General features: G+C 49.6%; 2 protein-coding genes and 1 pseudogene across 2 annotated transcripts; 2 read left to right on the forward strand and 1 right to left on the reverse strand.

Annotated features, from left to right (window-relative positions):
- Positions 1 to 8506: 8506 nt before the first annotated feature.
- On the reverse strand, positions 8507 to 9016 carry LOC133753304 (large ribosomal subunit protein uL23-like). Its single transcript, XM_062183822.1, has one exon. The coding sequence runs from the start codon at positions 9008 to 9010 to the stop codon at positions 8540 to 8542; it is 471 nt and encodes a 156-aa protein (XP_062039806.1). The 5' UTR covers positions 9011 to 9016; the 3' UTR covers positions 8507 to 8539.
- A 32890-nt stretch (positions 9017 to 41906) lies between these two features.
- On the forward strand, positions 41907 to 43328 carry SOWAHD (sosondowah ankyrin repeat domain family member D). Its single transcript, XM_062184345.1, has one exon. It carries the CDS (start codon positions 41907 to 41909, stop codon positions 42879 to 42881), a length of 975 nt encoding a protein of 324 aa, XP_062040329.1. The 3' UTR covers positions 42882 to 43328.
- A 15296-nt stretch (positions 43329 to 58624) lies between these two features.
- LOC133752630 (thyroid hormone receptor-associated protein 3-like) lies at positions 58625 to 59464 on the forward strand (annotated as a pseudogene).
- Positions 59465 to 70721: the final 11257 nt, after the last annotated feature.

Consider the following 70721-nt stretch of genomic DNA (forward strand, 5'->3'; position numbering starts at 1 on the left):
TGGCAAGCAGTGAGGCCTCTAGAGAACATATGAGATACCCCACCCCACTCCCCACCAGCCCCTGGTCTGCCTGGGAGGTGACTCTGGCTCAACTCCTCATTGGGCTGAATGTGTCCAGAATATTCCTAAAATTGTATTTATGAAATGCATGAAGTTTGTAGTCCTTAAATAAAAGGTTTCTGGGGGGCTGGGGGTGGGGGAGAATGTATCCAGAAACCCCAAGAAGGTGTCTGCGTGGATTAGGCAAGACGTGCAAATCGAGCTGGCTCCCAGCTAAGGTATACAGTTGACCTTTGACACCTTGACCCCAGTCCTGCCCTGGAGTCCCCCATCTGGCCTAGTTTGTTGTCTTGGCTGCTCAAGTTCCATGATGGCTGAAAGGCAGGGCCAGTGGTGCCCTTGACAAACTGTTTCAACTGGACTTATACTGAGATTCTATGTACAAACCTGACAACTTTTCTGGAAACTTGAAATAACTCCAAAAGGAAAAAAAAATGTAATTGCCTTCTGGAGATGTCTTCCCTCCCTGTGGGTGTTTCTGGTCACAAGGGGGAAGAGCAGCCCTGTGACAGATGGCCAGGAGTGCTCCCTGGGGGCAGATGAGGCAGGGAAGTCTTCAGTGCTATAAGGTATTTCCATTGTGTGGGGTAGGTTTTCAGATAAATGCCCTATGAACCCACTAAATCGCTGTAGGCCTTATTGCCAGGGTATGCGACAGTGGTTTATGGCCAGGGCAGTCATCTTCCCAATGTGTGTGACTCTCCCTGGAAGCGGGACCCTCTGGACTGGTTCCACCCCCAATGTCTGACCAAGGCATGCCTCCTTGTGCAGATCCAGCTCCAGTGCATCCCCAACACAGCAGCCAGGGCAGCTTTCCACATCAAATACATGCCACCTGGGGCCAATACTGTCGCATAGTAGGTTAAGCCTCCGCCTGCAATGCCGGCATCCCATATGGGCATTGGTTCGAGTCCTGGCTGCTCCACTTCCTGTCCAGTTCCCTGCTAATGTGCCTGGGAAAGCAGTAGAAGATGGCCCAAGTGCTTGGGCCCTGCACCCATGTGGGAGACCCAGAGGAAGCTCCTGGCTCCTGGCACAGCTCTGGCTGTTGTGGCCATTGAGTGAACTAGCGATGGGAGATCTCTCTCTGCCCTTCGCTCTCTCTGTAACTCTGCCTCTCAAATAAATAAATAAATAAATAAATCCTTTTTAAAAAAAAATGCCACTTGCATGTGAACAACCCTGCACTCAGCCCTCCTCACTTCCTGGTCGTGGCACCTAAGCCCCTGTGCAGTAGGCCCATGGCTCACCTCTATAGCCCCTTCTCCTGCCAATGCCAACTGTAGCCAATAAACCGGACCTCCCCTTGCTTTTTCCACACCCCATCACATTCTCGCCTCTGCGCCTTTGCTCATGTTGCTCCTTCTACTTTGAAAGCCCTTCCTTTATAGGCCCTATCGCAAAAGACCAGCTTAGGCCCTACTTGTTCTTTAAGACTGGCTCCAGGGGCATGTCTCCCATATCCAACCCCAGGCTGAGCCCAAGGTCCCTGCTCTGGGCTCCCACAGAACCCAATGCTTCTACCTCTCACATCAGATAACTTTGTGGAAAATGGAACACCAACATAAATTCATTTTTGGTGCCCCAAATTCTGACGTCCATGCAGCATTTTCATAAAATGCGTTTTCCATGAACTGTTTGAAGACCTTGCGTGTGCATGCATTTCGAAAATTTTTACACTAAAAGAAGCATCTTTTCATTCCATTTTTTCATGAGCTTTTGAAATGCCCTCCTGTGCTGACTTGTCATTTCCTGTTTGTCTGTCTCCCCTATTCAAGAGTAGGGGCCATGGCAGTTCTAGTCACCCCTGTACCCTGAGTTCCTAGCTCAGTGCTGGGCATACAGTGTGTGCTCAGTAAACACAGTCAGTCCTCCAGGTCTATGGATTCCCCCATCTGCAAGTTCAACCACCTATAGACCAAACATATTTGAAAAATAAAATTGGACATGCACTGAAGGTGGACATTTTTCTTGCCATGATTCCTTAAACAATACAACACAACTATTTGCCTAGCGTTTACATTGTATTGGGTATTGTAAGTCATCTAGGATTGATGTGAGGATGTGAGTAGCTTATAAGCAAATGCTACACCACCTTACAGAAGGCACTTGAGCATCTGCAGATCTTGGCATCCATGGTGGAGGAGGCCTGGAAGTGAGCCCCGCTGGACACCGACGGGTGAGTGCATCTCTCAGTAAACACAGTGTACTAGTGACGGCGAAGCAAGCAGAGTCCCAGAGGGACGCGTGGATTTCCTCGGATGCCGCAGCCTCTCATGGTCAGTATCGATCTGGCTCTTCTTTCTGTCGTAGTCTACCCCTGGGACCGGCCTTACCTCTTATTAGGGTGAACTGGGGTGAATTGGGGTGTGATCTTAGTGATACTTAAGAGTCTCCCATCGCCAAAACAGCTTCCATCTCCTACTGTGGCTAAAGCGTGACTGCTTCCACTTTGCTAATGCAAACGTCCCTGGGAAAGGGAACACATTTGATATTTAGTGGTTGAGTGCCTGTGTAACTGCATTTACCAATAGCACCTCTGTTCCGGACAGACTCGAAGGAAGTCGGAGAGCTCCCTGAATCTGAGGTGGCAGAGGAGATAAAAGAGGTTCAGGAAAAAGAAACGGGTGCATTTTCATTGCTTTACCCCACAACTATGCCCTGAGAAGCTGCTACGCCCCTGAACTGTGGGAGGGACTGGGGACACAGCTGTGGGGAGGGCTGCCACCATCCCACCCTCATGGAAGCTCCCAGTCTAATAGTCAACAGACCAGCATCACACACCAGAAGGCACGTGGATAGCCAGGCCTGGGAAGGAGAAGTGGCTGAGAGCACGTCGTAGGGGGAACTCTCAGGGCTTTATGAGGCAGTGATCATTGAGCTGAGATCTCAAGGGGGAATGGGTTTTAACTGGGCAAAGACTCATTTCAGAAAACAGGAAACATTCTAGTCCCGGTTGGGGCACCGATCCTGTCCTGGTTGCCCCTCTTCCAGGCCAGCTCTCTGCTGTGGCCAGGGAGTACAGTGGAGGATGGCCCAAGTCCTTGGGCCCTGCACCCCATGGGAGACCAGGAGAAGCACCTGGCTCCTGCCATCGGAACAGCGCAGTGCGCCGGCCGCAGCGCGCTACCGCGGCGGCCATTGGAGGGTGAACCAACGGCAAAAGGAAGACCTTTCTCTCTGTCTCTCTCTCACTGTCCACTCTGCCTGTCAAAAAAAAAAAAAGAAAGAAAACAGGAAACAGTATGTGTAAAGCCCCTGTGGCAGGAGGGGGCGGGATATGTATGGGAAACTGAAAGCATGCGAGTGAAAACAACCATCCTGAGAGCAAGGGAAACCAAGGGTAGATGAGGTTGGAGAAAAAGCAAAGTCAGTCCACACACACAGAGCCTTGGAGGCCATCCAAGAATGATGGCCCTTATTTCAGATGAGGGGAGGCCACAGAAGCAGTTTAGAGAAGGGTCAGTGTGAAGGGGGAAAGCAGTCAAACGACCACCCCGGGAAGATGAGGGCAGTGGACACAGTGGGGACTCGGGGGTGGGGGTGGCGGATAAGTTTAGAGACCTGGAGAAAAGCCCTAGCAACAGACTGTGGTGGTGGGTTCCGCAGAAGACGTGAAAGAGGCAAATGGAGATGCAGGATACTGGAACAGTGCTGGGGTACAGAGGGAAGTGCTGCTGCAGTTGGTCTTAAGCCTGTTGAGTTGGGAAGGTGTTGAAACTCAGAGGCAGCTAGAGCCAGAGGGCTGAAGCTCACAGACATGTTTGGGCTTGCTATATAAATCTGGGGGTCATTAACATGTAGATGGCACTGAAGCTGGGAACAGGACAGAGAGAGGAAGGAAGAGAGAACAGATAGCAGTGAGCAGAGCCAGACTGGAGTGGGTGGAGGTGGGAGGAAGAGTGGAAGGAAGGGAGTTGGTGAGTATGGACAACTTCAGAAGTGCAATTATGACGGCAAAGGGGAGATATGGCAGCGGCTGGAGAGGGCCTACAGTGTGATCCAGCCGGGTTGTTGGTCTTGATTCTCATGAGAGTCTTTGCAGGGTTTTAAAATTAATTAATTAATTAATTGGAAAGGCAAAGAGAGAGGAGAGACAGAGACAGACCTCGCCCATTTTTGGTTCACTCCCTGAATGTTCCCAAGTGGCCAGGCCAAAGCAGGAGTTGGGAACTCAATTCAGGTCTCCCATGTGGGTGGTGGGAACCCAAGCACTTGAGCCATCATCTGCTATAACCCAGGGTCTGCATTAGCAGGAAGCTAAGACTCAAATCCAGGCACTAGGATATGGGATGCAGGTGTCCCAAGCTTTAGTGTAAGCTGCTGCACCACAGCCCTGCTCCTCATGCAAGTCTTGAGCAGGCTTCAGTGCGAGTTAGGATGGAAGCAGTACGGCAGGGTGGAAAGAGCATGACTCCTCCTCAGCTCCCCTCAATCTAAACCCCCGTTCTGAAAGTAAAATAAGCATTGAACTAAATAGTATATGCTGTGCTGTGTATATGGGCGCCGGTTCGATACCTGGCTGCTCCTCTTCCAATCCAGCTCTCTGCTGTGGCCTGGGAAAGCAGTGGAAGATGGCTCAGGTCCTTGGGCCCCTGCACCCACGTGGGAGACCCAGTAAAAAGTCCTGGCTCCTGGCTTCGGATCAGTGCAGCTCCAACTGTTGCAGCCATCTGGGGAGTGAACCAGCGGATGGAAGACCTCTCTCTGTAACTCTGTCTTTCAAATAAATAAAATAAATCTAAAAAGAAAAGAAAAGAAAATGATGATAAAGAAGGACACTAAATGCCTTTATTAGAGATGCTGTGTTTATAAGTAGCCTAAGCCAGAAAGGGCCTTGAACTGAAACTTTAATAAACTTATCTCGAGGAGGTTCTCTTCCCCTACGCCATGCCCCATTGCTAAAATAGTAAGAGCCTTAGAAACAAACAACTCTTGCTTTCCCCATGCAAATCACCTGGGAAGCTATGGTTCAGGTGCTGAGGCTGCCATGGCTCTGTTTCTCAGGACTGTTTGCAGACACGTCAATCTCTAACTGGCTACTTGTTTTGGTCTCCTTTATAACTGTGATTACAAATCTAGACAATGTCAGGGTGGCAGGGGAATGAAATTAAATTTTCAGTCTTGTCTATTCACCCTAAAAATATATTGCTTTCTTTTTCTTTTTTTGACAGGCAGAGTGGACAGTGAGAGAAAGAGACAGAGAGAAAGGTCTTCCTTTTGCCGTTGGTTCACTCTCCAATGGCCGCTGTGGTTGGTGTGCTGTGGCCAGCGCACCGTGCTGATCCGAAGCCAGGAGCCAGGTGCTTCTCCTGGTCTCCCATGTGGGTGCAGGGCCCAAGCACTTGGGCCATCCTCCACTGCACTCCCGGGCCACAGCAGAGAGCTGGCCTGGAAGAGGGGCAACCGGGACAGAATCCGGCGCCCCAACCGGGACTAGAACCCGGGGTGCTGGCACCGCAGACGGAGGATTAGCCTATTGAGCTGCGGCGCTGACCACATATTGCTTCCCTCCCCTCCCCTCCCCCCCCTCCTCCCTTCCCCTTCTTGTTAATTACCAAGGCTGATGACTTTAGGGACTTGCTTTATACTGTGTATTTTTTTGTAAAGATTTATTTATGAATTTTGAAGTCAGAGTTACAGAGGGAGAAGGACACACACAGAGAGAGCGCTTCCATCTGCTGGTTCACTCCCCAGATGGCTGCAATGGCCAGGGCTGGGCCAGGCCTAAGCCAGGAGCCAGGAGCTTCATTTGGGTCTCCCACTTGGGTAGCAATGGCCCAAGCACTTGGGTCATGTTCCACTGCTTTTCCCAGGCCATTAGCAGGGAGCTGGATTGGAAGTGGAGCAGCTGGGATACAAACCGGCACCCATACGAGGTGCCAGCACGACAGGCAGCGGCCCACCCCGCTATACTACTCCTGCCCCCAGACCGTGTATTTTTTAATTAGGGCAAGTGTTTTGATCTTGTTTCACATGAATCATTGCTTAACCTGCTTGTGGGATGAGGCTGAGTTACCGATGCACTGCAGCCTGTTGGAGGAGAGGGGGATTGATTGACAGAGATCCTGTTCTTCTGCAAGGCAATGATTATGCTGTTTAATATGTAAGATGCTCTGTGTGGAGATCTAAAGTGTCATTTCTTTTGTCTGCCAATATTATTACTCTGATAAAGTCAGTAGATAAGTCCCCTTTCTTCCAAAGGCTGTGGGGCTTAGAGCTCAGGCTCAGGAGCTACATTGTCTCAGCGCTTATCCCGGCTCCACACTTCTAGTCCGCATTGTGACTGCGGGCCAGTCAGTTGTTGGGTTTCGGTTGCCTTTTCTGCCCAATGGGCCTAGTAATAATATCCACTCCATAGGATCGTTGTCGGGAGCGAGAGGCTTCCTGCAATGTGCTTAGAACACCCGGTGCCCTGTGCATAGTGATTGCTCCGCGCGTGCTGCTGGGATTGCTGCCAGTGGTGTGGCTGTGCGCAAGCATTTAACCTCTCGGCTGTCATTCTACCGCTCATTGAATCCTCATCATTCCTCACCTGATAGCTCTAAGGATTCAAAGTGTCTGGCACACAACAGGTATTCAGTAACAGTACGCTCCCTTGGTTCTTTATGTGGCAGTAATAATAACACATGAACACTGTACACACATAGTCTGTGCTGGGTATTTTCCCTATGTCATTCGTTATCCCGGTTAATCATCAAGACCACCTTATTGGGTTGGCTTTGTGGCGTTGCAGGTAAAGCTGCGGCCTGCAATGCTAGTATCCCATATGAGCGCTGGCTTGTGTCCTGGCTGCTCCACTTTCTATGCAGCTCCCTGCTTGTGCGCCTGGAAAAAGCAATGGAAGATGGCCCAAGTAGTTGTGTCCCTGCCACCCATGTGGGCGACCCAAATGAAGCTCCTGGCTCCTGGTTTCAGCTTCATCCAGCTCTGGCCATTGTGGCCATCTGGGGAGTAAACCAGAAGATGGAAGATCTCTCTCTCTCTCTCTCTCTCTCTCCCCCTCTGTAACCTCTGTAACTCTGACTTTCAAAATAAATTTAAAAATCTTAAAATAAAAAAAAAAGACAACCTCAGTATGAGGAAAGTGTGATACCAGGAAGCAAGTAACCCTTATTTGCAAATGAGATTGTAACTGACGCAAGCACAATGGTTGAACCGAAATTTAAACTTCTATTTCTTTTCCAAATATTGACACTGGAATGGGTGATGACCAGTTGTTTGTAAATACAGTGGCTGATCCCTTACTGCTATATGTCTTAAGACCCATTCTTGCTGCTAGCTGGTAAGGCCTAGGTCACTTCTCAGTAGGAACACTCTGCTGCCCCCTTGTGGCCCACTAAGTTCCTACTTCTAAGTTTTACGTCCTTTTTTTAAAAAAAAACAACAACAACAACAAAAAAAACACTGTATTTTCTGTTTCAATACTTTCCCTCCAGGAAGACTATTATCTTAAGAGAAGCTAAGGGGGCCGGCGGGGCCGGCGCCGTGGCTCACTTGGTTAATCCTCTGCCTGTGGCGCCGGCATCCCATATGGGCTCCTGGTTCTAGTCTTGGTTGCTCCTCCTCCAGTCCAGCTCTCTGCTGTGGCCCAGGAAGGCAGTGGAGGATGGCCCAAGTGCTTGGGGCCTGCACCCGTGTGGGAGACCAGGAAGAAGCTCCTGGCTCCTGGCTTCGGATCAGTTCAGCTCTGGCCATTGCAGTTATTTTTGGGGAGTGAACCAGCAGATGGAAGACCTCTCTCTCTGGCTCCACTTCTCTCTATACTCTGTCTTTCAAATAAATAAAATAAATCTCAAAAAAAAAAAAAACCAAACCCACAGTGCTCCATCACATCTCTGTGCTTTTGCCCACACTGTTTGCTCACAATATGCTGACTGATGCCAATCTGCCTGAGAAAGTCTTAGTCATCTCTCAAGATCTGACCCAACTATTGTCACTTTTGTGAAGCCTGTGCTTGCTGTAAAATGCACCTGTATTTTGATCCTCCATATGGAAAAAGAACACCCAGATGAAAACGAAAAAAAAGTCAACCCAGATCATTTATTTTCCTAGCTTCTCTTTTTTTTTTTAAAGATTTTATTTATTTATTTGACAGGTAGAGTTAAAGACAATGAGAGAGAGAGAGAGACAGAGAGAGAGAGATGTCTACCTTCCACTGGTTCACTCCCCAAATGGCTGCTACAGCTGGCTCTGCGCCGATCGATCCGAAGCCAGGAGCCAGGTGCATCTTCCTGGTCTCCCACACGGGTGCAGGCCCCAAGCACTTGGGCCATCCTCCACTGCTTTCCCAGACCATAGCAGAGAGCGGCATCAGGAGTGGAGCTGCTGGGTCTCGAACTGGTGCCCATATGGGATGCCGGCACTACAGGCTGGGGCTTTAGACCACTGCACCACAGGGCCAGCCCTTCAACACTGAAGGATTTTTTTTTTTTAAGGTGGAAAAACATATATTTAGAATTAGCCAGCTGGACTCAGTTCAGATGATCCCAATTTTGTTGGCAACATCCAGAGCATCATAGTCAGGAGCCAGCCGCACATAGGCCTTCTTCTCTCCATCAGGTCTGATCAGGGTGTTGGCTTTGGCCACATCAGTGTCACAGAGTTTCTTCACAGCTTGTTTGATCTGGTGCTTGTTGGCCTTGACATCCACAATGAACACCAATGTGTTGTTGTCTTCTATCTTCTTCATGGCCAACTCCGTGGTCAGGGGGAACTTGATGATGGCATAGTGGTCAAGCTTGTTTCTCCTGGGGGCGCTCTTCCGAGGGTATTTGGGCTGCCGTCGGAGGCGTAGTGTCTTGGGCCGCCGGAAGGTGGGGGACGTGTGGATCTTCTTCTTCTTGTGGCTGTGGACGCCTTTCAGCACTGCCTTCTTGGCCTTTAAGGCCTTTGCTTTGGCTTCGACTTTAGGAGGGGCAGGAGCTTCCTTCTTCGCCTTCGGCGCCATCTTGGTGAAAAGCAATACTGAAGGATTTTAAGCTAGGAAAGCAACAGGATCAGATCGTTCAATTCCACATATATGTGTCATGCATGGTTCTAGGTGGTGAGGGTGACAACAGTGAGAAAATCAAGTCCCCACAGTCATGGAGCTTTCATTCTAGTAGAGAGAGAGAGAGAGAGACATAGAGCAAATGAATACACAATACACTTGTGGGCGAGAAAATAAAGCAGGGGGTGGGAATAGAGAGGGACCAGAGACTGCCATTTGAGACAAGGTGGTGACGGAAGGCGTCCCTGACTAGATGACATTCGGGCTGGGCTGAATGAAGAGAGGGAGCAAGGCTTGTGAGTGAATGGGAACCGATCGCGCCAGATTGAGGGAACTCCAAGTGCAAAGGCCCTGAGACAACAGCAAGCTTGACATGATCAAGGAACAAGAGGTGGTTGGATCCCTACTTCTCACCATATACAAAAGCTGGATCACAGGCCTAAATTTAAGACCTGAGACTATGAAGTTGCTGGAAGAAAATGCAAGGGAAACACTCCAAAGACATTGGTGGAGGTGAAGATTTCTTGGACAAGACCCCCAAAGCACAGGCAACAAAAGCAAAACTATTTTTTATTATTTAAAAAAAAACTCAGTAGCTTCTGCACAGCAAAGGAAAATGATCAATGGAGCAAGGAGACAGCCAACAGAATGGGAAAAACATTTGCGAGCTCCCTGACCGCCAAAGGAGTAACATCCTGAATATGTCAGCAACTTCAAAAATGCAACAACAACAAAAACAATCCATTTAAGAATGGGCAAAGGACTTCAATGGACAGCTCTGAAAAGAAGAAATAGAAATGGCCAACAAATATATGAAGAAATGCTCAACATCACTAGCCATCAGGGAAATGCAAATCAAGACCTCAGCCCTGTCAGAACTGCTATTACCCAAAAGACAGTAACAAATGCTGATGAGGATATGGAGAAAGGGGAACTCTTACATACTGTTGGTGGGACTGTAAATTATTAGTTCAGACACTGTAGAAAACAGTGTGGCGGTGCCAGTGCTGCAGTGCCAGCATCCCATATGCGCGCCGGTTCGAGTCCCGGCTGCTCCACTTCTGATCCAGCTCTCTGCTATGGCCTGGGAAAGCAGTAGAAGATGGCCCAAGTCCTTGGGCCCCTGCACCTGTGTGGGAGACCCGGAAGAAGCTCCTAGCTCCTGGCTTCGGATCGGCACAGCTCTGACCATTGCAGAGTTGGGGAGTGAACCAGCAGATGGAAGACTCTCTCTCTCTCTCTCTCTCTCTCTCTCTCTCTCTCTGGCTCTTTCAAATAAATAAATTTTAGAAAAACTTATTCAAAAAAAAGAAAGAAAACAGTATAGCAATTTTTCAAAGAACTGTGCCAAATGCCCACCCCGGGTTGTGCTAACTTTGAGAAACCTCTAAGACCTCCATAGGGAGCTGTGAAGCAGGCGCTGGATGTGTGTATCTGGAACTGAGAAGGGGCCAAAGTGGCAGGTGTAAGGACAGAGGTGCCATTTAAAGGCCTGACACCAGATGAGACCCTCAGGGAGCACACGCACAGAGAAAAGCAGTGTAAGACTGGAGCCCCATGGTTCTCCAAGCTTCGTACTCTAGAAAATGGAGACAGCATGAGCCAGCATCCAGCACTGAGGACTGGAGGGGGAGATCAAAGGAAAGCCAGGAGAGCTGGGGGTCCCAGAAGCCAGGGGCAGCAAGGGTTGTAAGGGGTGGGGGGCTGGCATGGTGGTGCAGGGGCTTTTAAGCTGTTGCTGTGATGCTGCCATCCCCTATTGGAATGCCAATTCGAGTCCCATTGCTCCACTTCCATTCCTCCTCCCTGCTAATGAGCCTGGGAAAGCAGCAGAAAATGGCCTCAGTGCTTCAATCCCTGCCACCCATGTGGGAGACCTGGATGGAATTCCTAGCTCCTGGCTTTCACCTGGCCCAGCCCTACAGGGCATGAACCAACAAACCAGCAGGTGGAAGACCTCTCTCTCTCTCTCTCTAAGCCTTTTTTTTTTTAAAGATTTATTTATTTATTTGAAGGTGGAGTTACAGAGAGGCAGAAAGAGAGAGAGAGAGAGAGAGAGAGGTCTTCCATCTGCTGGTTCACTCCCCAGATGACCACAATGGCCGGAGATGAGCTGATCTGAAGCCAGGAGCCAGGAGCTTCCTCTGGGTCTCCCATGTGGGTGCAGGGGCCCAAGGACTTGGGCCATATTCTACTGCTTTCCCAGACCATAGCAGAGAGCTGGATCGAAAGAGGAGCAGCATGGCCGGTGCCGCGATTCACTAGGCTAATCCTCCGCCTGCGGCACCGGCACCCCTGGTTCTAGTCCCAGTTGGGGCGCCGGATTCTGTCCCGGTTGCCCCTCTTCCAGTCCAGCTCTCTGCTGTGGCCAGGGAGTGCAGTGGAGGATGGCCCAAGTGCTTGGGCCCTACACCTGCATGGGAGACCAAGAGGAAGCACCTGGCTCCTGGCTTCAGATCGGCGCAGGTGCCGGCCATAGTGGCCATTTGTGGGGTGAACCAACGGAAAGAAGACCTTTCTCTCTGTCTCTCTCTCTCTCTCTCACTAACTCTGCCTTTAAAAATAAAGGAAAAAAAAAGAAAAGAAAAAAAGAAAGAGGAGCAGCCGGGACTCGAACTAGTGCCCATATGGGATGCCGACAGTGCAGGTGGTGGCTTTACCTGCTATGTCACAGCACCAGCCCCTATAAGCCTTTTAAAATAACTGAATCTTGTGGCTGGCGCCACGGCTCACTAGGCTAATCCTCTGCCTGCGGCACCGGCACACCGGGTTCTAGTGCCGGTTGGGGCGCCAGATTCTGTCCCAGTTGCTCCTCTTCCTGCTGTGGCCCAGGAGTGCAGTGGAGGTTGGCCCAGGTCCTTGGGCCCTGCAAGACCAGGAGAAGCACCTGGCTCCTGCCTTCGGACCAGCGCAACGCGCCGGCCATAGCTGCCACTTGGGGGGGTGAACCAATGGAAAAAGGAAGACCTTTCTCTCTGTCTCTCTCTCTCTCTCTCTCTCTCTCTCTCTCTCTCACTGTCTAACTCTGCCTGTCAAAATAAATAAATAAAAAAAAGTTTAAAAAAAAACCTGAATCTTGCAACAACAACAAAAAAAAGAGTTGCAAGGGGGATAGAGCGGCCATGTCAAATGCTGAGGAGATTCCGGTAAAATGAGGACTCAGCCCCACCCTCACCACCATAGGATTTGACCAGCAGGAGGGAGGACAAGGATGACCTTGGTACACCCTAGCCTCATGGGTATGTTACCTGTGAGGTCAAACAGGGCCCCATTCTCAACAGGCTCCTGCGATTGGCTACTGTACTTTGGTGACCATCTTGAAATTCTAATAACTTTTGGCAGTGAGTTTAATATAGACTCTCATTCAAAAGATATATACACAAGCACAGGCATTGTGGTTAAGCTGCCACTTGGAATGCCCATACCCTGTATCACAGTGCTGGTTTGAGCTAGCTTCCTGTTAATGTGCTCTGGAAAGGCAGCAGAATATGGTCCAAGTACCTGGGACCCTGCTATCCACATGGGAGACCCAGATGGAGTTCTTGTCTCCTGGCTTTGGCCTTGTCCAGCCCTGGCGGTTGTGGGCATTTTGGGAATGAACCAGCAGGTGGAAGATTCATCTCTCTCTCCACCCCACCTCCCCACCTCTGTCACTGCCTTTTGAATAAATAAATAAATAAATCCTTAAAAAAAAAAAAAGAGGGTCTTTGCAGATGCTACTAAGATAAAGATTTTGGAATGAGATCATATTGGATTAAGGTGGGCCCTAAATCCAATGACAGTTGTCTTTTATTTTTTTAAAGATTTATTCACTTATTTGAAAGTCAGAGTTACACAGAGAGAGAAGGAGAAGCAGAGAGAGAAAGTCTTCCATCCGCTGGTTCACTCCCCATTGGTTGCAATTGCCAGAGCTGCGCCGATCCAAAGCCAGGAGCCAAGAGCCCCCTCTGGGTCTCCCACGCAGGTGCAGGGGCCAAGGACTTGGGCCATCTTCTACTGCTTTCCCAGGCCATAGCAGAGAGCTGGATCAGAAGAGGAGCAGCCGGGACTTGAACCGGTGCCCATATGGGATGCTGGCACTGCAGGCAGTGGCTTTACCCACTACACCACAGCACTGGCCCCCAATGACAGTTGTCTCAATAAGAGGAGGGACAACGATGCACAGAGAAGATGATGTGAAGACAGGCAGAAACTGGAGCGATGCATGTAGAAGCCAGGGAGCATCACCGGTGTCTGCGGCCATTAGAGGTGGGAGAGATGCTGGAAGGAACCCACCCTTGCTGCTGTCTGGATTTTAGATTTGTGACTCCAGAGCTGTGAGAGTAAACCCACTGCTGCTGTTTTAAGCCACCTGGTGGAAGGTAATTTGATACAATTAACCTAAGAAAGTCGCACACTTCTGAACAAGGGCGGCCACATTCTCACTTTGCTAGGCTCTGCAAATTATGTAGCCACAGGTGGATTCTGAGGCGTGGTGGGGGCGTGGCCATTAGAGGAATGTGTTCAAGAGGCAATGGGAGGTGAGGAAGCAGAGACTTGCCAAAAAAGACAACTTGCCTCCCAGGGAGTCCTAACTGCAAAGGAGGGTGCAGAGGTGGGGTCGTGGGCAGATGGAGCCTGGGAGCTTGTGATTTTAAAGAGAAGAAACTTTGCAATATGCTTCCATGTGGATGGCAGGGCTCCGTGGGCTGGGGAGGGGGGCGGGACGAATGACGCAGGAACAGGAGGGGACACTTGTTCAAGCAAGATCCTGGGCACTTGTGAGGGGAATCGATGACATGTTGCATCTGCTCCCACAAGAGCCATCAGCATTCCGAGTCTTAGTTGAAACGCTGCACCCACACGGTGCCACACAGTGGCTGCAGTGCAGCCCTTGTCGTGAGTGCGCCTATCAAGAGAGCCCCATCAGTGACCTCATCTGACCCTCACAGAAGGCCTTCGAGGTAATAAAGGCATTCTTTTTATGTCCATTTTTTTAACGTGAGAAGATGAAGGCTCAGAGAGATTGGGTGATCGTCCAGGTCACCCAGCTAGTGACTTGCAGACTTAGGACTGCAGTCACAATAAAAATCATCCTCCCTTCTCCTTAGCTGCCTGTTGTTGCCAGCTTTCACCATGCAAGTAGTGGGGACAGTCAATTTCTGAGAGGTATCCTCTCATGAGCATGGCAACCGGTCTCTGCAGCTGCGGTGGCCACTCCTCCAGCAGCAGAGACGCAGGCCAGCACTTGGCAGTGACCCCCTTCCTGGAGTTGGCCAGCTGGTAGCCAGCTAGGTTCAGACAGAGGACCCACTTGGAGCTGAGAGCCATGTGAAGGGCATGGCAGGGGCAAGGGGTTCCAATGAGCTAAGCAGAAAGGTCACTTTCCAGTGCTGAAATGGCCAGAGAGGCACAAGAGTGATTCGTGCTGCAGCCTCCTGCTCACTGGAGAACTGGGACCGCAGGGCAAGGGAGCCAGGCTTGTGCTGTCTCAGCAACTCGGAAGCAGACAGACAAAGCGCTCAGAGCACACCTGCCTAAGAAACAAGCCTGGTGTTACCAACCACTGTCATGTGTGTCCCTTTGCAAAAGTGTTTCCTAATCTCATCTTTCTAGCTGTTTCTCAGTTGAAGGGCCGGCGCTGTGGCGTAGCTGGTTAAGCCATTTCCTGTAATGCCAGCATCCCCTGTGGGTGCTGGTTCGATTCCCAGCTGTTCCACTTCCTATCCAGCTCCCTACTAATGTGTCTGGAAAGGCAGTGGAGCATGCCCCAAGTGCTTGGGCCCCTGTCACCCATGTGGGAGACCTGGAAGAAGCTCCAGGCTCCTGGCTTTGGTCTGGCCCAGCCCTGCCTGTTGTGGCCACTTGGGGAGTGAACCAGAGGATGGAAGATCTTTCTGTCTCTCTGTAATTCTGCCTTTCAAATAAAATAAATAGGCTGGCGCTGTGGCTTAACAGGCTAATCCTCCGCCTTGCGGCGCTGGCACACCGGGTTCTAGTCCCGGTTGGGGCACCGGATTCTATCCCGGTTGCCCCTCTTCCAGGCCAGCTCTCTGCTATGGCCCGGGAAGGCAGTGGAGGATGGCCCAAGTCCTTGGGCCCTGCACCCACATGGGAGACCAGGAGAAGCACCTGGCTCCTGGCTTCGGATCAGCGAGATGTGCCGGCTGCAGCGGCCATTAGAGGGTGAACCAACAGCAAAAAGGAAGACCTTTCTCTCTGTCTTTCTCTCTCACTATCCACTCTGCCTGTCAAAAAAAAAATAATAATAAATAAATAAATAAATAAATAAATAAAATAAATCTTTAAAACATTTTTCTCATCTGAACAGTGTCTCTTCCCCAGCCCCGTCCAGGATTGTTGTCCAGCTCATACCAGTATTACACTGTTGTCGCCCACAGAGTGCCTCCATACAGTGCTGACACACCGTCCTCCACAAGGGCACCATGAAAACAGTGAGGCCGCATCCATGCAGCTAGAAGACGGGGCAGGCATTCTGCTTTGTCTTCAACCTCTGTCACCTCATCTATGGGCTGCTGCTTCGAAAAATGGACTTCCCAGTGTGTAATACACAGGGAGTAGTCCTAAGCAGGTGAGAGCCTTTGTCAGCCTACTTTGATAATAATAGGGGCTAGTAAGCATCACTTCTTTGATTAATAAGCAATCTGCAGCACACTCCGTGTTCCACGTGGTGGTGGGGGGGCGTGTTTCCTGCTCCAGTGAGACACCTGCCACCACACCTCCGTCCTGATCAAAACTGTTTCAGTGGTTACTGAGTGCAGACCATAGTGGGGTTGTTTTCTATTCAAACAACAACAATGCAGTGCCCTGTGTGGACCTTTGCTGTAGGGTGAGTGGGAAGATACTCAGCCAGGGTGTTGTGCTGTCTATGTCACGACCATGAAGGCCTGTATGTCATTAGATAGGGTTGTGTGTGCTGTGCATCGCTCTAGGGAGTTTTGTGAGCTTCTGTGAGTGCAGAAGCACCGCCCAGGACTGGTTTACAGTTCCCCATACCTGTGGCCATGCCTAGATTGCAACCAGGGTTTGAAAATGCATGTTCCCTTTTTTTTAATAGAAAGCTTTTATTTAATAAATATAAACTTCATAAGTACAACTTTTGGATTATAGTGGCTCTTCCCCACATACCCGCCCTCCCACCCCCAAACCATCCCACCTCCTACTCCCTTTCCCATCCCATTCTTCATTAAGATTACTTTTTAATTATCTTTTTTTTTTTACAGGCAGAGTTAGTGAGAGAGAGAGAGACAGAGAGAAAGGTCTTCCTTCCGTTGGTTCACCCCACAAATGGCCACTAAGGCCGGCGCTTGCACCGATCTGAAGCCAGGAGCCAGGTGCTTCCTCCTGGTCTCCCATGCGGGTGTAGGGCCCAAGCACTTGGGCCATCCTCCACTGCCTTCCCGGGCCACAGCAGAGAGCTGGCCTGGAAGAGGAGCGACCGGGACGGAATCTGGCGCTCCAACTGGGACTAGAACCCTCCGCAGGCGGAGGATTAGCCTATTGAGCCGCAGCACCGGCCTAATTATCTTTATATACAGAAGATTAACTCTATATTAAGTAAAGATTTCAACAGTTTGCACCCACCCACACACACACACACAAAGTATAAAGTGCCGTTTGAAGACTAATTGTACCGTTAATTCACATAGTACAACACATTAAGAACAGAGGTCCTAAATGGGGAGCAAGTGCACAGTGACTCCTGTTGTTGATTTAACAATTGACACTCTTATTTATGACGTCAGTGATCACCTAAGGCTCTTGTCATGAGCTGTCAAGGCTAAAAACTGCACATTCTCTAGTAGTATCTATTGTGCCTGTCTTCAAAAACAACATTCTTGAGGCTGGCACTGTGGTGTAGCAGGTAAAGCCGCCGCCTGCGGTGCTGGTGTCCCATATGGGTGCTGGTTCAAGTCCTGGTTACTCCACTTCCCATCCAGCTCTCTGCTAGGGCCTGGGAAAGCAGTAGAAGATGGCCCAAGTCCTTGGGCCCCTGAACCTGCCTGGGAGACTCGGAGGAAGCTCCTGGCTCCTGGCTCCTGGCTCCTGGCTTCGAATCAGCACAGCTCCGGCCATTGCAGCTGATTGAGGAGTGAACCAGCAGATGGAAGATCTCTCTCTCTTCCTCTCCTTCTCTTTCTGAGTAACTGTGACTTTCAAATAAATAAATCTTAAAAAAAAACAACAACAACAACATCAACATTCTTTACTCCTTTATACGCATCACCCCGGGCATGGGGACTCAGCAGTGGATGCTCTACCTCCCTGCCAGACTAGGCAGGGGATGTGGTTTCCAATGACAGCTGGGACCCACCAGTGAAAACCTTTGCCTCTTCTCCACGGTGAGCAGTGGCTGCTCTTCGCTTAGTGTTCCCAAGCCCACCCGCCCTTTCTTTCCTCCCTCCCTCCCTTCCTTCCTTCCTTCCTTCCTTCCTTCCTTCCTTCCTTCCTTCCTTCCTTCCAATTTATTTATTTATTTGAGAGGCAGAGTTACAAAGAGAGAGAGAAGTCTTCCATCAGCTGGTTCACTTCCCAAATGGCTGCAATGCTCAGAGCTAGGCCGATCTGAAGTCAGGAGCCAGGAACTTCTTCCAGGTCTCCCATGTGGGTGGCAGGGGCCTAAGCGCTTGGGCCATCTTCCACTACTTTCCCAGGTGCATTAGCAGGGAGCTGGGTCAGAAGTGTAGCAGATGGTTGGTTTAGCTACTGCGCCAGAGTGCCGGCCCCCAAGCCCTTTCTAACATGAATCTTAAACAATCCAGTGGAGGTGCGGTGGCCCACTTGGCACCCGAGGAGCGGCACACGCCACCGTCCTGGAGCTGTGCTGGTGTGTATGACTTACACAGCCACAAGGAGCTAGAGACCTGGTCATCGTTTGCCTTATTATATGTACCATATGGTTTTAAGTACTAACAAAAGGGAATAAAAATACCTCACACCGGCCGGCGCCGTGGCTCAACAGGCTAATCCTCCACCTTGCGGCGCCGGCACACCGGGTTCTAGTCCCGGTTGGGGCACCGGATTCTATCCCGGTTGCCCCTCTTCCAGGCCAGCTCTCTGCTATGGCCCGGGAAGGCAGTGGAGGATGGCCCAAGTGCTTGGGCCCTGCACCCGCATGGGAGACCAGGAGAAGCACCTGGCTCCTGGCTTCGGATCAGCGCGATGCGCCGGCCGCAGCGGCCATTGGAGGGTGAACCAACGGCAAAAGGAAGACCTTTCTCTCTGTCTCTCTCTCTCACTATCCACTCAGCCTGTCAAAAAATAAATAAGTAAATAAAAATTTAAAAAAAAGAAAAAGAAAAAAAAATACCTCACACCACAGTCCAGCACATAGGAGTTTTAAGGCAAACCAAAAAAAAAAAAAAATGAAGTCAAGACTGGACAGATTCTAGAATGGGGGCCAGATGGTGGGCAGGGCCCGCAGCTGCCCTGTGGGACACCTGAGACAGCCCCTCAGCAGCCAAGAGGAGCCGGGAGGCCACCTGGCCCTATTTGCAGGAGGGGAGGGCTGGAGACTGCTCTTGGAATGTCAGCTGGAGAAAGCTAGCTCTGGAGAGAGAGAGACAGATGAGGCCAAGGCTAGCCACGGATGTCACAGCCCAGTCAAAGCAGAAAGCAAAACCAAACCCAGCTCCCATGAACTGAGGCTTGGCAAGTGCCAGGCGTGTGTTCCGGGCTGTCTTTGGAGAAGCTGCTTTCCTTGCAGCAGGTGTAATTGGCTCCCAGCTGATGACATTCAAACCAGGTCTGACTCCAAAGTCCAGTCTGTTAGTTCTCCCCTGCAGGACTAGATAATCATTAAGTAAGATAAGATAGGATATTAACAGTAATGAAAATAATAGCTTCCTTGTGCTGAGCACATGCTAAGTGTCAGACATGTTCTGAGAGCTTCTACAGCCATCACTAACCCATGTAATTGTCACTACAACCCTGTGAATTAGGTATTATTATCACTCCCCTCTACAAATGAAAAATTTCATGTGTGTAGAATTGGGACAGAGAAGGGCCGGTGTTGTGGCACAGTGGGTTAAGCAGTTGTCTGCAATGCTATTATTCCATATGGACACAAGTTCAAGTCCTGGCTGTTCCACTTCTGATCCAGCTCCCTGATAATGTGGCTAGGAAAGCAGTGGAGGATAGTCCAAGTGCTTGGGCCCCTGCACCCACATGGGAGACCCAGAAGAAGCTCCGGGCTTTGGATTGACCCAGCTCTTTCTGCTGTAGCCATCTGGGAAGTGAATCAGCAAATGGAAGTTTTCTCTCTGTCTCTCCCTCTCTCTGTAACTCTTCTTTTCAAATAAATAAATATATCTTAATAATAATAATAATAAATGAGGCAGAGAGCACAGGCTTTACAAATTGCCCTGAATCAGCCAGTCTTAGTAAAGTTGAAAACTGAATCCAAGCAGGTGTCTCCAGAGTGTGTTTGTAACCACTAGGCCCCACCCTGCAGATTCTCTTAGCAGTAGCGGGAAATGAGGAGCAGCCAGCCTGGGATACAAGCTTCCCCAGTCAGAGGGTGGTACAGGAGCCCAGGCTCCTAAACCAGCTTTGCTCAGGAGAAGCCTGTGGCCCACTGCATGGGCAACTCTCGGCACTGAGCTAATGGACCATAGCAGGCCTGGAAATATGAATATAACAATTGTTCTGTATATAGAGGCAAGAACCATGTGCAGTATATATTTAAAACTATGAGCCTGTGGCAAACATTTGGGGCAATGGTTAAGACGCTGGGGTGGGGGAGGGGGAGACAGGTGCTGTGACGTAGGTGATAAAGCTGCCGCCTGCAATGCCGGCATCCCACATGGGCGCCGGTTTGAGTCCTGGCTGCTCTACTTCCAACCCAGCTCTCTGCTATGGCCTGGGAAAGCAGTAGAAGATGGCCCAAGTCCTTGGGTCCCTGCACCGGTGTGGGAAACCCGGGGGAAACTCCTGGCTCCTGACTTTGGATCGGCACAGCTCTGGCCGTTGCAGCCAATTGGGGAGTGAACCAGTGGATGGAAGACCTCTCTCTCTCTCTCTCTCTCTCTTCCTCTCCTTCTCTTTCTGAGTAACTGTGACTTTCAAATAAATAAATAAATCTTAAAATATATATATATATATATATATATATATATATATATATATATGCTGTCTGGGATCCCCTACCAGACAGAGTGCTTCGCTTTGGGTCCTGCCTTCACTTCCAATTCTAGCTTCCTGCTAATGCTCATCCTGGAACACAGGGTGATGCTTGAATTGCTTGGGTCCCTGCCACCACCCACATAGGAGACCTGGATTGAGTTCTGGGCTCCTGGCTTCAGTGTAGCCCAGCCCTGGATATTGTGGGTATTTGGAGAGCAAGCCAGCAGTTAGAAGAGCTCGCTCTCTCTCTCTGCCTTTCAAACAAATACAAGCAAATACCATTTAAATTAAAAACATGGACTTGGATGAGGCCACTAGGAAACACTAGAAAAAGAAAACCAGTCTAAGGGCACACCACCACTTAGAAGTGGTAAGGAGGAACCCACCTAGGAGATCCAGAGCCAGTGAGGTACAGTGGATGACAGGAGAGTGGGGTGCCTTGGAGGAGCAGAAAGAAGTCAACTTAAAAGCCAGTGCTGTGGTGCAGTGGATTAAGCCACCATCTGCAATGTCGGCATCCCATAAGGGCGTCAGTTCGAGTCCTGCCTGCTCTACTTCTGATCCAGCTCCCTGGTAATATGCCTGAGAAAGCAGCAGAGGATGGCCCAAGTGCTTCAGCCCCTGCACCCACATGGGAGACCCAGAAGAAGCTCCTGGCTTCAGTCTGACCCAGCCTTGGGCATTGTGGCCATTTGGGGAATGAACCAGTAGATGGAAGATATCTCTCTCTCTCCCTCTCCCTCTCTCTGTAATTCTGACTTATAAATGAGAGCAAATTTGTCAAATGCTACAAGAACCTGCGGTTGGCAGGGCCCATGTGTCATTTTATATTTGCTCCTTTCACCCTTAACACTGGATCGGAAGAGGAGCAGCCGGGACTAGAACTGGCGCCCATATGGGATTCCAGCGTGTCAGGGCAGGGCTTTAACCCACTGTGCCGCAGTGTTGGCCCCTGTAATTCTGACTTATAAATGAAATAAGTCTTAAAAACAAAAAGTCAACTTTCTCATTCATATAGAAGGACCAAGTCAGGAGAGGACAGGAAAAGTTGACTGCTGGATTTTGCAGCGGGTGAGTCGCTGATGATCTTCAGAACAACCTTGGCAAAGCAGTGGGCAAAAGGCTGGGAGAGACAGGCAGGAGGCAGCGAGGGCAGGTAACTCCTTCAAACAGTTCAGAAAAAGGGAAGGAGAGAGATGGAACTAGCCAGAGGAAGCCATTTTTCTTTTTCTTCAGTTGGAGTATAAACAGCATATTTGTATGCTTAATAGAAAAGACCAAGAAGAGAGAGAAAAGATGATGACACAGGAAAGAGGGGCTGTCTTAGTCCATTTAAGTTGCTATAATAAAACATCTTAGACCGGCTAATTTATAAAGAGCAGAAATATATTTCTCACACCTTCTCTGTCCCCCGCACACCTCACCCCACTCCCACCCTCCCACCCCCCCCCCTCACCCCGTGCTAGAAGGGGTAAGGGACTACAGAGCTCCCTTCAACCTTTTTTTTTTTTTTTTGACAGGCAGAGTGGACAGTGAGAGAGAGAGAGAGACAGAGAGAAAGGTCTTCCTTTGCCGTTGGTTCACCCTCCAATGGCCGCTGCAGCCGGCGCATCTCGCTGATCCGAAGCCAGGAGCCAGGTGCTTCTCCTGGTCTCCCATGTGGGTGCAGGGCCCAAGGACTTGGGCCATCCTCCACTGCCTTCCCGGGCCACAGCAGAGAGCTGGGACAGAATCTGGCGCCCCGACCAGGACTAGAACCAGGGGTGCCGGCGCCGCAGGCGGAGGATTAGCTTATTGAGCCACGGCGCCGGCCCCTTCAACCTTTTTTAAAGGGCACTAATTTCATTCATGAGGGCCCTGCCTTCAGGCCTTAATCCCCTCCTAAATACCCTACCTGTTGATAGGATTGTATTGTTGATTTGATTTCAGGACAGGAATGGGGGTAGGGGTGGAGCACATTCGGACCATAGCAAGGAACTGAAGCAAGATTTGGGGATAGAGAGAAGGAATGCGATCACTTGCAGAAGTGGACACGCAGACAGTTCACTAGAGAAATTGAATTTGCAAAAACTCAGTTACAGAATCTTCAACTCGAAAGGTCAGCCGCTGGCACCGTGGCTTAACAGGCTAATCCTCCGCCTTGTGGCGCTGGCACATCGGGTTCTAGTCCCATTCAGGGCGCCGGATTCTATCCCAGTTGCCCCTCTTCCAGGCCAGCTCTCTGCTGTGGCCCGGGAAGGCAGTGGAGGATGGCCCAAGTGCTTGGGCTCTACACCTGCATGGGAGACCAGGAGAAGCACCTGGCTCCTGGCTTCGGATCGGCGAGATGCGCTGTCCACAGCAGCCATTGGAGGGTGAACCAGAGGCAAAAAGGAAGACCTTTCTCTCTGTCTCTCTCTCTCACTATCCACTCTGCCTGTCAAAAAAAAAAAAAAAAAGTCAGGAGGATCTTTAGAAGCAGTATATGATGGCTTTCTTCCATCTGCAGCGATCTCCCTCCACACACACACAGCCTCCCAGGAAGCACTAGCCCAGTCTCTGCTTGGACCTCTCCAGTGATGATGAACTTAGCACTCCCCAAAGCACCCACGTGCACTTTAAGACCCCTATCACAAATGGCTCTTCCTAATGGTAGCGCATCAAATCCACCACTCTGTCAGTTTCACCCCAAGGACCAGGTTCTGGGCTCTGGAACCACAGAGCCTCCTAGTAATAAAAACTGTCAGGTGTTTTGCAGTGTCAAGCCCTCTCAGACAGTCCCCTCTACCCTCTCGCTGGGACCTCACAACAGCGCTGTGGAGGAAGTTATTAGCCTGCCTGTTGCGCCAGAACAAGGTCAGGGAGAGTCTGTGACCTAGCAAAGGTGGCCGGCCTGGAGAGCTGCAGTGCTGTGAATCCAGCTGGGAGCTCCTGAATGCAGAGCCCACACTCCTCCCACGCCTCCACGCTGCCTCGGCTCCCCTCCCCCTCTCCCCTCGGCCAGCTTGTCAGCGTTTTAAAGGCAGCTGTCATGTTTCCCATAAGTCTTCTCCTCCAGTGAAACACTCTCAGGGCTTTCACAAGGATGTCTCTTCGCTCCTGGTCACTTCTCCAGATGGTCTCGAAACCCCGAACCCCAGACTTCAAGTGGAGACTGAGCAGGATCACACAGAGCAGGCTTCCTGTGGCCCCAGCCTCCGGGCGCCGGACTATGCATTGCCATTCCTGCAGCCTGGAATCAACTCTTATCTCAATAACGAAGCTTCATCAATCTGGTGAGTTACTCATTTTTCACTCATAAATATGAATAACTCGTGTGTTTGGTCTGTTTTTTTTTTTTTTCTCTGCAAAATCTTCAGTCCTCAGAAACCCTGAGACAAAAGTGTTATGTGAGCACAGAAGGAGAGGCAGGAGGCACCCCTGACATTTCATTATACTTTCAAATGTGTGAAGCGCGAAGCCTAGCCGGCTTGCCTGATCAGGCGTGTGGGCCCTAGCTGTCTTTAGAAGGAGTGCATCCTCCCCCTGGATCTCAGTGAATGAAACCATGTTGAGTTATTGCATCCGCATGGATTTCCAGCCGCTCGGAGCGTCTGGCAGACAGGAAACAAATCAAGTGACTATTCTTCCCAGACTGCTCTTGCCAAACTGGCTGCCAAGGGGACCCTAGGAGCTGAAGTCCTGATGATGCCAGCTGGCCAGCTGGAACTGGTGACTGAGCTGGGATGGTTTCTTCCTTGAGCCAAAAAGGGGAGAAACATCCAAACTTTCAAAAGAGCAGGAACCATCCCCATGATAGCTAGTGCTGAGCTGTGGCTTCAAGGTCTTAGAGCACCCAGTAGACAATTGACCTTGACTCTTCAATCATCCTGATGAGGCCAGACAGGACTGTTTTGCTTCAAGGGGTAGGCAGCCAATGGCTTACATTCTAGGGATGCCATGCACATTTGTCCACAATGGCACCAGAACCAGCTGAACGCTCTCTCCCTGCTGTTTGTAGCCACCACATGTCACCCACCAGAAAAGCTGACCTATGTCATCTCTTGAAAGCCTGTGTCCAGCTGGAGGTCCTCCTTGTCCCCTCTACCAACCTGCACCAAATCCCCAGCACATGAAAGGGGTCATGCTCTTAGCAAAGTGCCTGTGAGGGACTGCCAACACCTGCTGTAACAGACAGGTGAAACAGAAACCAGGAGTGGCTTTCCCAAGGATGCACAGGTGACAATGCCAGACTCAGAGCCAGTGAAAGCACTGGTGCTATTTCTACATCTCCAAATGACAATGAAGTGCAACACAAAATACAACTCACAAAGCTTCAGGTTGAGATCTCAGTAGATTCTGCCCATTTTAAGTCAGCTCAGCCCATACAAGGGCCATTCAAACATGGAAGCAACAGTTGACAACTAGTACCAGACCAGAGGTCTCGAATCACTTAGAAAGATACCATAAGTCCAGTTACAGGACTGCCTTTGCTCATTTATTTCATGTAGGAGGTGTGTGTGGTCCCACAGAGGAGCCTCCATGAAACGTAAGGCAGATGGTGGAGTTGAGTGTGCCACTGGGAAAGGCCTGAATTCATTCCCCTGTCAATCAGGCTGCCCTATGTCTGAGACTCATACCATCAGAACCTTTCCTTTGTGTTAAGGTATTGAAGCCCCCCATCACAAGGCAACTACTTTAGAGTATGTGCTATTGACCAAACACCTGACCATTGAACCACACTGCTTGGGTTCAATTCTAACTCCACTGTTCAATCTTGGGCAAATCACTTAACCTCTTAACTTCTCTCTGCCCCAATTTCCTCATCTGTACAATGGGGGTAATAATTGAAACTACTTTTAGGCTATTTTGAGGATTCAATAAATTAACACATGTAGTCTTGGAGTCATGGCTGACATGTAGGAATTGCTCATCAGATGACAGCAGTTATCACTATAATGAGGTCGGATCGTGACGGCATTGAATGCCCAACTGAGGGACAAAGTGGGCTCAGGCCCTGCTTGGTTCCTTGATTCTGCTTCTCTCTCTTTTACACTGGAGCCACTTTTGGGAGAATCGACCAGTGCTTAGTTGCAGTTCAGCTCTGTCTCGGGCTCTAAGCCAGGGGCACATCAAAAGCTGTATCCCAGCAGCCTGAGACTCTGCCCCAGGTCACCCTTACTGTGAGCTAACCCTCACTTCAGGCCTCTGGCTTTGCCCCTGAGGCCTCGCCCCCACCTCCTACCTGTCAGGCCTCAGTTCTGGTTGCCAAATCATTGCCCTCTCCTCTGTGCTCACTTTGAAGACCTTGCATCTACATGGGGAAATGAGACCTAGGTAATGGGAGAGCCTTTCAGGATGGTGTATGATAAAGTGTTGGACTCTAGGGATGCCGGAAGGGGAAAGCCATTAGGACTCGAGTAGTCAGGCCGAGTTGCCTGGAGGAACAGAACTGGGGTGGGTAGTACTTGCTCAGTAGAAGGTGGAAGGGAAAAACTGGAATCTGGTTACCTTCCTAGACCCCTAAAACTCACTTTGCAGAGGTTAACAGTGTCGTGCCTGGGTGTATCTGGAGAGCTAGCCATGCCTGCTGAAATGGAGGACAACAGTGGCCTCACTGGACCTGGAGGACGGCACATGGATGTCCTCGGTTGATGGACAGTCAGGGGGAGCACTGCAGAGGGAGCCCTTGAAATGGAAATGATTCTGGATCTTTAAACCTAGAATCATTATCACTGAAAACCAATTGCTTTGATCTCCTTGGAAACCTGCCAAGAGGAACAAGCTCAGGCAGTAAGTGCATTTCACAAACCCTCAGGTTCAGGTTCAACTCGGGGTGAATCAAATCGCTCCCACAGTCCTTTGGCCACCATTCATGGGAAGATCACTGATCACTACCTTTCTGGCTTGGTGTTAACTGCTCCTGCACTCCAAATGACAGACATGGAGTGTGGACAGAATTTGCCTATAGCAATGCTTCTCAAACCATCTGCAGTGAAAAACTAATTACCCATTTTTTTTTTCAGTTTTTAAATTTCCATACTGTAATTAACAGATACTTTGGCAATTTTTTTAAATAAAAAGAATCACAAAAGAAATTGCCCAGATGCTTGGATGCCACAGCAGTATCAAACTTCCTTAAGCATTTCTAAATTCTCAATTTCTTTTTTATCTCTGGATTGGCACCAGTCCACAGCCCACACTGTTCTAGGCCTCTCTGGCCTCCATCTGCTCCAGAGGGGAGGCTGACAGCATGGACAGTGGGCTGCCTAAGGAAGGCCAGCCTGGTTGAGATTCTGTCCATTCTCTGCCTAAAGCAACGAAAGAAGGGATGCCAAGCTGGTAGGACATCTGCCACTTGTTAGTGGCCACGTGGCCTTGAACAAGTCACCTAACTTCTCGGAGCCTCAGTTTCTGCATCTATAAAAGGAGGATAATGTCCAATAGCACCTTTCTCACAAGGCTGTTGTGAGGACTCAATGAGATATAATACACGGGAAGCAGTTAACAGAGTGTCTGGCACATTGCTCTCCCTGGGTGCTACCGTAACAATACTGTCGGGGCTGACGTTGTAGGTTAAACCACTTCCAGCAGATGGAAGATCTCTCTCTTCATATCTTTCTCCCCACCCCCCTATCCCTATCCCTATCCCTATCCCTCTCTCTCCCCCTCTCTCTAGCAATCTGCCTTTCAAATAAATAAAATAAATCTCAGGGCCAGTGCTGTAGTATACCAGGTAAAACCACCACCAGCAGCGCTGGTATCCCATATGGGCGCTGGTTCGAGTCCTGGCTGCTCCTCTTCTGATACAGCTCACTGCTATGGCCTGGGAAAGCAGTGGAAGATGGACAAGTCCTTGGACCCCTGCACCCACGTGGGAGACCCAGAAGAAGCTCCTGGCTCCTGGCTCCTGGCTTCAGATCGGCTCAGCTCTGGCTGTTGCAGCCATTTGGGAAGTGAACCGGCAAATGGAAGACCTTTCTCTCTGTTTGTAATTCTACCTCTCAAATAAAGAAAATCTTTAAAAAAAAAAAGTTGGTTTTTGGGGCTGGTGTTGTGGCGTAGCAGGCGAAGCCGACACCTGTGATGCCACCATTCCATATGGGAGCTGGTTGGTGTCCTGGTTGTTCCACTTCCAATCCAACTCCCTGCTAATGGCCTGGGAAAGCAGTGGAGGACCCAAGTCCTTGTGCCCCTGCCACCCACGTGGGAGACCCAGAGGAAGCTCCTGGCTTCTGGCTTTGACTGGGCCCAGCACCAGCCATTGCAGCCATTTTGGGAGTGAATCAGCAGATGTAAGATCGATCTCTCTCTGCCTTTCAAATAAATAAATAACTCTTCTAAAAATAATAAAATAAATCTTAAAAAAAAAATCTTTGGGGCCAGCGCTGTGGCATAATGGGTTAAACATTTCCCGGCAGTGCCGGCATCCCATATGGGTGCCAGTTCAAATCCCAGCTTTTCCACTTCCAATTCAGCTCCCTGCTAATGAGCTTGGAAAAACAGTGGAAGATGGCTTAAGTCTTTGAGTCCTTGCCACCAACGTGGGAGACTCAGAAGAAGCTCCTGGCTCCTGGCTTCTGCCTGGCCCAGCCCTGGCCTTTGCAATCATCTGGGGAGTGAACCAGTGGATGGAAGATCTCTATCTTTCTCTCTCTGTAACTCTGCCTTTCAAATTAGTAAAATAAATCTTAAAAAAAAACACCATACTTCCTATGGGGCAGTGCCATATATTGGTTAAGAGCCCAGGTTTCAGAGTCATTCCATTCCTGGCTTGGAATTCCAGTATGGCTGCCTACTACCTGTGTGATGGGTAAATTAATTCCCAGAGGCTCTACTCATCTATAAAATAGAGATAGCATTAAGAGCTCTCTCAGGGCTCTGTGGAAATCCAATGTTTAGCTCCATGTCTTGCACACAGTAAGGGTTTGATAATTAGATTGTAATTATGCCTGCATCCGCCGCTCATCCTAACCCTTATTCTATCAGAGACCACTCAGGAAGGTAACCCCAGCTGGGAGAATAAGATCCAGCAGGGGTAGGTTTTTTTGTTTGTTTGTTTGTTTTTTTGGACAGGCAGAGTTAGACAGTGAGAGAGACAGAGAAAGGTCTTCCTTCTGTTGGTTCACCCCCCAAATGGCTGCTATGCTGGCGCGCTGCGCCGATCCGAAGCCAGGAGCCAGGTGCTTCCTCCTGGTCTCCCAAGAGGGTGTAAGGCCCAAGCACTTGGGCCATCCTCCACTGCCTTCCCGGGCCACAGCAGAGAGCTGGACTGGAAGAGGAGCAACCAGTACAGAACCAGTGCCCCAACTGGGACTAGAACTCGGAGAACTGGCGCCGCAAGCAGAAGATTAGCATAGTGAGCCACAGCGCCAGCCAGGGGCAGCTATTTCAAGCGGCAGTTAAGACACTGCTTGGGATGCCCACATCCCATGTTAGATTGCCTGGATTCAAGATCCAGCTTTGCTTTGAATTCCAGTTTCCTGATAATGTGCACCCTGGAAGGCAGAAAATGATGGTTCAAGTCCTTGGGTCCCTGCCACCGACGTGGGAGACCTGGATTGAGTTCTGGTTCCTGGCTTCAGCCTGGTTCAGGTTCGGTTGTAGGCATTTGAGGAGTGAACCAGCAGATGGAATCTCTCTCTCTCTCTCGGTTGTGTCTTTGTCTGTCACTCTGCCTTTCAAATAAATACAATATTTACTTATTTATTTGAAAGGCAGAGTGACAGAGAGAGGGAGAGAGAAACAGAGAGAGAGAGAGATGAAGAGAGAGAGAGAGAGAGAGAGAGAGAGGTCGTCCATCCGCTGGCTCACTCCCCAAATGGCCGCAATGGCTGGAGCTGTGCTGATCCGAAGCCAGGAACCAGGAGCTTCCTCCAGGTCTCCCATGCTGGTGCAGGGGCCCAAGGACTTGGGCCATCCTCTGTTGCTTTTCCAGGTGCACTATCAGGGAGCTGGATTGGAAATGGAGCAGTGGGGACTCAAACAGGCGCTGATATGGGATGCCGGTGCTACAAGCCTGGGCTTTAACCTGCTGTGCACAGCACTGGCCCCAAGTAAATAAAAAGAAACAAAACAAAACAAAATACTAGAACTTCTGTTAAAAATGTATTTGGTGGGGCTGTTGCTGTGGCATAGCAGGTAAAACCTCTGCCTACAGCGCTGACATCCCATATGGGTGCTGGTTTGAGACCCGGCTGCTCCACTTCCGATCTAGCTCTCTGCTATGGCCTAGGAAAGCAGTAGAAGATGGTCCAAATTAAAAAAGAAAAAGAAGAAGAAAGAAGAAAGATGAAGACGAAGATGAAGAAGGAGGAGAAGGAGAAGAAGAGGAAGAAGAAGGTGGCCCAAGGACTTGAGCCCCTGCACTTATGTAAGAGACCTGGAAGAAGCTCCTGGCTCCTGGCTTCTGATTGGCCCAGCTCTGGCCGTTGCAGTCATTTGGGGAGTGAACAAATGAATCGAAGACCTCTCTCTCTCTGTTTCTACCTCTCTCGGTAACTGTCTTTCAAATAAATAAATAGATCTTAAAAATATTTGGTAACAAAAATATAAAAGAAATTCAACCATAATGTACACAATGCATGAGTTGACACGGGGACCCATGTTTGCTCCACTTTTAAGAGGCTATCTGATGGATATCCAGAAGGGGGAACAGGAATCCCACACTCAGAAAGGTGTGATAGCTGATAGTGGCACTTGCCCTCTTTCATTTTATTCTTAGCCTATTCAAAAGTCCTGCAAGTTCTGGGTTGGGTTGTGGATTGACAAATTACATCATCTGGTTTTCACTAAACCAATCCTCTCCAAATGGAAAAGTGGCTTGAAAAGGTTTCTACAGGCCGGTGCCGCGGCTCACTAGGCTAATCCTCCGCCTTGCGGCGCCGGCACACCGGGTTCTAGTCCCGGTCGGGGCACCGATCCTGTCCCGGTTGCCCCTCTTCCAGGCCAGCTCTCTGCTATGGCCTGGGAAGGCAGTGGAGGATGGCCCAAGTGCTTGGGCCCTGCACCCCATGGGAGACCAGGAGAAGCACCTGGCTCCTGGCTTCAGATCAGCGTGATGTGCCGGCCGCAGCGGCCATTGGAGGGTGAACCAACGGCAAAGGAAGACCTTTCTCTCTGTCTCTCTCTCTCACTATCCACTCTGCCTGTCAAAAAAAAAAAAAGAAAGAAAAAAAAAGAAAAGGTTTCTACAAATAAACCACAGTTTGAATGTAGATAAAGAGAATACAAGTACAAGTGGGCAACATGACAATTACAGAACTGATTCATCTCCCACTCCTAGTCTGAGCTCTTCATCAACCTTGTTTAAAAGTTAAAACAATTAAGAAATTAGTTCTGATAAGAAATCAGCCAAAAGAAGCAAGAAAATATCAAGACAGCTACTTAAAGTGTGACTCGCATCACACTGTTAATAATGAATTCACTTTAAGTGAATTTAAGTATGTATTTTGCCGTGAGCTTTTAGCTAATGATAATGATAATGATGATAATAATAATAATAATATGAAGCCTGCAGGCTTAGCAAGAGCCCTCAAATTTCAGCATTCACAAACTGGATGCTTAACTAATCTTTGGTGGTAGGCATGAATGTCCATGAATGTGACGGGTACTTTTTATGGCAGTTTTGCAACATGTCTGCAAATTCTTGGACCCTCTTCCTTTTGTGAGGAGGAACTCATGCCCTCTTCCTTTGAATATGGGCAGCCAACAGAGTGTGGTTGAAGTGATGCTACATAGCCCAAAGCTACATCATCAACCCCAGGGAGAAGCCACCTAGAGGTGTTCCGGCCTGCAGATCTTGTTGAGGCCCCAGCCATCGGATGACAGACATGAGAGAAAAGACATCTCCAGAGCTTTCCACCCTCAGGTGTCCAGGGACCCCCAGCCAATGTGCCACGCAGCATGGAGCAAATACAAGCCATCCCTATGTGTTCTGTCTGTATCCCTGAACTCCAGAATCCATGAGCGTAATATAATGGTTCTTTTCTGTCATTGAGTTTTAGGATTTGTTATATAGGAACAGGAATTGCCCGGATAATAACAGGCAGGGGCCACAGAGGAGGCTTGGAGCACTATGAGAGTTTATTTCCTGATATGGGTAGTGCTTACACTGGTGTGTTCATTTGGGAAAAATTTGTCAAGGTGTATACTTTTCTGAATCTATGTCATATTTTTTAAGGTTTTCATTTTTAAAAAATTATTTGTTTACATGATGCAGAAAAAGAGACCTAGAGTTCACATCCACTAGTCCATTCCCCAAATGCTCACAATACCCAGGGCTGGGCTAGACCAAAGCTAAGATCTGGAACACTATCTGGGTCTCCCACATGTATGGCAGGGACCCAAGTACTTGAGCCATCACCAGCTACCTTCCAGGGCGTACATTAGCAAGAATGCTGGATTCAGAAGCAGAGCTAAGCATTCTGATGTGGGAAACAGGCATTCCAAATGCTGTCTTTTTTTTTTTTTTTTTTTGACAGGCAGAGTGGACAGTGAGAGAGAGGCAGGGAGAAAGGTCTTCCTTTTCTGTTGGTTCACCCCGCAATGGCCACTGCAGCTGGCGCGCTACGGGCGCTGATCCGAAGCCAGGAGCCAGGTGCTTCTGGTCTCCCATGCGGGTGCAGGGCCCAAGGGGCATCCTCCACTGCATTCCCGGGCCATAGCAGAGAGCTGGCCTGGAAGAGGAACAACCAGGACAGAATCCTGCGCCCCGACTGGGACTAGAACCCGGTGTGCCGGCGCCACAAGCTGAGGATTAGCCTATTGAGCTACGGTGGCGCCGGCCCCAAATGCTGTCTTAACCTCTGTGCTAAGTGACCGCCTACAGTTTAAATTTTAAAAACATGGGTACTCAGAACATAAAGGCAAATATCGACTATTTGGGGGCAGTGTTTAAAATCATGTGATTCTCCATATAGTGTTTTATTTGATCAATGTAAAGATACAGTGTTAGAAACTTCATTTGAAGTTTCTTACTTAATAACAAAGGAAAACATTCACAGATTCTTTGGAGGAAATACTTGTTTTTCCTATCATGGTAAAAATGGTCAAAATAATCCATGTGAAACAATATGGTGACAACCCAAAAGGGACTCTTTTGTCAGTGAATACTGTTGGAAGGCATCTAGAAAGCACTGCTGAGGACGTGAGCCAACAGTTTTAGAATAAATGATATACCAGAGGACAAAGCATTGTTAACGTTTTCAGCTTTATATTTGCTAAATTCCATTTCAACAACAAAATCTACAAAGACCTACTTTTTTGTAGCTACTAAAAGAAAGACATAAATAAGATACATCACGATTGGAGGATGCCTTTTTTAAAATTACTTGATAGAAAAATTGGAAATACAGAGTCTTACACTCATAAAGCACTGCTCTGAAAAGAATTTTTTTTTCCAAAAGGGAGCTGGGGGCTGGTGCTGTGGTGCAGAGTACTACCTCAAGACCTGGTTACTCTGCTTCCAAACCAGCTGCCTGCTAATAGCCTGGGAAGGCAGTGGAAGATGGCCCAAGTGCTTGGGTCCCTGCCACCCACATGGGATACCCTGATGGAGTTCCTGGCTATTGGCTTCAGCTGGTCCAGTACAGGTCATTGCAGCCATTTGGGGAGTGAACCAGTAGATGGAAGATCTTTCTCTCTCCCTTTCTCTGTAACTCTGACTCAAATGATAAATAAATAAATCTTTTTTTAAAAATGACATGTGGCCAGCGCCGTGGCTTAACAGGCTAATCCTCCGCCTTGTGGCGCTGGCACACCGGGTTCTAGTCCTGGTTGGGGCGCCGGATTCTATCCCGGTTGCCCCTCTTCCAGGCCAGCTCTCTGCTATGGCCCAGGAAGGCAGTGGAGGATGGCCCAAGTGCTTGGGCCCTGCACCCGCATGGGAGACCGGGAGAAGCACGATGCGCCGGCTGTAGCGGCCATTGGAGGGTGAACCAACGGCAAAAAGGAAAACCTTTCTCTCTGTCTCTCTCTCTCACTATCCACTCTGCCTGTCAAAAAAAAAAAAAAAAGACATGCTTTAGTGAATATCCAAATGGTTTTTACACTATAAGCATTATAAAAATGTTTAATTATTTAAAATTTCATCTTTGTCTCATCCTTTTAAAATTTCTTCTTGAGTAATATACATACATTATTTTGAACTTGCAAGACACTAAAATATTGAGAATTACCTGTTCAAAACATTTTTATAATACAAGTCTACAATCACAAACAAGAGTCTATTGTTATAATAGTTTCCACCTTGTTTTCAGCATCATCCGGAGTGTAATGTGCTTAGCACAGTGCTTGGGGCACAATCAGCACTCAGTGAGTGTTGGCTTTACGCCATCCTCTGCGTGAGTGGTACATTAGAGGCAGTTTAATGGCTAAAAGCAGAAGACGGGGGCTGGCATTGTGGCACAGCATGTTAAGCTGCCACTTGCAACACCAGCATCCCATATCAGAGTACCCGTTCAAGTCCCAGTTTCTCCTGCACTCTTTTGGTAACAGATTTGTTGAGATATAACTCGCGTACCACATCATTCCCCACTTTAAAGTGTACACTTCAGAGGTTTGTTAGCACACTCACAGGTTATGCATCCACCAGCACTATCAATTGCCAGAGCACTTTCAACACCCCAAGAGGAACTCACACCCATGAGCCAGCACCTTCTGTTCCCCCTGGCCTCCCACGCCCACCCTGACAGTCACTGACCTACCTTCTGTCTGTGCATTTGCCTCCTCTGGACGTCTCATAGAAAGGGAATCAGAAGAGGTTTTCATGTGTGTCTGGCTTCTTTCACTTAGTGTAATGTTTTCAAGGTTCATCCATGTTGTAGCATGTGTCATTCCTGTCGACAGCCAAATAATTCAATACACGGATATATATTTTCTTTTACCCATCGATGCACATTGAGATGGTTACAACAGACACTGGAATTGTTGCCACCTTTTGGGAGCGTGAATAGCACTGCTGCAAGCATTTGTGTATGATAATGTCGGTCAGTCCCCTAAGTGCTCAATAAGCAGTAGGTAGCTGGTATCATTGCTATTCGAGAATATTACACGGGGCAATGCAGGATGCCTGCATGTCCGAGATAGGAATGAGGGCACCAAGGCCAATGTTCACTTGCTGCCAATTTTGCTGAGAGCAGCCCCTGCCCACCACGTGACTCTGGGCTGGTCATTTAACCTCCTTCAACCTAGCGTGTGAATTGGACATAAACACTGTCTTTTTCTACATACCTCACAGGATTGCTGCCCGGCTCAGAGAGATCATTAGAAAATATGAAGCAGGGGCCAACGTTGTAGCGCAGCGGGTTAAGCCCCTGCCCGCAATGCCAGCATCCCATATGGGAACCAGTTGTAGTCCCACCTGCTCTACTTCCCATCCAGCTCCCCGCTAATGCACCTGAGAAAGCAGCAGCAGATGTTCCAAGTAGTTGGGCTGCTGCCACCCATATAGGAGACCCAGATAAAGTTATAGGCTCTTGGTTTCAGCTTGGCCCAGCTCTGGCTGTTGTGTGCATTTGAGGAGTGAACCAGCAGATGGAAGATTGATCTCTATTTCTTTCTCCTTGTAACTCTGCCTTTCAAATAAATAACTAAATCTTTTTTGAAAAAAAAAATAAAAGCAGGAGGGCATGTGTGGTGGTGCAACATGTTAAACTGACTTTTTTAAAATAAAGATTTATTTATTTGAAAGTCAGAGTTACACACAGAGAGAAGGAAGGCTGAGAGAGAGAGAGAGAGAGAGAGAGTTCTTCCATTCGAGGGTTCACTCTCCAATTGGCCACAACAGCTGGAGCTGCACCAATCCGAAGCCAGGAGCCAGAAGCTTCTTCCCAGTTTCCCACGCAGGTGTAGGGGTCCAAGGACTTGGGCCATCTTCTACTGCTTTCCCAGGCCATAGCAGGGAGCTGGGTTGGAAGTGGAGCAGCTGAGACTTGAACTGGTGCCCATATGGGATGGCAGCACTGCAGGCAGTGGCTTTACCCACTACGTCACAGCGCCAGCCTCCCTAAGCTGACTCAAGACACCTGCATCCCATATCAGAGTGCCAGGTTCAAGTCCCAGTTCCTCTGCTTCCTGTTCATTTTCCTGCTAATTTGATCCTGAGGCAGCAGGTGATGGCTTAAGGACTGAGTCTCTGCCATCCATAAGAGAGTCCTAGATACTCCTGGCTTCAAGCCTAGCCCAGTCCTGTCTGTTGATTGTATTTAGGGAGTGAATCTGTTGATGAAAAATCAGTCTCTCTCTCTCTCTCCAGACACAGACACACACATACACACACACACACACCTCTCTCCCCTTTCTCCCTTTCAAATAAGTAAATAAACTTTTTAAAATAGTTTTAAGGCCGGCGCCGTGGCTTAACAGGCTAATCCTCCACCTTGCGGCGCCGGCACACCGGGTTCTAGTCCCGGTCGGGGCACCGATCCTGTCCCGGTTGCCCCTCTTCCAGGCCAGCTCTCTGCTATGGCCCGGGAAGGCAGTGGAGCATGGCCCAGGTCCTTGGGCCCTGCACCCCATGGGAGACCAGGAGAAGCACCTGGCTCCTGGCTTCAGATCAGTGCAATGCGCCGGCCGCAGCGGCCATTGGAGGGTGAACCAACGGCAAAAAGGAAGACCTTTCTCTCTGTCTGTCTGTCTCACTATCTACTCTGCCTGTCCAAAAAAAAAAAAAAAAAAAAAAGTTTTAAAACAATCACCTCGTGCAAACCCAAGCTAGCTCAGTTACCTTCCTTGTCCCCGCCCCCACCCCAAAAATGAAAGCACTCTGAAAACCGTAAGAGATTCCTCTGAGGCTCGCACGTCATAGAAGCCAACTGCTCTTGACTAGAGGAAGGAACCACTTCATACAGCTCACGATCGTCCCTCTCTCTCCAGATTGTTCGCGTTCTCTTCAAGATGACATCCCGGCCGTCTCACCACAGCCCCTGGCGCTAGTATCCCCTTCCTCAGAGCTACTTGCGGGCCTGACCTAGGATCTAAGGCTGAGTTCACCCCCAAAGAGCCTGCAAAGCCTCTTTCCTCTCAGTGGGAAACCTGTGTGATTTTTCTGGTTTTCTCAGCCACTAGTTGGTTAGAGCTCCCCCATGTGTCTCCACAGGGTAATACACTAGGTCTTTTTAAGTACGTGGCATTCTTTTAATGGCAGTGTCAAAAGTGCATAATGGAAATTTTGTTTTGTCACACTTCAGGGTCCGCACTTGACTGTCAGGCACCAGTTAAGCTATTGTAGCTCGAGTCTTAGGCAAGTTTCCTGCCTCCACTCAGGACTGCAGATTTCTTTCTGCTCCCTGCCTACCCCTTTCTCAATCAGTGGGAGAAGCCCTGGTCTCAAGGTTCACGTATGGGTCAACTTCATTCTCCCACCTTCTACTATTCCGAGCTCACCAAGCTCTCAAAGGAAGATGGCAATCTAGGGCCGGTGCTGTGGCGTAGTAGGTTAAGCCTCCACTTGCAGCCCCAGCACCCCTTATGGGGGCCAGTTCGAATCCTGGCTGTTTCACTTCCAATACAGCTCCCTGTGGATGGCCTGGGAAAATAGAGGAGGATGGCCCAAGTGCTTGAGCCCTACATCTACACTGGAGACCTGGAAGAAGCTCCTGGCTCCTGGCTTCGGACAGGCCCAGCTCCGGTCATTGCAGCCATTTGGGGAGTGAACCAGCAGATGGAAGACCTCTCAGTCTCTGTAACTCTGCCTTTCAAATAAAATAAATAAATCTTTAAAAAAAAAAGATGGCAATCTTTTCTCCCTAACAGGTACATCAGACTCTGCTGAGGGACCAGGGGGTAAAGCAATTCCAAAGTACTGGTCAAAGCATTTTGCGAGTACTTACTAAACATGACTTGTTCCCTCATGTAAGGAAGAGGTATTCAAAAGGAGATCTGGGCCGGCGCCGTGGCTTAACAGGCTAATCCTCCGCCTTGCGGCGCCAGCACACCGGGTTCTAGACCTGGTTGGGGCGCCGGATTCTGTCCCAGTTGCCCCTCTTCCAGGCCAGCTCTCTGCTATGGCCCGGGAAGGCAGTGGAGGATGGCCCAGGTCCTTGGGCCCTGCACCCGCATGGGAGACCAGGATAAGCACCTGGCTCCTGCCTTCAGATCAGCATGATGCGCTGGCCGCAGCGGCCATTGGAGGGTGAACCAACGGCAAAAAGGAAGACCTTTTTCTCTGTCTCTCTCTCTCTCACTATCCACTCTGCCTGTCAAAAAAAAAAAAAAAAAAAAAGGAGATCTGGTGTAAAGCTCTGACACTTGGGGACGTTACAATGGCAACCAGAGACGGTGATGCCTGGCAGTGTCCACACACTCCCCAGACTCAGTCACGCCCCTGCCCCACACAGTCGGGGGAGGGGAGCTTTTGCTCTGGCTGAGAATTGTGCTATGCTATCAGCACTGGTCTTTGGAGGAATGAAAAGGTACATTTCCTATCTGGAACATCAAGAACGTTCCTCAGTCTCTTGTTGACCCAGGGCTGTGAAAGCCTCAGAAACTTGACATGCTACCTTTCACACATTCCTCTTGCACCTGGGGTTTTTTCTGAATTTCCCAAATCCCACTGGCAAGTCCTGAAAAGTTATATGTAAATTAAATCTCGCATATCAATTATGATCCTCCCCGTAAGATTTCTTTTTTTAAAAAAGATTTATTTATTTGAAAGGCAGAGTCACAGGGGGTGGGGTGGGGCTCTTCCCCAGTTTGGGGCTGGGCCTGGCTGAAGCCAGGAGCCAGGAGCTTCATCTGGGCCTCCCACGTGGGTGCAGCACGTGGGCCATCTACTGCTTTCCCAGGCTACTAGCAGAGAGCTGGATGGGAAGTGGAGCAGCTGAGACTTGAACCGGCACCCATATGGGATGCCAGCACTGCAGGTGGAGGTTTAATCTGTTACACTATAATGTTGGCCCCTTAATGTAAGATTTCTAATCTGCTCTCTTAATCAAGACTGATGTACGCTTAACGTGTCAGGTTTAAGCTTCTTTGCCTCATAACATCCTCTCTGATGATTAAACTTCATTGGGGAAATGAAAAGCAAGGAAATGTTAAGCCCTCTTCTAGTTCTTTCTTTTTCTTTCTTTCTTTCTTTCTTTCTTTCTTTCTTTCTTTCTTTCTTTCTTTCTTTCTTTCTTTCTTTCTTTCTTTCTCTCTTCCTTCCTTCCTTCCTTCCTTCCTTCCTTCCTTCCTTCCTTCCTTCCAAGATTGATTTATTTGAAAGAGTTACAGAGAGAGAGAGAGACAGAAAGAGATAGAGAAGTCTTCTATCTACTGGTTCACTCCCCAAATGGCTGCAAAGGCCAGGGTTCAGCCAGGCAAAACTCAGGAGTCAAGAGCTTCATCTGGATTTCCCACGTGGGTGATAGGGGCCCAAACACTTGGGCCGTTTTCTGCTGCTTTTTCCAGACCATTAGCAGGCAGCTGGATTGGAAGTGGAGCAGCTGGGACATGAACCAGTGCTCAAATGGCTTTACCAGCTATGCCACAACTCCGGCCCCCTCTTCTAGTTCTAATAGTGCAGGATCTAGGCTGGCGCAGTGGCTTAACAGGCTAATCCTCCGCCTTGCGGCGCCGGCACACCGGGTTCCAGTCCCGGTCGGGGCGCTGGATTCTATCCCGGTTGCCCCTCTTCCAGGCCAGCTCTCTGCTGTGGCCTGGGAAGGCAGTGGAGGATGGCCCAAGTGCTTGGGCCCTGCACCCCATGGGAGACCAGGAGAAGCACGTGGCTCCTGGCTTCGGATCAGCGCGGTGCACCGGCCGCAGTGGCCATTGGAGGGTGAGCCAACGGCAAAGGAAGACCTTTCTCTCTCTCTCACTGTCCACTCTGCCTGTCAAAAAAAAAAAATAGTGCAGGATCTGTAAATCAACCTGTGAATATATTAGAGAGGCTGCTACTGGGAAGAGGCCAGGCACAGACTATTTGCAATGCAAATACCCACTCTACATCCAGTTTGGGGGGAGGCCATTTCCAAGGGCAGCAAGAGTCTTCATCCCCCTCCCTTGGACAGGTGGCAGATGCTTCGGGTGACTGGGTGCGCTGGTAGGTAGTATCCCTTGTGCTTTCCATTCCCTCTAACCCCACTTCCTGGTATCAAATTCCAAAACCCTTTCTACTGAAAGGGATGGGTCTGGGGAACCTTGTGTGCAGCTGGTGACCCAAGGTAGATAGCGCTTGCTAAGTCAAGATGAAACAAGTTGCTAGGGAGGCACCGTGACTTTGGTCTCTGGCAACAGAGTTAATCAAGGTCACATGCGTCATGGGTCTGTGGTGCTGCTCAGGCGGCTGCCTTTGCAGTCTTTGAACTGGAACCAGAGATATTATTAGTGCTGATAGGGAAGGGGGTTGCCTGCTTAGTGGCAAGGAAAAGTAATAGTGCAAGCATTCTTCCATCCTGCACTCTCCACGCTGGCATTCTGATTCTAAAAAATATAGCTGCAGCTGTTTGCATATTCTGGAAGCGCGTGTGCATATGTGTGGTTTGGTGTTTACAGATTTGGGGTTTTGAAGGGGAGTTTCCAGAGCAACGGAAGTAGCTGCTTGTCAGTCAGGGTTCATTTTGAAAATGAAAGCCTGAAAGCTTGGGACTTACTCTGGACCTGGGCTGGCCTCTGAGGACTCAGCAAAGGCCAGGAGGTGGCTTTGGCCAGTCAGCTCAAGGGAAAAACCGCTTAATCACTACTTTCGTTATTTTTATGAATTGGTCAAATCTCTGAGTTGCTTTTCGTGTCCTGCAGATTCCATCAGAGGCAGGGATGTGAGGAGCGAACAGTGCCCCAAGGCACTGGCTCTGCATCTCCCTTCCTGACACACTGGGGCCGGATCCCGTTTTTCCCAGGCCGCCAGACCAGAACAAGGTAACAATATTTCTTGCAAACCTACTAGACGCACAAGGATAGAGTTTAAGCAGCATGTCAGAGCAAGTGGAAAAAAAAATCAAAAGGCAGTCTATCTGGCTGCAACAGAGGGTTGGGGAAGGAGGAGGACCTTTCTGGGCTGGGGTAGGGGGAAACTGAGGCCAACCCCGAAAGTCAGGGAGAACAGGAGCCACTACATAGAAGCTGTGAAGGGGGCTATTACCTGCAGGGGAGCACAAGGTTGGGGAAAGTCCCTCTGTGTGGCTGGAATTTCGGGCTTGTGTGAGTGAGTTGCTGTTGATAAGCCTGGCTTGAATGCCGGTCCCTTGGGTGCCAGGAAAAAAGCCCCATGGAGCCACACAGATCCAGATCGGCTCTGCCACTTCCTGCTGAGTGACCTTGGGCAAGTGGTCTAATCTCTCTGCAAACTGAAGATAGGAATGATGCTTAGCTCTTAAGGCCATAGGGAGGATTACAAGAGTTAACATACATAGAGCATCTGGCACAGGGTCTAGCCCATAGTGAAAGTCCAAGAATGGATTTCAAACGTGGAAGCTGGTGTGAAGGAAAGCTTAAGATGTTTAGCAGCGGTTCCAAGCGTTTGACAGCTAAGGAGGAAAAGCCTCTGTCACCTCCCATCCCTGGTGCCACCTTTGGGCCAAGAGGAGCGAACTGGCTTAGTCTCAGCCCCCACTCCCTCTGGCTTAACCTGCTGGAACAGTCTCCTGGCTCTCTGCCTCTGCCTCTGCTACAACCATCCTCCTAAGACAACCTTAACCATAGACACGTCCCTCCCTGGCTCAGAAACCTTCCATGGCTCCCTGTTGCTCTGTGCATGAACTCCTCAACATGGTGGAGGACAGGAGGCAAGAACGATCATTTCTTGAAGGAAGGGAAGAGCAAAGAAGAAGCCGGCGTGAGGAGTGAAAAAGATAAAACATCCTCGCTTCTCGAAAGCCCGGAGAAAGCTCCGGCTTTGCAGAAAGCAGCAATTCCCTGGGGGAGAGAGCTGGGTTGCACCTCTGCAGAAGGTAGAGTGTTCCCGTGGCGCTGGCTCCACTTTACCTGGAACTGCTTCTACAAGCTAACCTGGAAGGTCAACGAGGAGAAAAGAGGGCGGAGAGAAGAGCAGGGAGCCACGGGGAAGCAGGGGATACCTCGTCTCTGTTCCCTGGAAGGGCTTTTGCCTAGACCCCGGTGTCAGGTTTCTCCTGCAGCCCCTGGCGCTGCGGAGAGGATCAAGGCCACACGAAGGGCAGGGCAGACGAGCCAGAGTCACATGGGGTAGCCAAGCGGCGTCCGAGAAAGCGAGGCCCTGGACTAAGGCGGCTCGGGACAAAGTGCAGGGAGATTCCTGCTGAGATAAGAGGGAAGGGCAAAGGAAGGGGGCGGGGAGCGCGAGCCCTGGAGCTCAAAGATCAAGCTCCCCTCCGGCAGGCCGCGGCTAAAAGCTGAGCTCAGCCCGCCGGGGAGAGGCGCCCTAGAGCCCCTTCACGCCAGCAGCTGCTAGGATGCTGAGAACCGGGGCTGCCAGGTCAGCTGCCCGCCCCCGCCCCCACGCCTCGGTGGCCCGCGCCGTGCCGGAGGCGGGGCCGTGAGCTCACCTGGCCGTTTGAGGCGGGGCCGTCCGTGACCCTGGGGAGCTGCCATTGCGGTGGTACCCTGGGTGCTAGAGCTGGGCCCGCCCTGGGGACTTGGTGGCAGCTCTCACCCCTCCACGCCCCCCACCGCCTTGCGGAGCCCTCCCTAGCTCGCTGCCCCTCCCTCCTCCTCCCCTTCACTCCCTCCCTCCCTCCCTCCCTCCCTCAGAACCCAATTGCTCAAGCCGCTTCCTTCCCCAACGCCAGCGCCAGTTCCCCTCCCGGTGGGGCCCGGGAACGGGGCAGCGAACGCTAGACACTGGAAGAGCTGCGGCGGCAGCTGCGAGACCATGGCCCAGCCCCGAGGGACCGCAGATCCGGAGCCCAAGGCCTCTCTCGCGCCAGCCGCGCAGAGCCTGCGGGGCGCCCCACAGCCCCGCCTCTCGAGAGTGGACACAGGTAGCCTGGGCAGGTACCGGGGCAATGTCGCCGTCGCCGCCGCCCCCCGGGAGTGCCCCTCCCAAGGCTCGCTGATGCTCTCGGGAGCGGGCTCAGGACGCCGGCGGGGAGCGCTGCGGGAGCTATTGGGGCTGCAGGGGGCGGCTCCCGCCGGGAAGCTGTCGGAGGAGCGCGCGGAGGAGCCGTCCTCGGGAGGGCCCGGCGGACTCAATGGGCAGGGAGGCGGCGGACTGTGCCTGGAGCCGCGGGAACACGCGTGGATCCTGGCGGCCGCCGAGGGCCGCTTTGAAGTACTGCAGGAGCTGCTGGAAGCTGAGCCGGGACTGCTGCTGCGGTGCGATCCGATCTCGGGCTACACGGTGCTGCACTGGCTGGCCAAGCACGGACGCCACGAGGAGCTCATTCTGTTGCATGACTTCGCCCAGCGCCGGGGACTGCGGCTCGACGTGAGCGTCCCGGGCAGCGGCGGCCTCACGCCCCTCCACCTGGCCGCGCTGCAAGGCCACGACATGGTCATCAAGGTGCTGGTGGGTGCCCTGGGCGCCGACCCCACGCGCCGCGACCACAGCGGCCACCGAGCGTGCCACTACCTGCGGCCCGACGCGCCGCAGAGGCTGCGGGAGCTGTCGGGGGCCGAGGACTGCGAGGCGACGGGCGGCCACCAGCGGGGCAACGCCAACAATAACAGCAGCGCCGCCGCTGCGTGGACGCTGAGACGGACCCCGAGCGCAGCGGGCGTGACGGCTGTGGGGACAAACAGGAGAGCGGCGGCGACGCGGACCAGGGAAAAGAACACCGTGGGCAGCCGGGTGGCGCAAATTCATGGCCTTTTCCGCCATCTGTTCCCCTTCTTCCAGGACCGTTGAGGGCAATGAAAACTGGAGAGCTCAGAGGTGACGCGAAGCTGCGGCGAGGACTCCGCCCTGGGTTCTCCAGGGTCGCACCCTAGCAGACAGCACGTCGGGGTCCGTATCAGGTACCTGCCCCAGGTTCCTGCGGCCACCGGCCAGGAGGACCCGAGAAGTAGGGCACTCCCTAACCGAAAGAGAGCCAAGGGCCAAGCCGGCCGGGCCAGGCCCAAAGCTTCAGGACTAAGGAGTTAGGAGAGCGAGCGGGTCCTTCTTGGGAGAGGGAAAGTTAAGCTGCCAGCAGCCATTTCTGGGCAGGCAGAAGCGCTGGATTTATTAGCAAGAATGCAGCGGAGGAGGCCATTAAAGGGTCCCCCTGTGAGGGCAGAGTCAGCCCCAGGCTACCTGCCCCTGAGGCTACCAGGCCTTACACCATGCTACCTGTCCTTATGTACCAAGGATGACTTCTCTAGTATATTAAAGCGAAATGTTTTTTTCCAGTCACATGACAGAGCTGTCCTTTGAGTGCCTTTTTTTTTTTTTTTTGACTAGCCACAGAGGGAAAGGCCACATATATTTTCAAGCAAGAGGTAGGAAGAGGTCACCAACCATGACCACGAGCTAGTGACCCAGGGCAGGCAAATGGCCAGAGCTTTGCGCAGGGAGGAGCTATGGGTGGGGGGTGTCTTCAAAAAGTTCAGGAAAATACCCATTGTGGGGTAACCTCGCATGCATTTCAAGCCATGGAGATAAACTTACCTGGAAGTTTTTGAAGTTCCCTAGTACTTTTCATTGGCTCTGAGTTAGACACACAGCTTGCCTGTCTCTGGAATTCTAAGTCTGGCTTCTGGCACCAGCCTCATCGTGGAAGAGTTATCATGTAAGGGGCCTGGGACAGTAAAAGGGAAAAGGCACAGTTATATTTCTGACATTTTGTGCTGAGTCATGTAATTGATCTTGAGTTGTACCCTCCAGGGAGACACCCCCACTGACCCTTTTTCCCCCTCAAGATAAGGCTTTCCCCAAAGGCATTTTTTATTATTTATTTATTATTTGCAACGTAGAGTTACAGAGAAAGAGAGGCAGAGAGAGAGATCTTCATCCACTGGCTACATCCAAATAGCCACAAGGGCTGAGCTGAGCCGATCCGGAGCCAGGAGCTAGGAACCTTCTCCAGGTCTCTCATGTGGGTGTGGGGGCCCAAGCACTTGGGCCATCCTCCACTGCTTTCCCAGGCCATAGCAGAGAGCTAGAATGGAAGTGGAACAGCCAGGACTATTGGATGCTGGTGTCACAGGCAGCGGCTTTACCCACTGCACCACAAGCCTGCTCCCAAAGGCATTTTTTTAAAAATTAAATTTAACCCATAAGTTGTAGTTTGGGAAATTGCTTCCATTCAGAAATGGCATGAATTAAATACAGGAGGCTTGACTCAGCCTGAAAGGAGAGAAAGCAGTTGGTGGCCAGAGATCCATGCTGCGTTAGAGAACAGCATTTTTTTTTTTTAAATAGCACAGTAAGAGGATACTTTGGAAAGAAAAACTGTGGCAAAATAGAATGAAAAGATAAGCTTATGTTGGTGCAAAACATTTTGGAATCCGTGCATACCAGGGGTGTTCAAAAAGTTCACTAAAAATGTATGTTTTGAAAAAACTAGGCAATGGAGCTCAAAGCTTTTCCCACCCAAACAAGCTTACCTTTTCATTCTATTTGGCCACAAACTTTTTAATGACCCTCATATCCCTGAACACTTAGACTGCTGTGTTCCCCAGTCCTTGAATACCAGGAAGGAATGGAGCCAGCACAGTGTCCATCTCTGCCCAGGGGTCTCCTTGCTTGCTCCCTCTGTGCTGGAGACTCCTACCTTCCCTGAATAATCCATTAGTTTCTTCTCATCCATGAAATGACCCAAAGCCTTGCTATTGCCCTTTTCAGCCAGTCCCTTGCCCCTAGGAACTACACCTTAAGCATATTTACACAGTGTAATATAGCATTTCCTTTTTCTTCTAACTGAACTTCTTTGCTTGGGTGATTGCAGGGGGAAGGGTGAGCAGTTCGCCCGTAGATTCTGGCACTTGGCAATAGCATATGATGTGAAGCCCCCTTCATCTGTGTGCCCATTTTATAGATACAAACTGGCTAACTGATGCAGGACTGCGGTTCCTGCACCACAGCCTCCCCTTTGACAGCTGCCAAGGTGGGTTGGGCGTGGTGAAAGCTGTCAGGGCAGCACCTTCCTGCCACATGGCTGAGTGCGCGGGCGTCCGGCTTGGAGGGAAGATTGGCATGTGTTGAGCCTTCAGGGCCCTCTTTCCGGGGAAAGTTTGAACCTAAGCATCTTAACTATTCATGGATTTAGGGACCTGAGACAAGCATGCATCACCCTGCTCTGTCCAAAATGAAAACCGACTCAGCTGGAAGATTCGAAAGCAAGCGGCTGTCTGTAGTTTTTCCTGTAGTCAGCTGTTCTTCCCCCACAGATTTTTCTCATCATGTGATATTGCCTAGCCTACCTCCTCCATGTAAAATTGAGCTTTGGCTGCGCTGCAGGGGCCACACTCCCATGCTGAAAACTCCCCATGCCTAACATCAAGCCATTGGCATTTCTGGTATGCTTTTCCAGGCAAGACTGGTATGCTTATCCTAAGAGAAAGAGCAACTTCCCTGAGAAACCTTTCCAGGGGAGCAAAGCAGAGCTAAGCAGGTGACGCAAAACTGCACTCTAGTGGGGGATACTGGCAAGAAAAGTGGGCAGAGGCAGGGCTGTGACAGGTAAGCAGGGGGGTTGGGGGGGAAGGGTGCAGAGGGAGTCCAGGCCCCAGGTGCAGCAAAGCCTTCCCAGACAGGGAGGCTGGAGGGCTGAGTGGGAGTTGGCCCATGGATGTGGCCAGTACCAGGAACTGTAAGTCAGCGGTTGGCAGGAGGCTGCTGGGTGGGGAGTGGTTAATGGCAAGGCTGGAGAAGTGGATGGGGGTCCAGATCAACAAGGGTCTCCTAAGCCATGCTAAAAAGGATTTTTGCATCATGGAAGGTTTCCAAGCAGAGGAGCAACATGATGACATTTTAGGAAATCATGCTGACAGTCACATGGAGGATGGCTGCACCAGGGGTGAAAACTGGAGGCAAATGCGTCCCACACGCCAAGTGTTTCTGGAGCAACACTCCAAGAACAGTCACACGTCAGCCTGACAGTTTTAAAAACCCTGTGATGCAAACTTTCTTCCTGTTTTCCTCCTCCAAAGCCTTTGCCCTATTGAAGCTTACCTAGAAACCCCTGGGGTACAACTGACAAGTATGGAGCTTCCCAGGTTGAGCTGGGTTAGGATCTCCCCTCTCGACCCCCCTCCCTCTACTCTGGACTGACACAGGCAATCAAAGACAGTGTGTCCCCCCCCCCCCCCGAGCAAAATTCAAAACCACTGGGATTGGAAAGTGGGCAGCCTACCCTGGGTTCAAATCCTGACTCCTGATTAGTAACTTTGAAACAAATCACCTGCTTGTCTTCAGTTTCATCATCAGTAAAATGTGAATCATACAATCTCCTTTGCAGGGCTATTCTGAGGCTTTGAGAGTCCAGATGTGTAACAGCACACTGCACAACGCGTAGGAAATAGCAAGGGACAGCACTTCGAAAGAACCCCAAGGGGCTCAGCAGGCTCTTGTGGTGAACCCATACTCATATCATCTCCAGGGATCTGGTGGTTTACCTGCATAATCCCAGCTTTTATTTTTGTAAAGATTTATTTGTTTATTTGAAAGACAGAGTTACAGAGAGAATGGGAGAGAGAAAGAGAATGATCTTCCATCCACTGGTTCACTCCCCAGATGGCCGCAACAGCCATTACTGGACAAGACTGAAGGCAGGAGCTAGGAGCTTCATCCGAGTCTCCTATGTGGGTGGCAGGGGTCCAAGCACTTGGGTCATCTTCCGCTGCTTTTCCCAGGCCATTATCAGGGAGCTGGATCAGAAGTGGAATAGCCAGGACTAGAACTGTTGACTACATGGAATGCTGGCGTCACAGGTGTTGCTTTACCCACTGTACCACAAAGCCGGCTCCCAATAATCCCAGCTTTCAAACAGGCTCACATGGATTGCCAGTGATTTGCCATCTGTGCCAGAGCAGTGGTCATTCCCTAAATGACACATTGGTTCCTGTGCTGATTCTACTTTTTTTTTAAGATTTGTTTATTTATTTGAAAGTTAGAGTTACACACACAGAGAGAAGGAGAGGCAGAGAGAGAGAGAGGTCTTCAATCCGCTGGTTCACTCCCCAATTGACTGCAACAGCCAGAGCTGTGCTGATCCGAAGCCAGGAGCTTCCTCTGGGTCTCCCTCACAGGTACAGGGGCCCAAGGAGTTGGACCATCTTCTACTGCTTTCCCAGGCCATAGCAGAGAGTTGGACTGAAAGTAGAGCAGCTGGGACTCAAACCGGCACCCATATGTGATGCCGGCACTGCCAGCGGTGGCTTTACCCGCTACACCACAGTGCCGGCCCCAACTCTGCTGATTCTTCTTAATGTTTTATGCTTTCACTTTAGACATAATTGTCACTAACTTATCTTGTTCTCCACCATGGAAGTAAAAGAAATAGGGGCTAGTGTTGTGGTGCAGTGAATTAAGCTGCTGCCTATGACACTGGCATCCAATATGGGCACCAGTTCGAGTTCCAGCTGTTCCACTTCTGATCCAGCTCCCTGCTGATGTGCCTGGGAAAACAGTGGAAGAAGGCCCAAGTGCTTGGGCCCCTGGCCACCCAGGTGGGAGACCCTGATGTTGTTCCTGGCTCCTGATATCGGCCTGGCCCATCCCTGGCTGTTTCAGCCATTTGCAGAGTGAGCCAGCAGATGGAAGATCTCTCTCTCTCTGTTTCTCTTCCTCTTCCTGTTTCTGTAACTCTGCCTTTCAAATAAATAAATATTTTAAAAAAAGAAATAAAATCAATAACTTAATAAGTGCCTATCAAATACTAAATATGTTAGTCATTGTTGCCAGATAAAGTCATAAGCTCTGAACTGCTTTGAAGAGAATGAAAGAATGGAAGCCCTTTCTCTCCTGAGCCTATTTGTTATCTACAGTGTGCCTCCCCGGCTCCAGCAAACGTCATCTATTCCACACTCAGCGTTCCCATCTTCCTCCTCTGTTGATTTTTACATTCATTGAGTGTTCCGTTCATCTGCCTGTCCTCCTGCAAGATTTAACTCATGCTCTCAACCCCTCTCCTCCCACAGTCTACTGCCATCACTTGTCCTTCTCCTATATCTTCAAGCCCACCCTTGTTTAGTTCAGTGCAACATACGCTTATAAAGTGGCTACTAGGAGTGTCATTTTGGCTGAGAAACAGGCTCACGCCTACCCCAGGTTTATGGTTCTCTCTCTCTCTCTCTCTCTCTCTCTCTCTCTCTCTCTCTCTCTCTCTCTCTCGTCATAGCCAAGCCTCTCTAAAGAGAGGTCTCTTCTCCTCACAGACTATTTCCTTATGTCTTATTCACTCCTCAACTTTCTGGATTCTGTTTCTACCGGCCCAGAGCAATTGTTTCCAGGAAGGGCCCCCATGATGCTCTTCCTGTCTTAGTCCATTCCTGCTGCTAGAAGAAAATATCTTATGCTGGAGAATTTATGAAGAATATAAATTTGTTGTTTACAGTTTTGGAGGCTGGGAAGCTCAAGATGAAGGTGCCAGCAATTTCAGGGTCTTGCTCATTTATGGTGCCACTCTGTCTTCACAAAGTGGAAGAGATGGCAGGGCCAGGCAGTTCTCCGAAGCTTCTTTATAAAGGCACTAAACTATTCATAAGGCCTCATCCCTCATGATACAACAATTCCCAAACAACCTCCTCTGTTAATGCCATCACCTTGGGGGATAAATGCCAACATTTGGATTTTGGAAGAAGACTTGCATTCAAGCCTTAACACTTCCCATCTGCCAAACCCAAAGTTCACTTCTTGGCCACACTGCAGAATGCTAGCTACTTCCTCCTCCTTCAAATTCTCTTTAGTCATCCATGACATCCTCTGGCTTTAATTGCCAGTGCTCACCAAGATGAGGTCCCAGAAACCGTGCTCTTCATGCTGCATCCTCTCCCTGCTCATCCTCACTTGCTCTGCTCCAGCCATGTTCTTCTGAACCCTGGGATTCCTGCATGTTCTCCCTCTCCAGAAATACTCTTTCTTTTTTAAAGAAAAAAGTTCTTTATTTGAGAGGCACAGTTACAGAGAGAGGGAGAAACAGCAAGGTTTTCCATCCACTGCTTCACTCCCCATAGGGCCACAATGGCCAGTGCTGGTCAAGGCTGAAGCCAGGAGCTTTATCCAGGTCTCTCATGTGGGTGCGGGGGCACAAAGACTTGGACCATCTTGCACTGCTTCCACAGGCCATTAGCAGAGAGCTGGATCGGAAGTGGAGCTGGGTTGGAACCGGTGCCCATGTGGGATGTCGGCGCTGCAAGTGGAAGCTTAATCTGCTACACCACAGCACTGGCCCCCAGGAATACTCTTTCCTCTCTTCCTTCACCAGGTCCACTCCCAGTATCCTTCAGATGTCACATTAAATGGTACCTCCTTGGGGAAGCCTTGCCTGCCCTGGCTCCAACGATTTTATGCATTCATAACCCTGTGCCTCTTCTCTGTGGCACTAATCACAACTGATAAGTCACTCTTGCAGTTGTTAGGTTATATCTCTCCTACCCTCACTAGACTTGAATTCCATGAACACAGGGTCCAAGGCTGTTTTATTTGCCATGGAATCTCTCATTCCTGATACTTGGAACATGCTCAGTAAATAGTAGTCAGTGATTGGCAATGGAATCTTAATTTGACACCAAAAGTATAGGAAACAAACATGGAAGTAGACAAACTGGATTTCAGAAAAATTAAAAACTTTTGAGCCTCAGAGGAAACAATCAAGAAGTGAAAAGACAGCTGGCACCGTGGCTCAATAGGCAAATCCTCTGCCTGCGATGCCAGCACCCCGGGTTCTAGTCCCGGTCGGGGCGCCGGATTCTGTCCCGGTTGCCCCTCTTCCAGGCCAGCTCTCTGCTGTGGCCCAGGAAGGCAGTGCATGATGGCCCAAGTCCTTAGGCCCTGCATCCGCATGGGAGACCAGGATAAGCACCTGGCTCCTGGCTTCAGATCAGTGCGGTGCGCCGGCCACAGTGCACCGGCTGCGACGGCCATTGGAAGGTGAACCAACGGAAAAGGAAGACCTTTCTCCCTGCCTCTCTCTCACTGTCCACACTGCCTGTAAAAAAAAAAAGTGAAAAGACAACACATAGAATGAGAGAAAATACTTGCAAATATATGTCTGATAAGGGTCTAGTATCCAAAATATATTGGGAACTCATACAACTCCACAAGAAAAACACAATCTGATTTTAAAATGCACAAAGGACTTGAATGGACATTTCTCCAAGAAAAATATACAAATGACCAAGCAGCATATGAAAATATGCTTAGCACTGGGGCCAGCACTGTGGTGCAGGGGGTTAACGCCCTGGCCTGAAGTGCTGGCATGCCATATGGGCGCTGGTTCAAGACCTGGCTGCTCCACTTCCAATCCAGCTCTGCTATGGCCTGGGAAAGCAGTAGAGGATGGCCCAAGTCCTTGGGCCCCTGCACCTGCGTGGGAGACCCTAAAGAAGCTCCTGGCTCCTGGCTTTGGATCGGCCTAACTCCGGTCGTTGGGGCCAACTGGGGAGTGAACCACTGGATGGAAGACATCTCTCTCTCTGCCTCTCTTCTCTCTGTGTAACTCTGACTTTCAAATAAATAAATAAATCTCAAAAATATGCTTAGCAGATGGGCCAAGGACCTCAATAGACATTTTTCAAAAGAGGAAATCCAAATGGCCAACAGACACATGAAAAAATGTTCAGGATCACTAGCAATCAGGGAAATGCAAATCAAAACCACAATGATGGGCTGGCGTGGTGGCTCAATAGGCTAATCCTCCGCCTGTGGCACTGGCACCCCGGGTTCTAGTCCCGGTCGGTGCACCGGATTCTGTCCCGGTTGCCCCTCTTCCAGGCCAGCTCTCTGCTGTGGCCCGAGAAGGCAGTGGAGGATGGCCCAAGTGCTTGGGCCCTGCACCCCATGGGAGACCAGGATAAGCACCTGGATCCTGCCTTTGGATCAGCGCGATGCACCGGCCGCGGCGGCCATTGGAGGGTGAACCAATGGAAAAGGAAGACCTTTCTCTCTGTCTCTCACTCTCACTGTCCCTGTGCCTGTCAAAACAAACAAACAAACAAACAAACAAACAAAAAAACACAATGAGGTTTCACCTCACCCCCGTTAAAATGGCTCACATACAGAAATCTACCAACAACAGATGCTGGAGAGGATGTGGGGAAAAAGGGACACTAACCCACTGTTGGTGGGAATGCAAACTGGTTAGCCACTATGGAAGTCAGTTTGGAGATTCCTCAGAAACCTGAATATAACCCTACCACACAACCCAGCCATCCCACTCCTTGGAATTTACCCAAAGGAAATTAAATTGGCAAACAAAAAAGCGGTCTGCACCTTAATGTTTATTGCTGCTCAATTCACAATAGCTAAGACCTGGAATCAACCTAAATGCCCATCAACAGTAGACTGGGTAAAGAAATTATGGGATATGTACTCTACAAAATACTATATAGCAGTAAAAAACAATGAAATCCGGTCATTTGCAACAAAAATGGAGGAATCTGGAAAACATCATACTGAGTGAAATAAGCCAGTCCCAAAGGGACAATATCATATGTTCTCCCTGATCAGTGACAAATATCATATGTTCTCCCTGATCGGTGACAACTAACCGAGCACCAAAAAGGAAACCTGTTGAAGTGAAATGGACAGTATGAGAAACAGTGACTTGATCAGCCCTTGTCCTGAATGTTGATGAACAACTTAATACTTTATCCCTTTTAGTATTTTTTATCTACTTAATACTATTGGTTGAACTCTTTAATTAACACTCAATTATTCTCAGTCGTTTAAATTTAACTGAAAAGTGATCCCTGTTAAATATAAGAGTGGGAATAAGAGAGGGAGGACATGCTCAATCAGACTTGCCCCAAATGGTAGAGTTAGAAACGTGCCAGGGGATTCCAATTCAATCCCATCAGGGTGGCATGTACCAATGCCATCACACTAGTCCAAGTGATCAGCTTCAGTTCACAATTGATCATAATGAAAGGATTAAGAGTCAAAGGGATCACATAAACAAGACAAGTGTCTGCTATTTATCTGATAGAATTAAAAAGGAGAGAATGATCCAACATGGGAAGTGGGATATACAGCAGACTCATAGAATGGCAGATGTCCTAAACAGCACTCTGGCCTCAGAATCAGCCCTTAAGGCATTCAGATCTGGCTGAAGAGCCCATGAGAGTATTTTAGGCATGGAAAGCCAAGACACTCTGGCAAAACAAACAAACAAACAAACAAAAAACACCTAAATGAAAGATCTCTGTAAAACGGGCCATCAAAGAAGGAGGTACCTTTCTCTGAAGGGAGGGGAGAACTTCCACTTTGACTATGACCTTGTCTAAATAAGATCGGAGTTGGCGAACTCAGTTGGCTTCCATAGCCTTGGCAACTCATGACAAGAGCCTCAGGTAATTACTGACGCCATCAACAAGAGTGTCAATTTGTTAAGTCAACAACAGGAGTCATTGTGCACTTACTCCCCATGTAGGATCTCTGTCCTTAATGTGTTGTACAATGTGAATTAATGCTATAACTAGTACTCAAACAGTACTTTACACTTTGTGTTCTGTGTGGGTGCAAACTGTTGAAATTTTTACTTAATATGTACTAAATTGATCTTCTGTATATAAAGATAATTGAAAATGAATCTTGATGTGAATGGAATGGGAGAGGGAGAGGGAGATGGGAGGGTTGCGGGTAGGAGGGAAGTTATGGGGGGAGAAAGCCACTGTAATCCAAAAGCTGTACTTTGGAAATTTATATTTATTAAATAAAAGTTATGGCTGGCACCGTGGCTCACTTGGCTAATCCTCTGCCTATGGCGCCGGCTCCCCGGGTTCTAGTCCCGGTTGGGGCGCCAGATTCTGTTCCGGTTGCCCCTCTTCCAGGCCAGCTCTCTGCTGTGGCCCGGTAGTGCAGTGGAGGATGGCTCAAGTGCTTGGGCCCTGCACCCGCACAGGAGACCAGGAGAAGCACCTGGCTCCTGGCTTCGGATTGGCACAGAACGCCGGCCGTGGCGGCCAATTGGGGGGTGAACCAGTGGAAGGAAGGCCTTTCTCTCTCTGTCTCTCTCTCACTGTCTAACTCTGCCTGTCAAAAAATAAATTAAAAAAAAAAACTAAATAAAAGTTAAAAAATAGTCTTAGCATCAATAATCATTAAGGAAGTACAAATCAAAACCAGAATGAGATACTACTTCAAGCCCACTAGGATAGCTATAATCAAAAAGTCAGGAACTGGTGCTGTGGTGTAGCTGGTAAAGCTGCCACCTGCAATGCCAGCATCCCATATGGGCACTGGTTCAAGTCCCGGCAGTTCCACTTCTGGTCCACCTCTCTGCTATGGCCTGGGAAAGCAGTAGAAGATGGCTCAAGTCCTTGAGCCCCTGCACCCACGTGGGAGACCCAGAGGAGGCTCCTGGCTCCTGGCTTCAGCCTGGCCCATCCCTGGCCATTGCAGCCATCTGGGGAGTGAACCAGTGGATGGAAGACCTCTCTCTCTCTCTCTCTCTCTCTCTCTCTCTCTCCCGTCTCTGTGAAGGTCTGCCTTTCAAATAAATAAATTACTTAAAAAAAAAGTCATGTAATTACAGCTGTTGGTAAGGATGTGGAGAATTTAGAACCCTCATTCATTTCTAGTAGAAAGTAAAATGGTGTAGCCACTGCGGAAAACAGTCTGACCATTTCTCAAAAAGTTAAACACAGGGTTTCCATAGACTCAGCAACTGTACTTTTAGGTATCTACTCAAGAGAAATGAAAACATATGTTCACCCAAAAACTTGTACATGAGTGATCCTAACAGCTTTAGCAACAATAGCCAAAATGTGGAAACAACTCAAGTGTCCAGTAATGAAAGAATGGATATACAGGAAGATCATCCGTCCCTTCAATGGCATATTATTCAGCCTTGAAAAAGAACAAAGTATTGATCCATGCTGCAACATGGGTGAAACTTGAAAACATTATACCAAGTAAAAGAAGTCAGTCGCCAAAGATCACATGTCAGCATTCAGTCTATACAAAATGTCCACAGCAGGCAAAGCTGTACGAGCAGAAGGGAGATGAATGGTTTCCTAGGGCTGGGGAGAATGAGGAATTAAGGAGATGATAGCTGAAGGACAGGAGATTTCTGGGATTTTGAGGCGAGAAACGTTCTAAAACTGCTAATGGCTGTGCTTATCTGTGAATACACTAAAAAGCATTGAATTGCACACTTTAAGTGAGTGAATTGTATGTTATGTGAATTGTCTTTCTTTTAAAGATTTATTTATTTATTTGAAAGTCAGAGTTACACACACAGAGAGAAGAAGAGGCAGAGAGAGAGAGAGAGAGAGAGAGAGAGAGGTCTTCCATCTGCTGGTTCACTCCCCAATTGGCAACAACAGCTGGAGCTGCGCTGATCTGAAGCCAGGAGCCAGGAGCTTCCTCTGGGTCTTCCATGTGGGTGCAGGGGCACAAGGACTTGGGCCATCTTCTACTGCTTTCCCAGGCCATAGCAGACAGCTGGATCAGAAGTGGACCAGCTGTGATGCCGGCACTGTAGGTGGAGGCCCTACCCTCTGGCACCACAGCGCTGGCCCTGTGAATTATATCTTAATAAAGCTGTTAAATAAAAAAGAAAGAAAGAAGGACAAATGCCTCTTACACTCCAAAGCAGTGGGGGCACATATACATACAGTCATTGAGTCAATTAATGAAAGAAAAGGATCAATTCATTTAGCATTGCAGCTCTGGTACCCAGCACAGAAATATGACTATTCATCCTGCAGGCTCATATCGGTCACTCTACTCTGTATCTGACACTTGTCTTAGCCTCAAGGACAGAAAGAGACCTAGGTGGCCAAGGCTTCTTCCCACAGTGTCCATGAGTGCTTCTTAGAGTTCCCGTTGCCCGAGAAAGTTGATTGCACGTAGTGTGGAGGAGAGTCCAGCTGATGGCACTGAGGAGTGGCAGCCTTCAGAAAGGGAACAGGGAGGAAGTATGAAAACAGTTGATAAGGACACTAAAATGACTGGAGCAGTGATGTCCCTTGATTGAGATATGGAGCCTTCCAAGCCTTGGAGGCCCAGAAGTATCCCTGGTAGTTTAGTATAATAAACAATGTTCACACTGGGGGTCCTGAGATATTAGAAACAGATAAAAGTGTTTAGTCTTATAGTTGAAGATGGCAAGGGTAGTAGTTTATGTTACATGCTAGAGTTTTTCATCCTAGGCTGTTTCACCTAGCGGTTAAGACACCCACCTCCCATGTTGGAGTGCCTGGCTTTGATTCCTGGCTCTGCTCCTGACTCCAGCTTCCTGCTAATTGCAGACCCTAGGAGGCAGTAGTGATGGCTCAAGTATTTGGGGTCTTGCCACTCTTGTGGGAGATTGGGTTGCATTGGCAGTTCCCGGCATTGGCCTGGCCCAGTCCTGGCCATTGCGAGTATTTGGGCATTTGAGATGTGAACCAGCAAATGGGGGCTCCATCTCTTGCTATCTGATGCTCTCTTCTCTTTCCCTATCAAAAACAAGTAATTTTTTTTCTCCAAAAAAAGATGAACAGTCCAAAAGCCCTGAGATTAGAGCTTTTTTTTTTTTTTTTTTTTTTTTAAATAGGAAGAGTGGATAGTGAGAGAGAGAGAGACAAGCCTTTCTTTTTGCTATTGGTTCACCCTCCAATAGCCACTGCGGCCGGCGCATCGTGCTGATCCGAAGCCAGGAGCCAGGTGCTTCTCCTGGTCTCCCAAGCAGGTGCAGGGCCCAAGGACTTGGGCCATCCTCCACTGCCTTCCCAGGCCATAGCAGAGAGCTGGCCTGGAAGAGGGGCAACCGGGATAGAATCCGGCGCCCCAACCGGGACTAGAATCTGGTGTGCTGGCGCCGCAAGGCGGAGGATTAGCCTGTTAAACCATGGCGCCAGCCGAGATTAGCGGTGATGTGCTTTCTCCTATGTCGCCGTGGCCAGGCTCTGGGTCACAGGCACTCAGGCAAACACTAATCTAGGTGTGCTGATCAAGGGATTTTGTGGATGTAATAAAAGTCCACAACTAGTTCACTCTAAATATGGAAGATTATCCTGGATAACCTTGGGGGGCGTTATCTAATCACTTGAAAAGCATTCACAGCAGCATTGAGGCTTACCTGAGAAAAGGAATTCTGCCTGTGGACAAAAACCTCCTCCCATGCACAGCCCACTCCTTGGAGGCCCAATCTGCCCTTCCTAAAGGCCTTCTCTGTGTATTTCCCATGTTCCTAGTCTGGACCCCCATAGAATCCTCTTTCCTGCAGTAACTCTTCCTGTGTATCTCCTATAGCTTCTGCTTCTCTGATTGAACCCTAACTGATTTAAAAGAGGAAAAACACCCATGTTACATCCCTATACAGTAGGTTTGTGATCAGGGTAAAATGCAACCAGGTGAACTCTGCTGACTGGTGCCTGATACCAAGCTGGCCGATTCAACCTTGGCTCCGGGTCTTTGAGTCCATCCAAAAAGAGCCCTGCGGGTAAGAATCCACAAGCCATTGCTGTACATGACTCATCTCAGAAGGAGCAGGAAGAATGCTGCTCCTCCTTGAGCAGCTGTTACAAAGAGGCATCAGACGAGCAGAAGAAGGAGTGGAGAAGATAAGGAACAGAAACAGATACCGATAAAGAGGAAATAAAAGGGGCGGATGTTTTGCATAGCAGTCAAGATGCCCCTTGGGACATATCAGAGTGTATAGCTTTGAGTCCCAGTTCTGTTTTCCAGCTTCCTACTAATGTGCGTCCTAGGAAGCAATGGTGAGGGCTCAATTACTTGGGTCCCTGACACACATGTGAGAGACCTGGATTGGGTTCTGAGCTACCAGATGTTGTGGGCATTTGGGAAGCAAATCAGCAGATGGGAGCTCTCTCTGCCTGTCTCCCTTTTAAATACAATTTTTTAAAGATTTATTTATTTATTTGAAAGGCAGAGTTACAGAGAGGCAGAAGCAGAGAGAGAGGTCTTCCATCACTGGTTCACTCCCCACATGGCTGCAATAGCCAGAGCTGGGCCCATCTGAAGCCAGGAGCCAAGAGCTTCTTCTGGGTCTCCCACATGGGTTCAGGGACCCAAGCACTTGGGCCATCCTCTACTGCTTTCCCAGGCACATTAGCAGGGAGCTGGATCAGAAGTAGAGCAGCCAGGACTTGAACCAGTGCCCACATGAGATGCCAGCACCATAGGCAGAGGCTTTACCCACTATGCCACAGCACTGGCCCCTAAATAAATTTTTTTAATTTAAAATTTTTTAAAGATTTTTAAAAATTTTATTTGAGAGGTAGAATGACAGAAAAGATAGAAGAGAGAGAGAGAGAGAATTTCTATGTGATGGTTCACTCCCCAAATGGCTGTAATGGCTATAGCTGGACCAGGAACCAGGAGCTTCTTTGGGGTCTCCCACATGGGTGCAGGGGCCCAAGAATTTGGGCCATCTTGCACTGCTTTCCCAGACCATGAGAGAGCTGGATTGCAAGAGAAGCAGCTGGAACACGAACCAGCGCCCATATGGGATGCTGGTGCTCCAGGCGGAGGCCTTGCCTACTTTGCCTCAGCGCCAGCCCCTATAGATTTATAGATTTATTTTTATTTGAAAGGCAGAGTCCCAGAGAGAGAGAGTGAGAGATCTCGCATTCTTTGGTCACTAATGACCAGGGCTGTGCCAGCCTGAATCCAGGAGCCTGGAACTCCATCCAGGTCTCCCATGTGGGTGGCAGCAGCCCAAGTACTTGGGCCATCCTCTGCTGCTTTCCCAAGCGCATTAGCAGGGAGCAGCATGGGAAGTGAAGCAGTTGGAACTGGAACTGGCACTCAGATGGGATGCTGGTGTTACAGTCAGCCACTTAACCTGCTGCATCACAATACCAGCCCCATTAAAAAAATTTTTTTAAGAGAAAATGGGGGCAGACATTTGGTTCAGGGGTAAGTCACCAATCGGATGCCCATATCCTATATCTGAGTGCTGAGTTTGAGTCCTGGCTACTCCACTTTTTTTTTTTAAGATTTATTTTATTTATTTGAAAGAGTTACAGAGAGAGGTAGAGACAGAGAAAGAGGTCTCCCATCTGCTGGTTCACCCCTCAAATGGCCGCAGTGGCTGGAGCGGAGCCGATCTGAAGCCAGGAGCCAGGAGCTTCTTTTGGGTTTCCCACGTTGGTTCAGGGGCCCAAGGACTGGGCCATCTTTTACTGCTTTCCCAGGCCATAGCAGAGAGCTGGATCAGAAGTGGAGCAGCTGGGACTGGAATTGGCGCCCATATGGGATGCTGGCGCTTCAGGCCAGGGCTTTAACCTGCTGTGCCACAGTGCCAGCCCATACTCCACTTCTGATCCAGCATCCTACTTATGTGTACCCTGGGAGGCAGTAGGTGATAGCCCAAGTAATTGGTTCCCTGCCACCCACATGGGAGACCTGGACGAAGTTCATGGTTCCTGGCTTGTGTCTGGTCCAGCCTGGCTGTCATGTGCATTTGAGAAGTGAACCAGCATAAAGAAGATCTCTCTTCTCTCTGTCTCTCTTTCATATAAAATGAGATAAATAAATAATAAATAAATAAATAGAAAATGAAAGAGAAAGGGAGCATCTCTGACACAGGTTTGGGTGATGGAAAAATTAAATCTGATCCATTTGCTCCCAAAACTGATAACTGAGAACTCTTTCCAAGGCAGCCAGTCTCCCAAAAGGTACAAGCTCTGCAATGACTTTGAGAAGAAGATGGCTGACTTCCATTAGGAGGAGAGAAATGATCAAAATAAGGGCAAAGCTGAGGGACAGAGGAAATCTGAATGTGATGATGAACCCACATTTATGTCTAAAGTCATAACAGGTGCAAACAAAAACCAAGAAGATAAATCAGGCAAATAGCAGGGTCTGGTGCACAGACCTCCAGAGAAGGAAATGCAAGGGAAAACAGAGATCCAAAAGGGAAGGAATCCCAGGGAGGAATCAAGAGAACAGAAAGTGAACACAGGGAATTTGTGCATGAAAAGAACTTCCGAGTGACCACTTACAAAACGTGCAGGAGAAAAGTTCACTGTCTTCCCTAAGAAAGACTTCTGAGAGCTGGGACAATCTGGGAGCCAAAGGAGACTTTTTCTCAAGGCAGTCTTCCTCTTCCACACGTGAGAGGCCCTGGTGAATGTGCTGATGAGGACCTTGCATGACCTGGTGGCTTACTGACTCCGGAATGCAAACTTTGTCAGGGCCTAATCTGTAGCAACAAAAAGGAACAGGCATATCATTCAGTTCACCAACCCTTACAGTCCACTCAGATCCAGCATAGGCCCTCAGAACTGTTTGCCCAGCATATGGTGACCATGGTTCTCCATGCTCAAGAGCATCACTTTGGGTCCTCTGGAATGACAGTGTGTGAATGCTTCCTTAAACATTTAGAGAGGCATTGAGGGGCAGGCATTTAGTGAAATAGTTTCGATGCTAATTGGGATACTTGTAGTCCATATTAGAGGGCCTGGGTTCAAGTCCCGCCTCTGCTTCCTTTTCCATTTTCCGGTTAATGTGCATCCTGGGAAGCAGTCGTGATGGTCCAAGTACTTGTGTCCCTGCCCAAGTGTGGGAAGTCTGGATGAAATCCCTGGCTCCTGCCATCAGCCTAGCCCACTGCCAGCTGTTGCAGGTATTTACAGAGTGAGCCAGGGGCCAGCATTTTCTCTCAGGGAATTAAGCCACTGCAAGCAACACTGGCATTCCATATGAGTCCCCGCTGCTCCAATTCTGATCCAGCTCCCTGCTAATGTGCCTGGGAAAGCAGCAGAAGATGGCCCAAGTACTTGCTCCCCTGCCAACCACATGGGAGACATGGATAAAGTTCCTGGCTTTAGCCTGATCAGCCCTGGCCATTTCAGCCATGTGGGGAGTGAACCAGCAGATGGAAGACCTCTTTCTTTGTTCTCCCCTCTCTCTTTTTGTAGCTCTGCCTTTCAAAAAAAATTTTTTTTGAATGTTCTCTATACTTTTTCAAAAATATTTATTTATTTATTTATTTATTTGAAAGTCAGAGTTACACAGAGAGAGAAGGATTGAAGAGAAAGAGGTCTTCCATCTGCTGGTTCACTCTCCAGATGGTCGCAATGGCCAGAGCTGCAATGATCTGAAGCCAGGAGCTTCCTCCAGGTCTCCCATGTGGGAGCAGGAGCCCAAGGAATTGGGCCATCTTGTACTGCTTTCCCAGGCCATAGCAGAGAGCTGGATGGGAAGTGGAGCAGTCGGGTCTCGAACCAGTACTCATATGGGATGCCGGCACTGCAGGCAGCAGCTTCACCCACTAAGCCACAATAGCAGGCCCCATACATTTTTTTTAAAAGGAGTGTGGGGGCAGGGGGCTGGCGCTGTGGCATAGCAGGTGAAGTTGCTGCCTACAATGCCTGCATCCCATATGGAAACCGGTTCGAGTCCCAGCTGCTTTGCTTCCAATCCAGCTCTCTGTTATGGCCTGGGATAGCAGTATAAGTCCTTGGGCCCCTGCACCTATGTGGGACACCTGGAAGAAGCTCCTGGCTCCTGGCTTCGGATCAGTGCAGCTCTGGCCTTTGTGGCCAATTGAGGAGTAAACCATCGGATGGAAGGAATGAGGGGGCCAGCACTGTGGCTTAGTAGGTTAAGTCTCTGCCTGCGGTGCCAGTACCCATATGGCTGCAAGTTTGTATCCTGGCTGCTCCACCTCCAATCCAGCTCTCTGCTAATAGCCTGGGAAAGCAGTGGACGATGGTCCAACTGCTTGGGCCCCTGCACTCATGTGGGAGACCTGGAGGAAGCTCACAGCTTCAGCCTGATCAACCCTGTCCATTGCAGCCATGCGGGAAGTGAATCAGCAGACGGAAGACCTCTTTGGCCTTTCCTCTCTCTCTTTGTAACTCTGCCTTTCAATGTATGTATTAAAAGGAGTGAGGGGGCTGGTGCTGTGGCTTAGTAAGGTTAAGCTTCTGCGTGCAGCACTTGTATGCCATATGAGCGCTAGCCAGATTGGCTGACTCTGGCTGTTCCAGCCATTTGGGGAGTGAACCAGTGATGGAGGACCTTTCTCTCTGTCTGTCTGCAACTCTGCCTCTCAAATAAATATATAAATCTTTGAAAAAAAAAAAAAAGGAGTGAGCCAGTGGGCGGGAGATCTCTTCCCCTCCCCCTCCGCCTGCTTTTCAAATAAATAATTTTTAAATTTCTTTTATTTTTTTAAATTTTATTTAAGGTATACAAACCTCATGCATTTCATATATACAAATTTAGGGACATAGTGATTCTTCCCACCCACCCATTAAATAAATAATTTTTTAAAAGATTTATTTTATGTATTTGAAAAACAGAGTTACAGAGAGAGGTCTTCCATGAGCTGGTTCACTCTCCAGATGGCCACAACGGCTGGAGCTGTGCCGATCTGAAGCCACAAGCCAGGAGCTTCCTCCGGGTCTCCCACGTGGGTGCAGGGGCCCAAGGACTGGGCCATCTTCTACTGCTTTCCCAGGCCATAGCAGAGAGCTGGATTGGAAGAGGAGCAGGCGGGTCTTGAACTGGTGCCCATGTGGGATGCCAGCGCTGCAGGCTGGAGCTTTAACCTGCTGCACCACAGTGCTGGCCCCTAAATAAATACTTTTTTAAAAGAGAAAAACTGAGCAGGAGGCAGCTAAAAACAAGCCAAACACAAATATGCATGGGATGGGGGGGGGCAGACACTCCACCTGACTGTGAAGGTGAACGAAGACACGAAGTTGATCCTGTTGATCTTTGCCTTGATATTGAACATCATAAAAATACCTAAGGAGAGAGATGTTAAATGAGGTAATTCAAGAGAAACTGAATTTCTGTGACTCAAGCCACTCAAAGGCAAAGTCAACCAAGAAAACAGAACACTCACGGAGGATGACAGAACACAAGAAGCAGAGGACCACACAGAACTTGAACCTCCCCGCCCCCATTCCTTCTCTCCCCGCCCCCTCTACTTCCCCCGCCCCTCCTCCTCCTCCTCTCACTTCTCTCACTCCTACCAAGGGGAAGAGTATACCACACAAGAGAATACCTCCGGCTTTGACAAATCCAGACTGGGGACAAAAGACTGTGTGTGTCCGATGAAAGAGGAGGCAGCAGAGCTCCAGGAACCTTGCGGTTTTGAGCCAGAGGGAGAGGCTGGGGCAGAAGCAACAATCTGGTAGCAATAACACCACCCCCAACAACGATTTCTGAAAGAGAAACTGAGGACGCACCCAAAAACATGATGATGACTGTGCAAGCGAAGGCAATGACAAATGGCTGCAGCTAGGGTCAGTGCTGAGGAGCCTTTTCTGGGGTGGAGGCCTGTTCATGTTCCAGAAGCCCAGGACCAGCCCCCAGTGCGTCCACAAGCTCAGTGAGCAGGAAGGGGAGACTGAAGATGGGACTGAAGATGAGACTGAAGGGGGACTGAAGTGGGACAGAGGACCGAGAAGAGAAAGACAATGCACAGCCCACAACTGATCCTGGTGGGAAGACAGCTGGTGAGGAGCTAGACAGGAGCCTAGGAAGAGCCTGAAAACTCCCGCCCTAACGCCATCAGCCACCAGACTGCTGCTATCTCCTGTTCTAATTTTAAAAGCCCCTTCTTTTCTTTTGAGTATATTCAGTAATATTAGCTGAAAGGCTTAATTTGGACAACTTTGATTCTTTTTTTTTTTGACAGGCAGAGTGGATAGTGAGAGAGAGAGACAGAGAGAAAGGTCTTCCTTTTTGCCGTTGGTTCACCCTCCAATGGCCGCTGCGGCCGGCGCATGTTGCTGATCCGAAGCCAGGAGCCAGGTGCTCATCCTGGTCTCCCATGCAGGTGCAGGGCCCAAGGACTTGGGCCATCCTCCACTGCCTTCCCGGGCCACAGCAGAGAGCTGGCCTGGAAGAGGGGCAACCGGGATAGAATCCGGCGCCCCAACCGGAACTAGAACCCGGTGTGCCAGCGCCGCAAGGCGGGGGATTAGCCTGTTAAGCCACGGCGCCAGCCGACAACTTTGATTCTTAAAAGAGAAAACAAAGCATGTGAATAAACATCAAAATGTTTACTTCAATACATGTATTGGGGCCAGCACTGTGGTGTAGTGGGTAAAGCTGGCATCCCCTATGGGCGCCGGTTCGTGTCCAGGCTGCTTCACTTCCAGTCCAGCTCCCTGCTGGTGGCCGGGGAATGCAGCAAAAGATGGTTCAAGTGCTTGGCCCCTACACTCATGTGGGAGACCCAGAAGAGGCTCCTGTCTTCCTGGCCTCTGCCTGGCCCAGCCCTGCCTGGTAGTTGCAACCATTTGAGGAGTGAGCCAGTAGATGGAAGATTTCTCTCTCTCTCTCTCTCTCTCTCTCTCTCTCTCTCTCTCTCTCTTTCTCACTGTGTCTCTCCCTCGCTCTGTGTAACTCGGACATTCAAAGAAATAATTTTTAAAATTTTCATTTATTTATTTATTTTTACCTAGAAGCCTTTTATTTGAGGTATACAAACTTAATGCATTTCATATATACAAATTTAGGAACATAGTGATTCACTATGTTCATAAATAAATTTTTTAAAAATATATTTTTTAAAATATTTATTTATTTGAAAGTCAGAGTTACACAGAGAGAGGAGAGGCAGAGAGAGAGAGAGAGAGAGAGAGAGAGAGAGAGAGAGGTCTTCCATCCGATGGCTTACTCCCTAGTTGGCTGCAACGGCTGGAGCTGCACCGATCCAAAGCCAGGAGCCAGGAGCTTCCTCCAGGTCTCCCACACGGGTACAGCGGCTCAAGGACTTGGGCCATCTTCTACTGTTTTCCCAGGCCATAGCAGAGAGCTGGATGAGAAGTGGAACAGCCGGGTCTCAAACCGGCGCCCATATGGGATGCTGGCACTTCAGGCCAGGGTGTTAACCCACTGCGCCACAGCGCCAGCCCCCATAAATAAATATTTTTTAAAAAATGTATTGAGGGGAGCCAGCTCACTGTGGTGTAGTGGGTAAAGCCGCTGCCTGCAGTGCCGGCATCCCATATAGGTGCTGGTTCGAGGCCTGGTTGCTTCACTTTCGATCCAGGTCTCTGCTGTGGCCTGGGAAAGCAGTAGAAGATGCCCCAAGTTCCCTCTCTCTCTCTTTGCTTCTGCCTCTTTGTAACTCTGCTTTTCAAATAAATAAATAAATAAATAAATTTTTAAAAAAGTATTGAGGTGGAGCATACCTAGCACCCAGAAATGAGTTTCTAATTTACACTGATATAAAGAAATGATTGTATTTATATTCTACTTTATACTTATAGAAAGAAATGATAAATAAATGGGGAAGAAGAGACAAACCTCCCATGAAGAAAAATTCCAAATAATTTATGGAGCTATTCCTTAAGCCCTACTCCTTAAGTGACTTATTTCCAAACAGTACAGTCAGAAGGGTTGGAAAAATGAGTAACTTTACAATGCAGCAACCTGACAAGCACTACCTCAGCCAGCTGATCAAGGTCAACATCAACACTGATAAATCATGTTGATAGTATATACGCTTGATATGATATAAGAATGCCGCTTTACTTCTGTGATCTTCTCTCCCTCCCCCAAATTTATGACCTGCATCTAATCATTAGAAAAACATCAGACATTCCAGAAGAGAAGCCTCCTATAAAATACTTGACCAGTGCTCCTCAGAACTTTCAAGGTCATCAAAACAAGGTCATCAAAAACAAAGTAAGTCTGAGAAACTATCACAACCAAGGGGAGCCTAAGGAGGCACGACAACTGAATGTAATGTAGATGGATTCCCAGAACAGAAAAAGGAAATTAGGTAAAAAAAAAAAAAAAACTAAGGAAATCTATGGGGCAGGTGTTGTGGCATACCAAGTGCCGGATTCGAGTCTCTGCTACTCTGCTTTGGCTCCAGCTCCCTGCTAATGTGCCTGGGAAGCAACAGAAGATGGCTCAAGTCCTTGGGGCCCTGTATTCACATGGGAGACCCGGATGAAGCTCCTGGCTTCCTCTTGGCTCATCCCTGGCCATTGTGGCCACCTGGGGAGTGAACCAGCAGATGGAAGCTCTCCGTCTCTCCTCTTTCTCTGTAACTCTGCCTTTCAAATAAATAGATACATCTTTTTTTAAAAAAAATGTATGCAGTGTTACTATGTGCCAAGTAAAACTATGAGCATATTATTATCTCCTTTAATTTTCAGAGCACACTTATGAGGTAGCTACTAATAATTTTCCCATTTTACAGCCTGGGAAACTGAACTGAGACTCAGGGAGAGTGTCACTTGCCCAAGGTCTCACAGCTAGACGGTGGTAGAACCAAATTCTAACCAGATAGGTTTGTTTTTTTTTTTAGATTTATTTGCAAGTCAGAGTTATAGAGAGGGAGAGATCTTCCATCTGTTAGTTCACTCCCCAAATAGTCACGATGGCTTCACTTGGGCCAGTCTGAAGTCAGGAGCCAGGAGCTTCATCTAGGTCTCCCACATGGGCAGCAGGAGCCTAAGCACTTGGGCCATCCTCTGCTGCTTTCCCAGGCCATCAGCAGGGAGCTGGATCAGAAGTGGAGCAGTTGGGACTCCACCAGCGCCCATGTGGGATGCCAGTGCTGCAGATGGTGGCTTTAGCCAGAATCTGGGCTCTTCACTCCTAGGCTTTCCTCCTCTGTGAGACAAATCTCTAGTTCTTCGCTCTGACTCATGCCTTCCCACCACTCAGGAGCTTCGATCCATCGACTGGATTTACCCTTCTGTCTTCCTACTTGTCCTCTTTTGTGTCTCTTATGTCATTAGGCATACAAGCTGTCACTCCCAAGTCAAAACAAAACCCCTCCTCTAGCTCACAGTCCCCTCTAGCTCTCCCTTAAGTTGCACATCTGCATCTCCAACTGTCCACCAGATATCTTCATCAAGCTGTCTTACAGCCGGTCTCTCTCTCTCTCTCTCTCTCTCTCTCTCTCTCTCTCTCTCTCTCTTTGTAAAGATTTATTTATTTGAAAGGCAGAGTTACAGAGAGGAAGAGAGAGAGAGAGAGAGAGAGGTCTTCCATCTGTTGGTTCACTCCCCAGATGGCCACAATGGACGGACTGCTGATCCAAAGCCAGGAGCTTCTTCCAGGTCTCCCACGTGGATACAGGGGCCTAAGCACTTGGGCCATCTTCCACTGCTTTCCCAGGCCATAGCAGAGAGCTGGATGGGAAGTGGAGCAGCCGGGACTAGAACTGGTACCCATATGGGATTCTGGCACTGCAGGCGGTTTTAACCTGCTATGCCACAGCGCCAGTCCCTTGGCCAATCTCAAACTAAATGTATCCAAAACTAAAGTCTCAGTCCCCTTCGACCATCTGCCAAATACAACCCTATTTTTTTTTTTTGAGAGAGAGAGGCAGAGTAGATAGAGAGAGAGACAAAGAGAAAGGTCTTCCTTTTTGCCATTGGTTCACCCTCCAATGGCCGCTGCGGTCGGCACATCGTGCTGATCCGAAGCTGTTAGGTAGGAAGTCAGTTATGAGCTTATGTGTGTGTGACAGGCCTAAAGAGAAGACATCTATATGCATCTGCATCTCAAAGTCATCCTAACAATGTTTCAGGGGAAGCCCAGATTTCGCATCCTGCCTGCCCTGCCCCCTTCTACCTGATAACCTGCCAGGTGGAGGCCCTCACCCCTCCCGCTTCCTGCCTGATAAATCTTCCACAATCTCCCAGGTGCAGCCCAGTATCTGCATCTCAAACACCCTGCTCCCTTCCTCAGGTCTGATAACATTTGCATCCATAAAGTCCTTTGTTTCAGACCTTCAAGAGAAGTTTTTCTATTTACATCCAAAAAGCCCTTTGTTCCAAGAGGAGCAGAGGTGGGGAAGCAAGACCCATCTCCTTAAAACCCCCAGCCTCAACTGGACTGCACGCTCAGCTCTCTGCATCTTTGCTGAGCCGCCCGCCTGGCCTGGCCTGGCCGGGTGTACTCTCCACTCACCCATGCAGCCCCCCCACTCTCCCCCAGTCTGAGGGACTGGGCACTCTCTCTTAGGTCCTGTCTGGAGAGGTGCCCATCCGTCCTTACAGATGTTCCTTCTTAATAAACCTTGCTATTTTACCTCCCACTACTCTCTGTCTCACGCCTGAATTCTTTCTTGCGCGAAGACAAGAACCCTGCAATTTCTCCGGTAACAAAGCCAGGAGCCAGGTGCTTCTCCTGGTCTCCCATGCGGGTGCAGGGCCCAAGGACTTGGGCCATCCTCCACTGCCTTCCCGGGCCACAGCAGAGAGCTGGCCTGGAAGAGGGGCAACCGGGATAGAATCCGGCGCCCCAACTGGGACTAGAACCCGGTGTGCCAGCGCCACAAGGCAGAGGATTAGCCTGTTAAGCCACGGCGCCGGCCTATATAACCCTATTTTTTAGGCAAGCGTCCAGTGCATCAGTTAAGGATGCCATTTGGGATGCTGGAACCACATGTTGGAATACCTGGATTTAAGTCCTGGCTCCTGATTCCAGCTTCCTGCTAATATACACTCTGAAAGGCAACAGATTATGGCTGAAGTAGTGGGTTCCTTCCACCCACATGGGAAACCCAGATTGCGTTCCTGGCCCCTGGCTTCAGCCTGGCCCAGTTGCAGCACTTGTGGACATTTGGAAAGTGAACCAGATGGGAGCTAGCACGTGCTCTCTCTCTGTGTATATGAGTTTGTTTCTCTACCTTAAAATGCATAAAAATGGCCAGCACCGCGGCTCAATAGGCTAAACCTCCACCTGGCCTGCGGCGCCAGCACACCGGGTTCTAGTCCTGGTTGGGGCGCCGGATTCTATCCCGGTTGCCCCTCTTCCAGTCCAGCTCTCTGCTGTGGCCCGGGGAGGCAGTGGAGGATGGCCCAAGTCCTTGGGCCCTGCACCCGCATGGGAGACCAGGAGAAGCACCTGGCTCCTGCCTTCGGATCAGCGTGGTGCTGCAGCGGCCACTGGAGGGTGAACAAATGGAAAAGGAAGACCTTTCTCTCTGTCTCTCTCTCACTGTCCACTCTGCCTGTCAAAAAAAAAAAAAGCATAAAAATAAGTACATTTTTAGAAAATGCCCTTTTTTGTCTCCCACCTATGTATAGGGGCCCAAGCACTTGGGCCATCTTCTGCTGCCTTCCCAGGCTCATTAGGCGGGAGCTGGATCAGAAGTGGAGCAGCTGGAACACAAACCAGTGCCCATATGGGATGCCAGCATTGTAGGCAGTGACTTTACCTCCTAGCCACAATGCTGGCCCCTGAATGTCATCCTTGCCATCTCTCTTTTCCTCCCCTGCAGTCAATCACAGTCTTCTTCTTCTTCTTTTTTTTTATTTGACAGATAGACAGTGAGAGAGAGAGACAGAGAGAAAAAAAGGTCTTCCTTCCATTGGTTCACAATGGCTGCCATGGCCGGAGCTATGCCAATCTGAAGCCAGGAGCCAGAAGCCAGGAGCCAGGTGCTTCCTCCTGGTCTCCCATGTGGGTGCAGGGCCCAAGCACTTGGGCCATCTTCCACTGCCCCCCTGGGCCACAGCAGAGAGCTGGACTGGAAGAGGCACAACCGGGACTAGAACCCGGCACCCATATGGGATGCTGGCACCGCAGGCGGAGGATTAACCAAGTGAGCCAGGGAGCCGGCCCCCACAGTCTTCTTGATCTACCTCTCTTACCTGTCCATCTCATGCCACCTCCACTGTCTCTGCCTTAGTTCTGGTTGCCATCATGTGTCCCATTTACACAATGAACTACAGTTTCTTAGTGTTCTGGGTGAAGCAGCGGCAGAGAAACGATTGCCTCGATTCTTTGTCTCACATGGAAAAGTTTCCAAGCGAACAAGGCAGAGAGAAAAGGTGTATTTAAGGCAGAGACCTCCAGCTACAGTGGCCTGGAGGGGGCTCCAAGAGAGGCAAAAAACCTACGGGGAGGCGGGGGCTGGCGCTGTGGTGCAGCGGGTTAAGGCCCTGGACTGAAGCATCCCATATGGGCGCTGGTTCTAGTTCCGGCTGCTCCACTTCTGATCCAGCTCTCTGCTATGGCCTGGGAAAGCAGTAGAAGATGACCCAAGTGCTTGGGCCCCTGCACCCTTTTGGGAGACCAGGAAGAAGCTCCTGGCTCCTGGCTTCAGATTGGTGCAGCCTCGGCTGTTGCAGCCAACTGGGGAGTGAACCCACGGAAGACCTCTCTCTCTGTCTCTACCTCTCTGTAACTCTTTCACATAAAAAAAAAAAAAAGAAAAGAAACAAACCCTAAGGGGCTAGGGCGTGTGTTGGGGGTAGGGGTTAAGCACAATTTTGAGGGGAAAAAAACTGACAGTCAGCTAACATTCAGTTACAAGGCAGGGACAAAAGCCATCAAAAGACCTGATTTGCAATCTTATTTGCTCTGTAGGGCTTGCTCCTGATAAAACAAAAGGGCCATCCAGGAGGGTGGATATCACCACACCCTCGCTATTCTCCTGATAAGATTGGAAGCAAGCAAGAATTGGGGCAGGCACTTTTTGTTTTGCTAAAGGCAGCTTTTGGGGAGAAACGTGCAGTGGGATTCTGCACTTTGATCTTGCTAAAGCTAACTTTTGGGGGAAGCATGCATTTTGCACCCTCAGTATCCACCGGGACCACCCTGACTGCCTATTAACCCACTTGACTCCTCACATTAGCAGTCTCTTTACTCCCAGCCTGCTCCATGATCCCTAGTCTGTTCATAGCAGTCCACACCCTAACCATATGATTTATTTCTTATCCCTCTCTTCTTCTTCTTCTTCTTCTTCTTTTTTTTTTTTGACAGGCAGAGTAGATAGTGAGAGAGAGAGAGAAAGATCTTCTTCCTTTTTGCCATTGGTTCACCCTCCAATTGGCCGCCACGGCCGGCGCGCTGTGCCGATCCGAAGCCAGGAGCCAGGTGCTTCTCTTGGTCTCCCATGCGGGTGCAGGGCCCAAGGACTTGGGCCATCCTCCACTGCCTTCCCGGGCCACAGCAGAGAGCTGGCCTGGAAGAGGGGCAACCAGGATAGAATCCGGAGCCCCAACCGGGACTAGAACCCGGTGTGCCGGCGCCACAAGGCGGAGGATTAGCCTGTTAAGCCATGGCGCCGGCCTATCCCTCTCTTCTTATTTCAACTGACACATAGTAATCATATATTTATGGGATAGTGTACTATTTCAATACAAGTATGCTACGTGTACTGATCAAATCAGGTAATTAGCATACCCATCACCTCAAACATTTATCCAACCTCTCCCTTTAAGGACTTCTTAAACCCAAACTTGCTATTGCTGTGCAGTTCTGAACCCTTGAATGTTTTTCTTGGCTCCAGGATGGAATTCGAGCTCCCTCCTAAGACAACGGCTCCACGTGATCTGGCCCCTGCTTACCCCTCCAGCCGCACAACTCATCACTACTTCCTCGTGGCATCCTCAGTACATCCCCTCTCTGCACTCCTGCATACTGAGTGACTTTCAGTTCCCCAAAGTCCCCAGCTTTGTCTGGACTGGGCCTTCTCACAGTCTGTTTCCTCTGCTTAGGGCGTGAACACTCCACACTCACTCCACCCTGCCACCCTGCCCCCAAGCCTCACTCTGCCTCAGCCATCAGGGCTGGGCTCAGCTTGCTCTTCGTCAGCCCCTCCCACGTCTAGGACAGGCTTCCAAGCACCTGGGCACTGGTGGCTCTGTCTGCCCTTTCATCTGCCCCCAAAGACTGAGCCCAGGAACACGTGGGCTTGTCCCTGTGGCT

Source organism: Lepus europaeus, chromosome X (assembly GCF_033115175.1).
Source record: "Lepus europaeus isolate LE1 chromosome X, mLepTim1.pri, whole genome shotgun sequence".
Lineage (NCBI taxonomy): Eukaryota > Metazoa > Chordata > Mammalia > Lagomorpha > Leporidae > Lepus > Lepus europaeus.

Coding starts and splice junctions, on each gene's coding strand:
- LOC133753304 (XM_062183822.1), bottom strand. CDS start 9,010: ATGGCGCCGAAGGCGAAGAAGGAAGCTCCTGCCCCTCCTAAAGTCGAA.
- SOWAHD (XM_062184345.1), top strand. CDS start 41,907: ATGGCCCAGCCCCGAGGGACCGCAGATCCGGAGCCCAAGGCCTCTCTC.